This window comes from Pollicipes pollicipes, unplaced genomic scaffold (assembly GCF_011947565.3).
Source record: "Pollicipes pollicipes isolate AB1234 unplaced genomic scaffold, Ppol_2.1 Scaffold_3447;HRSCAF=4054_pilon_pilon_pilon, whole genome shotgun sequence".
Taxonomy (NCBI): Eukaryota; Metazoa; Arthropoda; class Thecostraca; order Pollicipedomorpha; family Pollicipedidae; genus Pollicipes; species Pollicipes pollicipes.
In genome coordinates, this window is record NW_023596297.1 from 32660747 (window position 1) to 32730819 (window position 70073).

At 55.2% G+C, this 70073-nt stretch overlaps 3 protein-coding genes across 3 annotated transcripts; 2 read left to right on the forward strand and 1 right to left on the reverse strand.

Annotated features, from left to right (window-relative positions):
- Positions 1-18858: 18858 nt before the first annotated feature.
- On the reverse strand, positions 18859-44182 carry LOC119092460 (C2 domain-containing protein 3). Its single transcript, XM_037215423.1, has 17 exons — positions 43975-44182; positions 43172-43333; positions 42453-42641; positions 42053-42208; positions 41638-41770; positions 41070-41120; positions 40903-40973; positions 40440-40478; positions 39687-39974; positions 39296-39440; positions 38892-39064; positions 38415-38582; positions 37525-37709; positions 36598-36795; positions 34845-35396; positions 34556-34730; positions 18859-18960 (listed from the first exon to the last, which is right to left on the reverse strand). Exons 1-17 carry the CDS (start codon positions 44116-44118, stop codon positions 18859-18861), a joined length of 2931 nt encoding a protein of 976 aa, XP_037071318.1. The 5' UTR covers positions 44119-44182.
- A 7738-nt stretch (positions 44183-51920) lies between these two features.
- p (WD40 repeat domain-containing protein pink) lies at positions 51921-57942 on the forward strand. The gene is made up of 10 exons (XM_037215424.1): positions 51921-52043; positions 52667-52777; positions 53533-53781; positions 54148-54273; positions 54656-54859; positions 54896-55330; positions 55655-55790; positions 56931-57073; positions 57302-57398; positions 57932-57942. Exons 1-10 carry the CDS (start codon positions 51951-51953, stop codon positions 57940-57942), a joined length of 1605 nt encoding a protein of 534 aa, XP_037071319.1. The 5' UTR covers positions 51921-51950.
- Positions 57943-59914, forward strand: LOC119092685 (uncharacterized). Its single transcript, XM_037215651.1, has 3 exons — positions 57943-57969; positions 58419-58530; positions 59202-59914. Exons 1-3 carry the CDS (start codon positions 57947-57949, stop codon positions 59436-59438), a joined length of 372 nt encoding a protein of 123 aa, XP_037071546.1. The 5' UTR covers positions 57943-57946; the 3' UTR covers positions 59439-59914.
- The last annotated feature ends 10159 nt before the right edge of the window (positions 59915-70073 follow it).

The following is a 70073-nucleotide window of genomic DNA, read 5'->3' on the forward strand; positions in this document are numbered from 1 at the left end:
GCCAGGAAGGGCCGGGACTTATGATCGTAAGCCGGCTTTTTATTGCCAGGATCGAGGCGCACTAGGCGCCGACTGTCAGGGTGGAAAGGGAGGGGGGGTGGGGGCGGGGGGGGGGGGGGGGGGGGGGGCGTTCAGACTCGGCATAGCACTGTTGCTGCTCGATCCTCATGAAACCTGGGACACTTGAGTGCATCACTTTGAAGATAAAGGAGATGATAAATGTGAAACTGTCATTCTTAACTGTTGCTCAAGTATTTCCGCATTATAAAGCCCAGATGGTCACCAGTGTTAACTGGTAGGCTCTACTGCGGCAGCGGATGCTAGAAATACGCCCAATGAGCAGCTCCGATGCCATATCCAGCACAGTGTCTAATCAACTTTGCCAGGGACGGGTGAGGTGAGAGAACTGCAAAATCTGATCGTCTCAATATCCGCCATGCTTGAGGACTACGCCGCCCGAAGAATAACGCTTCTCCGTGACTTATGGAGCCCACGGTGTTCATGTTCTGGTGTGCCGAGAGAAAGTGGACCGTTGAAGCCAGTCGCGTCACAAGTTATGTCGCAATATACAGCGGCACAAGAGCGAAACGACAGCGAGAACAAGGATTAATTTGGATTGATGTGGAGACTTCTGAAAAGATCTGAAGGTCACGGACAAACGGATGAATGGTTTAAACAATAGCATCGATGCTAACTTGGAGGAAGTTTGGGACGGGAGAAAGAAAAATGAGCAATCATGGGGCCGAAATATTTGTGGCGACTCAAGACGTATGAGCTTTCCGCTTTAGAGTCAACTCTATGCCCCTTTGGTACCAGCGTGCTTTGAAAGCGGCTTTCCATGTAATGCTGGATGGAGACCGAGAGCTGACGTCAGTGCTTACGGTCTGCATTTCTGAGATGATGCAGCAAAAATTAACGGAGCATCTGGTAGGTCGCACCAACCCAAAAAGTTTCTTCCAGCTCTTCAGGAGATCTTGGAACATTTGGACCAAAACATCGGTGAAAAAGCCACGAATTTGATTTTGCGTACTGTGTACAAGTCACCCAGATAGACACCTGATGAACATCACTTACATCTCTCGCTTTCAACGGCACCCGGATTTTCAACCTGCTTTAATAAAATACATTGGCTTTGCGATCATTTTAAGAAGCTCACGAGCGGACTTCTAGACCACGTGGTGCTTCATGACAGATGCCAGCTTCCGAAACCCTCTGAAGCGGCAGCAGGACGGACTCGTAGTCGTCTGAAGCATCTCACCCCACACACCCGCCGGCGCCGGGAAGGAGGAGGGACTCTCAGCCGTCTGCAACACCTCCTACACACCCGCCGGTTCCCAGACTCCACTCGGGCAGCGTTACAGATGCCCCCCCCCCCCCCCCCCTCCTGTCGTGCCACCTGCGCCGCCCGTGACGTCTCTTGCTGGTCGCGTGCAACCCGTTCAATTACCCGCGATCGTACCATTTCCCGGGCGACGACGGCGAAAATAGCACGCCCGCGCTCGGCACCGGCCGCAGATGACGTCACCGCCCTGGCGGCCGCGCTTGTCACATACAGCGCGGCTCGGTGACGTCACGGATGGTGTGTCCGGGCCGTGTAGGGCCTCCTGCACGGCAGCGGAGAGCGCTGAGCGGAAGGTGCTGAGGCACAGCAGAGTGCATGGTCTGCATCATCAGCTTACGAACGGGACTCGAGAAAGACAGCATGACACATTGCGCCATTACGAACGCACGCAACCGCTGTTGGCATTAGTGTTGTACGTCACGTCACGCTGCCGGTCACGCGGAGTGTCGCAGTGGACTAAGCTAACACTGCGCAGGTTTCGAACTCGACTTGTTCAACCTGAACTGCAATAAGTAAACGATCGCTCCGATTTGCTCTCCGTCATACCAATGCACGGAACACAACGTGCTCGGCCTTCAGATATTGTGTGATTTGGGGAGGAATGTTCAACGACTGCGTAGCCTTCTCACTCGGTCCGGTTGATCTATTATGTCGCCTCCTACGAAAATTGACAGGATGTTCATTGGAAACAGAAACGCTTTGTTTCAACGCACTTATGGTATGTAGAAGGGTGGTAAGAACAAAAGCGGATCCAGAACGGTGCCGTAGGAGGCGAGTTCAACTTGGTGCCTTCCTTTTCCAAGTCATTCAAGTTTCCTCCCTTTTACCTCGAAGGTATTGTGAAACAACCTTGCCTTAGTAAAAGCTGTTACACTTTGTTCAGTAAAGAAATTGATCAGTATCGGTCGCCTTTGGCCGTCTTTGGGTCAAGGCCCAGTTGCCCCGCCCTAGGTCAGCCCTTGAGTGAGAACATCAAAGGTAAGAGGTAAAAGGTAACCACCATCTAGTCGTTTCCGCTCCTCCATCTCTGCCGCCCACGTCCGGCCACACCGCGCCCAGTTCGTCAACATCCGCACTCACGCGCCGTCCGCCGCGAATGGATTTCTCATAAAGCTGCTGTGGTCGAGTTGAGGCGATATTGGCGCGAGTTCAGAGGGCCGGCGTCGGCCGCGTGCCGTGGCGAACGGGCGGGCTGGAGGTGACAGGACCACACCGGGGGGGCGGGGTACCGCCTGCAGCTCCAGATTAGAGCCGACGTCAGCGTCGCCTCAGGCGTACAATGGCGACGCGCGAGGCAAAAAAGCGCCGCACAGAGGCCATTTATCGACCCGACCATCAGCTGATATGCTGATTTATTATGTCGCTACGATGAATGGCCGGGGGATCGCGCTGAAAGAGTGGAGCCCCGAGAGTAGCGAGATTGTTTGTATGTTGGGCTGATATGGTGCTCTTTAACGGAAGTCATGTAACAGGATTGCGTCACTTTTATGCGAGCATCTATCCGCTAGCTGGAAGGCGCTAGCGGCCTTTTAGCATCCGCTAAGCTTCTGCGTCTACTGATCCATCAAAGCCGAAAGAGCCGACGTAGCTTACGTCGGCAGCCAATTTGGTCAGCAGTTCAAATCCCAGCGTTCATGGTAGGAAAGGGTCTGGAGACAGTCTCAAGGTGGTTTAGGAGTTCAAGTTGATGTTACATCGGTCTTGTGATCAGAGATGTCTGAGCTCAAACCACCTACCTCTGGCCGGCTGTTGTCAAAACAGGCGTCAGACCAGGGGCTGGTGGTGGAGGAGTGACAGCGGCATGATGATCAGTTAACGATATTGTTAGAAGAGTTCTTTTCTAAACTTTCGTTTGCCCATCATCGTCCGGATGCAACAGACCGTGCATGTGGGCCACTCGCGTGTTGAAGGGTCTTACCAACCGCTGGGATTGGGCTCAATTTAACCCCTACCCGAAGGTTTTTCAAAAATAACCTCCGTACGGCGCGGTGTAAGAGAGCTAAACTTTGCAAAACTGTAGCCAATTAAGCTGGCGATCTTTTGAGTTTAAAAAATTCGCTGTATCTTGTAAAGTCGCTGACTTATGGCACGTCAAAGTCAGGTCTTGGCGGTCCGTGAAGGCAAGTCCTAAGGGATCGTTCAATTTGATGCGACGACGAAGTGTTAGTCGAAGCCATGTATCTTTGAGACGGTTTCTCTGAAAGTAGACAAGTGAAGTCAGTATTAAGACAGATTCCATTGACCTTAGATCATGAAGATCATGTCAAAGGTCAGGTCAGTTATGAAGGTCACGTGGAGGTCAAAGCTTCCTTTTTACTTAAGACTGTGCTTTGTGGGGTAGTTTTGACGCTGGTTTGAATTTCTTGACTACAGGGAGGTCAATAAATGTGTTATTTGAAGTTCATAAAGATCAGAAGAGGTCGCTAACCTAGAATAAATCTGATGAACTCTCTGTCTATAGGAGCATGCCGTTTAGCACAAGTACTGGCGCTTATCAAAATTGAAAACAAATCTAAAATCTCGGAGGTTTTCGGTAACAGTGATCTAATAAAGGTAGACTGATCTGATCAAACAAACCGACTGATCTGATCTGATCTGATCTGATCTGACAAACAAACTGATCTGAAACAAAGACCAACCAACTTTTGCTTTGTAACGGCATCCATATAAGAGGTGGTTACATAACGAAGTCTGGGGAAACTGTGTACACTAATATTTAGTCTGACCTTGTTTGACCTTATTTGACCCGGACATCATACTTAGGAACTTGCAAGTTTGACACAGAAGAGTTCACACACAGGCCTATCCTTCCTGCACGTTTTGTTTTTCTAGCTCTCTTAGTTTTTTAGACCGCAGGGAGTCAAATTGTCCCCCTTTTGCCAAAGCAGCGGCATGTTCAGCCATCCACTAGGGTGCGTGTAAACAACTGTGCGCAGAGTTTTTGTACTCCGCTACCGTGAGAAGAATTTTGTATCGACAGAAATTGTAATTGAAAGCATTGACAGAAACTCTGTCGATTCACAAGAACAGGCTTTGATCTGTACCATCCCCCTTTCCGTATCAATAGAGTCCTGAATCGGTGTGATGACATCCCCGTCAGCACCGCTGAACCAGCCCAACCCCGTCACCGACGCGGCGTTACAAGCACTGTACTGGGCCTGGACGCCCTCAAAACAAGACTCGATCGATCTGTGAACCGTTTAGTCCCAGAGGGCCCCGCAACAGCCCCTAGGGCCTCCCCAGACCTAACTCCGACCCTGCCTGTGAAGAGGCGGTATCCATCGACAGGAACCGCTGTGCGGCGGGCCACTCGGCGGGGTCGGTCCGCCGGCGGCCCGGCCACGTGGCTCCCGCCCGGGCAGGGGCTGCGTCTGGGCCCGACGACTGCCCCCCTCGGGCCGCTGGCCGCCCGGCCGGGCTCAGCCCTGGCCAGTAAGTGCAGAGCCAGCCACTTGACCATGAATTATCGCGCCCATAAATCGCGTGTCTTTTCTACTAGTTGGCATCGGCCTGCCGGCGGCGCAGTCAGCGTCCGTCGATGTTTCGCTGCGGACGGCGCGCGTCCGCGACCAGTGAGGTCCTCAGGAGGCCCGGGCGTAGCCTGCCGCGAGCCATCCCCGCGGATCAGCGCCGACCAATAACCGGCCACTACCGCGCACCGAGTCAGCGGGGTGTGGATCAGCTCGGAGTCGGACCGATCCACGGCGATAGACGGCGACTCTTGTTTTTCAGGACGCCGCCCGGCTCCGGAAGTTTACAGCCGCGCAGCAGCTTTTAATCAAGTTGGTGAGGCCGGTGGGCAAACTCCGTTTGGTGGAAGTTCGTGATCTGTGGGAGGCCTCGGAGCTGCGGCTGATAGCGCGGTGGATGGTCCAGACGCGGTTATCTCCTGTTGCGCCCCGTCCCTAGATCATAGCGCCAACGACCCAGCTTAATCCAGGACGTAACGACCGCCGCGCCGGCTCTAAATCTCGCCAAGCTCCTATTCATTTAGCACGCATGATTTTTGGTACGGATTAACGAAGGCGCCGAGCTGAAATTCGTTATCTTTTATGGCTCGTTGAGATGCCATGGGAGGCTTCAAATGGGCCAATGCATCGTTACGACAGTGAAATTCTAGGCGCGTCAGCTCCGCTCTGCCAGCGGGTTGAGACGATGGCTGGCGAGATTTCCATAAGCGCCCTTCTGCGCCATCAAAAGCCTGCACACACATAACTGACGCAACTGACAACAGTGTCACATCAGTGATAGCGAGAACAGACGGCATAGATCACGGAGCACCGCACGCGAGTGTTCCGCTCACCAGGATACGTGCCCTAAAAAGCGTATACCTAAGAAGTGTACGAAGAGTTTGGGAAAAGTTTAGCTGCTGGTGACAAATTAAGGCAGCTGTTTATTCCACTGGTCATAAACCAAAGTTGCCATGCTGCTTCAAAGCCAAAGGAGCACTCGGAACAAAGATGAGCAGTAGCAAAGTCTCCAGCTTCTACTCGAGCTGAGGCGATTTCACCTAGCACGCCTATTAATTGCAGTCCATGCAACCTGGTGAGTGTGCTATCTGAACTGATATGTGCCTGGGCGCTTCTATTGGATGCAAGTCTGCATTTGATGTATTTACTAAACAGAGAAATTGCGTTGCCTGGAGCAGTGATTTCCACTCAAAATTATACTTATATTAATGATTGAGCTTATTCATCACATCTAATGCTCTAACTTCAAATGTGGAGCATTCCCTGTAAAGGAAGTGTTCCGCATTTGCTTGGGGCTCTAAACCAAGATGTCTGTCATTTATTTTTAAAATCATTTGGTGTAGGCCACAGCCCTGCCCTTCTTAAGGCTTAAAACCCTCTGGTTTTCTTCTTCTTAAAACTCTCTGATTTTTAGTAAGAGGCACGCGAAGTTACACAGACTTTTTCGCGCACACTTTTCTCAGATCACCCAGACACGCACGATGCCATAGAAACGTCACTTGTATAGAGCTACCTTATTGGCCATGCGGCGCAGCGTCCAAGATCACGACAGATACGATCATTGAGATAGTTGTGTCTGGCGTAGGGGAGCGCGAATCAGCTTCCAACAATTGTCATGCATACAGTGCAAGTTTAAAAAATGATTCGGTTATTTTCGGGGATATGAGATGTGGGAGGAGGATATAGTCGGGGCAGGACTACATGCGCTTGGGGGCTCAACCGCCGAGACTTTGGCTGCTCAGGAGCCGCTCTGCAGGCTGTGTGCCGGGCGCCTGGTCCAAGGGGAATCTCGGTCTACTCCTAGCTAACGCACGCAGCCTGCTTCGTACGAGTGGGGCGTCGCGAATATGCAGGAGACAACAAGAAAGACGATAATAGGGTCAGATCGTCAAACACGAATTACATTTTGTGCTAAAAAATGAAGAAAATTTGACAGTGGTGCTATTTATTGCGGAAATAAGACTTGCGAACGAATTACTCAACGGGAGTGCCCACCTTTTTGGGGCATATTTGGAAAGCACACTCTGGTGAACCTTCCGGACCATTTACGTCTAATGATAAACCTGCGTAATGTCACTGCAGAAGCATAGAAATGTACTAAAAGCACTAATTTTTATCCTACTTCAGCCTAAAGTACGCCGTCAACGCTTCTTTTCACAGCACTGAGCTTGTTTCTTGTTAGCCGTCGAGTGTGGCCCGAGTCCGCGGCAACTGCAGTTTTTAAGGTAAGGGGCAACACCCCCAGGCTTAAACCCAAGGAGATGCGGATCCTTTTTCTGGTATATGAATGATGCGTCAGCGCGATGCCTGTTAACCTTAACTTGGTCGCATATATGCGTATTTCCATGTGTTTTAACTCTTAGTTACATGTGCACTTTATCGTAGAAATGACTGGCAATTGCTCCTTGCTTAATCCCCTGAATGTTGGTGACCGGTAAACACTGTGGCCCGCTGTTTGAAAAAAGTGTAAAATTGAGAAGGATTGGTGGGCATATTTGAGTTCACTGCTGGTACTTGTCTCGATAAAGGCACGTAGCTGAAATATCACATCTGTGCCTCCATTCTCCTGTTCATTCTGCAAAGAATAATATTATTAATACTGTTTCATCAATACCAAATTAATAAGAATTATTTAAAACTTTGCATCATTTGCAAAAAAATAACGAAAGTCAGCATCATTTTAGGTCACTGACCTCGCCTATTTCAAAAGATCTGGAATGAACAAACTGTAGGCAGCGTTATACTCTATTACTGAAGCAAGTTTGATCAATAGTGAATAACGCACAAATAAATAATGCGTGTTAAAATTACTTGGACGTTGACCTCTTACTTGACGTAGGTCAATGGCCCTTGCAGATCAAAACTTATAATTCGCACAAAGGATTCAAATTAAGAGATAAAGAGGTACTGAAAATTTGGTGTTGCTGCGCGCGCTTATCTTTGAGCTGTGCTAAAAACCGCGGGGCGAGTCAACTCCCCTGCGTCGGGCGCGAGTAAATGGACACACATGCGTTACATTCAGTCAACTCTCCCCGCGGCGGGCGCAGGTAAATGGACACACATTCGTTACATTTAGTTCACTTCCCCGCGTCGGGCGCGGGTTAATGGACACACAGGCGTTACATTTAGTTAACTCCCTCGGGGTGGGCGCGGGTTAATGGACACACATGCGTTACATTTAGTCAACTCCTCCCGCGGTGGACGCGGGTTAATGGACACACATGCGTTACATTTAGTGAAATCCTCCCGCGGCGGGCGCAGGTAAGTGGACACACGTGTTACATTTAGTCAACTCCCCCCCCCCGCGGCGGGCGCGGGTTAATAGACACACGTGCGTTGCATCTCAAGCAGTGCAGAGGCACGATCCCGGGGCTTCTAACCGCGACGCATCGCCGAAGTCTGCCCATTGCCCACTGTGTGGAAAGGTTAATGATCACCCAGCGGGCCAGCCCAAAACAAACAACGCGTCGGTGCGTCGCACCGCTGCGGACAAACGGCGGTCAAAAATAGCAGGCCTACTTCCTTGTGGCAAGGATAGGCATTGATCTGTCAGAGGCGGCCGATACACCGACCCAGGGTGACGTACACCGTCTTCCGGGGCATGCGTCAAACATCGGACCATCAGAAATCGGGGCGATAGCGGATAGTATTGTCCCACTTCTCAACCTACACATGCCCGGGTTCGTACATACGCGATAGATATCCGGCATGTTACCGAAACGTTGCTGTAGGAATCTTCGATAAGGTGTCGTGACGTGTTCCGCATTTCTCCGCACTGGTACAGAATACTAATGGGAGCGCATTACGCATGCAGCGGCCACAGACCCGGCCAATGGCAGTTCGCCCGCGCTCTCGGCGTTGGATCGGGGATGTTTCGAGGTGGGCTTGTCGTCGGTTTGTCACCGCCTAAGTCAAGCGGGTTTTCCTGCAGGCTGAGTGTGTATGTCACTGATCTGAACATCACGGGTGCGTTCGCAGCGAACCGGATGACAAAGAATCTGTGCCGTCGATGTAATTCATGGCATCCAATCCCCTAGATTCTGTGCTTTTCAGTGTCCGCAGTGACCCGGCTGACAAAGATAATACGCGTGAAATCATGTAGGGCTTTTGCGAGATGCCCATAATCTTTTCCCATTACTTGATCGAAGTTAGATAGCGATGACGGATCGGCTTCATGTATACACATACGTATATATATATATATATATATATATATATATATATATATCACTCAGTTTGTGCGCCCGCGATTGAGGACGGAAGAAGAAAATGCGTGCCAAGAGTTACAAATAGCATAGTTTACAGGTGCCATTGCCGGGCACTCGCGTAGTAAATGCGGACGAGAATGCTATTGTATGATTAGCATCTCTGTCTCTATTATTGTTCCAAAAATGTACGTAGAAAGTGCGTCATATCGCGAAGGCGTCCGGCATGGATTCTACATGACATCACACAGAAACTAATATTTTTGGTGCGCTGCGATATCCACCCCGCGATTTGGTCAAGCCCGGCGTGAAGGAGCTAGGCTGCACCGCAAAGCACAGATGTGCTGCGGGGCAGCATATGCTCGCATTCCTTCCAGAATCTGGCGGCTGTAAGACGTGCGGTGCGGTGACCGTTGCACAATGCCACACACAGGTGAGCAGGCACGTGGCCAAACTTGGCCTCAGAGCGGAGGGAGGGGAATTGCCAAATTGTCTTCGAACACCTACGAGCTTGCATCAAATGTTTACGAAATCGCCCGGTACATGGTGAAAGCTCCTTGGTTCAGGGGAGGGACCATGGCCCCTGCGACCCGACTGGCTATACCCCTGTATATAGTGTAAATTAAGGGGGTGACATTTTTTCCGAAAGCCTTGCGAAGCACACCATTTTTGGGTTTGGTGGGGACTATCATTCCACTTCGTTGGTTTCATTTTTCACTAAAATTTTAAAACTAATGGCGGAAAAAACAAAGTGGTTTAGGGAATCCGACGCCATCTGGTACTATAACCATCTGAGAATGGTGTGGGAACGCCAACACCAACTTTGGAAAATTTTAAACACTCAAAAATCGTCTGCAGCTGCTTTTTCGTCAAAAGGAGACTTGGTCCATTCTGGGTCTGATCGAAACAACAACATGTTACGCCATGATATGTCATATTGACATGCCAGACGTCATAAGGGTCATTTCGGGCATGTTGTATGAGCACGTTTGATAGGTGTTCACGTCTTTTTCGAACGATTTTCGGCAACCAACAGCAATGAGAAACCAGTCAGCAAAATGGTGACACAGGTGACCTTTTTTGCGGAAGACTTTCGTTCTTTCTAGAGGTTAGTGCACGCTTGTGGGTACAGGACTCAATGCAGTGGTCATTACAGCACACGCTGGTCGCGGAGTCACCCGTGAAACCTTTTTAGATTACGTTACTAAACATGTGAAATGGCCAGTGAGGTGAGATTGTGTAGTTCAAATGAAGGCACGCATCAACTTTTTCAACGCGATCCGAATCACTATTTGCAAGAGTGACAAGAGGCCAACAAAGTCCAAATAGCTGGGAAACGCAAAATGGCCATTTCAAGGCATCGCATCTTTAAAAGCTGCTCCGCATGAACTCTGTAAGCGCCCCGTATTTGTAAGCGTACACTGTTCCACATGAACGCTGTAGGTGACCCGAAGGTCCATGCGTCACCGGCAAGATCCGTTACTCGGAGGTCACCAATCTTAAGAAACATTTAACTCAATTAGGTTCAGTCTTTGGCACGAACATTTGCGATGCAATAAGCAGGTTAGACAGTGGAAGCCTGAAATCTGGACTCAGAGAACCAGACCAGACCGTCCAAGAAACCTCTGCAATTATGCGGCAAGGCACGCTTAATGCCAAGTGATGCAGTAGCAAGTGATGCCATAATACCAAGTGATGTAGTACCAAGTGATGTCATAATACCAAGTGATTTAGTACCAAGTGGTTCAGAACACGGACTGATAGAGGTGGGGGGGGGGGGGGGGGAGGAGGCCGGGGAGAGAGAGGGGGCGGACGATGCGATCTCGTGCCGTTTCCAAAAGAAGAAAGATAGAGCTTAGCGTGAAAACATTAGTGGACTGGTTTCAGCGAGATATCGCGATTGGTCATAAATGGTATGCCGCTAAGCTGATAATTGACCCCATTATACAAGGCCAAAGGTCAACTTTTCCCGAAAATTAAACCATGTCAGCTTTACATGCTGCTATGCGCGAGAAATAACTGGCAGCGACACGAAACCTAAGCAGGCATATGCCTTGCTTAGTTCTTAGTACAACAATGCACAGTTTTACTAGTTTTGGACATATGTCGGTGACATATATTGGTGAGAGATGTCCGTCGCGGTCCTCATTAAGGAGCATTATTCAAGTGCTACGATCCGGGGCTGCGCTTCTATTAACTGCTGCTATCGTGATCAGCAGAAAAGGGCATTCCAAAAATATCAATTTTTTTTCCTTCTCGTCATTTTGAACTATACATGAATCGGTCCATTGCTTGTTAGTGAAAATGGTTGGTCTTCGGGGACAACCATTTGTCCCCTTGGAGAACAACCCAGGTTGTGTGCGTGTGTGTGTGTGTGTGTGTGTGTGTGCGTGCGTATGTGTGCGTGTGTGTGTGTGTGTGTGTGTGTGTGTGTGTGTGTTTGTGTGTGTTTGTGTGTGTGTGTGTGTGTGTGTGTGGGCCATTACTTTTGCCAAGCATGTAACGTCCTTTGCCGAAATGATGCAACAATCCGGCTCCTATGGCTTGACCTTTGGGAGAGCCTCGGCCAGCGAGAAGTCATTAGTATGCAATGCTGATAGGCTGCTGAACTGAATTGCTGAAAAATGGCGTCTGGAAAGGACTACTTTATTTTTGGAACATGATGAGGTTTCCAAGTTGAGGGAAGATGGTATAGAAGAGAACATATGGCGGCTATCGACAGCGCCTGTAACAAATGATCAACAGCACAGACGGGCTACTGGGCTGCTTTAACTTCTCAGCTGCTAATATCGGCATTAACGTAAGGTTTTGTGTGCGGCGGTAGACGTGGGTGAGCACTCCTGGTCGCCGGTTAATAGGTGATGGGTGTGAAGAAAAAATTAAAAAAAGAATCTGCAAGGACTATAATGAATCAGACAAGTGGAAGTGTTCTGTTCGACTGTACAACATACTGACGTCTGTCTTTCTAAGATTTACTGGATTGTGCCAACCTGATGAAGATAACATTCCGAACGGTTTCCTTCCTTTTCAACCACCGTCATGTGTGTTCAGCATTGTAGTTGGATCGACTTTTGCTTTCTAGGCGCATTGGACTTCTCGAATCATTTTACGTGCTGCATGTCAGAACTATGCGGGGGTGAATATCATTTAGAACCAAGTGGTGGCATTTTGTGCTGAGTCACTTCATTTAAACCCCTGACACGTTCGGCATCAACGTTGGTCATCATGGGCCTTGGATATCCCGCTGATGTGTTCGATACGTACCATTACTAGTTGGCTTCAAACAGTAATGGGCGTTAACGTTTTCAAGGAATTCAGCGAGCGAGACTCACTGGGCACACGCAGTTTCTGCAGCTTCTCGTTAGCTTGATGGTTTCACTGTATCGGGAAATCTTAAACACAGCACGCGTTTTGGCTTTATTGGGATGATTAACTACCTCGCAGATTGCTTGATGTTCGCAGGCAGAACACGCTACACCGGCTACGCTCTGGCGGTGGGATATTTGGAGCTGCGAAACGTCAGCAAACGGCTGGATCACAGCGGAAATATCGGAAACAGCACAGATAGACATGATAGACATGACACTTAAGACTGCTATATGCAAAGTAGGCTTGAAAAGTACATTATTTAGTTTCAATTTCCTCAAGTGATTATATAGCTGAGCGAGGCATAGTTTTTTCAACCACATCAAACCAATTTTTACAGAGTTTTTAGAATACCTGCACGACATCTGGATTGACTTTGAATCAGTGACCACATCAATATTGCCAAACATGGACATGACAGCCAGTCGTTCTCTAAGCCACCAGCCTTCTATGCAGCAGGGTCCCGACTCGTTATCGCGGACGTCACCACGCAGTAGTCTGGCAACCTCTGCTAGCGTCATCACGCAGTCTCCTGGCACCGTCTAGTGACGTCACCCAGCAGTCTTCTACCTCCCTCAAGTGACAGCAGCCACAGCAGCACCTGCCCGCTCCCTGTGACGTCATCCATCGGCGGCCCGGCGCCTCTCCGGCCCCTGGGGCGCTGCGGCCGGCGGCACGACACGGGCCGCTAATGACTGGCCGCCGGCGCCGGAGCCGGCCTTCCTCCGCCCGGCGGCCGTCCGGAACCCGCCGTCGATCACGGACGCCCGACAAAGGAGCGCTCCATTGGTGCGGCGCCGTCGGCGACCGCTGCCGGCACGCTGACCGTTGGCAGCGGTGCCCGATGGTGCCCGGTGCTGCTGACCCGCCGCCGCTGAATCCGACCGGTCAGCAGAGGAGAAGCTGACGCCTGAGTCCCGACTGTGGTCCTGCTGTGCCGGGCCCCGGCCATGGTCCTGATGTGCCAGGCCCCGGCGATGGTCCTGCTGTGCCAGGTCCCGGCTATGGTCCTGATGTTTTGGGTCCCGGTGATGGTCCTGCTGTGCTGGGTCCCGGCGGTGGTCCTGCTGTGCCAGGCCTCAGCTATTGTCCTTTTTTGTCGGACCCTAGTGGTGGTCCTGATGTGTCGGGTCCCGGAGGTGGTCCTGATGTGCCAAGCCCCGGCTATGGTCCTGGCGTGCCGGGTCCCGGTGGTGGTCCTGCTGTGCCATGCCTCAGCTATGGTCCTGGTGTGTCGGGCCCCGGAGGTGGTCCTGATGTGCCGGATCCCGGTGGTGATCCTAGGCGACGGGTCCCGATGGTGGTCCCGAGACCCGACATGGCTCCCTCCTATTCTGTGCCGTCCAGCTCGATAACGCATTGGGAGCAGAACGCCAAATGTGCCTGTCGTCACTTGACGCGCTGTTGGTCGCGCGACGTTCGGCTTCGATTGGGTCCCCGGGTCAACCAGGACACCGGATTTCATCTAGCTCAACGGTTACCGTGACGCAATCACGCAGAACACTTTCCCTAGCACTGCGAGGATCGTAGCTTATCGTAATCTGAAATCAGGGAAGTTTATGCACGACTTCTGTTGGTCTTCTGGGCCGAACTTCTGTTGGTGTCCTGGGCCGGGTACGCTTTGGTCAGCACTGGCCGCTGCACCGCCACGAGCGGGAGGAACTGTAAGACGCTCGGAGAGGGTCAGTAGCAGTCACATGACGGTGGGCGCGGTCTCGGGGTCGATTGTCGATTGACCCCCGGCTGGGACGGATTCCGGAGCCTGGCCTGGCTTGTCGCCGACCCCACGCGCTGAAGCGAGTACGGTTGTAGTACGCAATCCTGAATCCAAACACGAGTTATGCAATGGCGTAAGGCTCACTGCATAAATTTTTGACTCAATCAGCCTTGTTGTTGCATCGCTTATTTTTGGGTGTGTTGCAATGGATTTCTACGAAAAGACTTGCAGAGTGCGATTTTTCCTAGGTTGTCACCTGGTTTGCAATGCTCAAACACAACCTTAGTCAAGTATTACGATGTCATGTCATTAGTGACTGATGGAAGTAAGATTAGTCATGAAACGAATAAAGTCCCGCACAAGGCCATGAATGACGGGTAGAGTTATGGTGCGCCTTTTGGCAACGGTTGCTTGATCAGCCTTTGAGGCAATGACTATCGCTCCTATACTGTCCAAGTTTGTCCTCGAATGGGACATGCCACGGACTCTGTCACGTGTTTTGACGTCTGTGCTGACGTGAGGCAGTTGGTCAGGCTATCGTCCGAGTTGTTGATCAAATAGCTGACAACATCCGGCGCCGCCGATCTCTTGAGTTGTCTGGACCGGAAGCCGTGCAAGTCGCCACAGATAACGTTAGGGGACACGAAGTCTTACGGTGGAAGTAAACAAATGTAGCAATTTTCCACTCGACCGGGTGCATCGATGGTGCAATCGCTTCGTTGACCTGCACGTCACAGGTGCGCCTCATCATAGGAAATGTCCGTAACACGCCCACAGGGATGTCATCATGACCTGCACGTCACAGGCGCACCTCATCACAGGAAATGTCCGTAACACGCCCACAGGGATGTCATCATGACCTGCACGTCACAGGTGCGCCTCATCATAGGAAATGTCCGTAACATGCCCACAGGGATGTCATCATGACCTGCACGTCACAGGCGCACCTCATCACAGGAAATGTCCGTAGCATGCCCACAGTGATGTAATCATGACCTCAAGCCCCCGAGGATGACCTGCGCCTCGGAGAGGCTGACATGTCACCTGATGAACCTCAACACGAGGCGGCAAGGCACGCGACGGTTAGGTGTTGAGATGTTTAGCCTACAGCTCGATAGCGACTCGGGATCTGACAGAGATTAAATGCTGGTTCAAACTCCGGGCCTAGCCGGGTCGGCTCCCCAAGGGATGCAGGTTCAAGAAGGCACTCCAACCCCGAACCCCAACCCAGCTCCCGAAGGCTGAAAACATACCAAAACGGGTTCAAACTCTTCCATTAATATGCAGGGCATCCACGTCTTATCAGTCAGTAATGTTTTGTTCTTCCCTGGTGGCGGAATATATTACACGTAAAATAGAGATGGATGGGAGAGATTTTCTCCAATGCTTCCCTAAGCTTGTCAGATCAAGTCAAAGTATATTGATGATATGCTCCCTTAGATATGCGGTTAGTTTGATCTCGAGTGGATTCCGAGGCAGGGATGGTGAGAAGACCGTCCGATGCGATCTGATTAGAGTTCATGAGACTAATAGAAAAAACATACGTTTTTAAGTGTGCTGGCCATAACCGTCTGGAACACTATGTCAGCGGCCCTTGTACTGGTTGAAATATCCCTAAGCTGCTTGAGAAAGCAGCTTATTGTTTTATCGAGTTAGGTTTAGACTTAATCAATAAAAGGGACGGCTTCCTTTTTGCAGAAGACTAGCTTCACGTTTTATGAAAGAGGTTTCAAATAAATTGCAAAATTGAGGCAAATGCACCTTTAACATGCGCCCGGCGGGAGTCTGAGACAACTGCACCGGGCCAGAAGGAAGTTGACTTCTCCTGGGATCTCCAGCCTCCAGACGTCCTGCAAGAAAACAACGAGACTGCTGTAAAGGTATTGTCAATCACGCAGAATGCACATCAGCTTTTGACCTTAGGTCAAACGTGAGATTACCAGTGTTCAGTCAAGGTCAAAACGGTCGTTCTGCTAGATGCAGTTAAGGTATATGTTAACACGTCAAGACGTTTATTGAGGGCACAGAAATAAATGTTACGGCTGTACCGAGTCTGTTCCGACCTTGTTTATTCCTTCACAATGGTCAGATCGGGTTAGGCCACCGTTTAAAATTAGTTCTACCAGTAGCCTAACACAACAGTACTTTTTGGCTTTCCTTCATTACATGCTTCTGAATAAGTTTATTTTATTTGGTGCAGTTTGGGACATAAGTTTTCCTGACACAAAAATACCATTTCAGGCTGATCTAGAGGCCAGCTGAAATTAACATAGGTCAAATTTATAAGCTATCCAAATTAAATCGTGCAAGCTCTAACGGGCTCTAAGTGACGAGCACAATGTTGTTTTTTTCTGTGGTTAGTGATAGATTGTTGTATATCTATAGGCACCCTATATGGCATAATTGCTGCATGCATTTTACATAGCCTCCTCGACGCTCGGTAATGCACTTGTAACAAACTGAGAACAGGCACGTTGGAACATTAAATTTTGCGTCACCAGCTTTTCAAACGCGAGAAAACTAAAGTAAAGCATCTCTGATGAAAGCACATGGCGTTGAAGCCACCATGGAACTGTGCATTTGTAATTATCAGTCCGCTTGAGGTCGTGACTTGTCGCTCGGGCACACACTGAAGATAGAAAAAATGTCGGACGCGGCATCCGTCGTGACTGGCCTTACAGGAGCTCATCCATGATGGGGAGTTTGCGAGCTCGCGCTCCCAGTTTGTGACCGTCAGATGTGCAGGAGTCGACCCGAGGTCGTGTTTCTCGCTCGCCACACTCTGGCGGGCTCGGCGTGTGGCGAGTGCCTGCCGCACGCCGGCCACGGCGCCGCACGCAGCTTTTATCGTGTCCAGGACGTCGTTCATCATACCCGCTGCCGGGAAAACACCGCCGCCCCAATCATACGGCCTCGCCGCCGTCGGGCCTGATGGCCGCAGCGCCTGGGCTGCTCGGGAACCCATCGGCAATAATGAGCCTGCGCGTCTGGCCGAGGCTCGCGCGGGGAGCCGCTGCCGAATTTACGGCCCCCCCCCCCCCCCCCCCCCGTCCGGTCCGCCTCGTCTCCAGGGATCGATTGGGGCGAGCGGGTCTGTGACGTCAGTGGGCGGTAGTGTCGTCGTGGCCCGCCCGTGGCACTTGCCTCGTCATTAAGCGGCCTGTTCGGACGGGGCACAGGCTCTGGCCCAGGATGCGCCACTCGGGGAGAGCTTGGGAGTGGTACCATGGCCTGGGAGAGGGGCGTGACGTCACACTGAGCCCTGGAACTGACAGGCTTCTGATAGACTGCAAACAGAGTTGAACATCGGGATGATGCAATGCCGTTGGGTAATGGAGGAAGGCGTGGATGGACGTCATGTCCGGGAATGTCAAATGTCCCGAGAAGCCAGGGCACTAAACCCGTTGTAGTTGTTCCTATCTTTACATGCATCACAACAAGGTAAAGAACGTAATACAAAATTTCTACGGATGGTAGGTTGTCCCTGAATCCTGTTATTATTCTTAGAAGCCGTGGAAGAAGGCCTATGCTGAGTAGTAATGCGTTGTTGAATTGCGGCGACGAGTACGTGGCCGCCTGTCCGACGTTACCCACATCGTCCACCGCCGTATTCAACACCACCCTTCAACCGGCCAGCTGGGGGGCGTGGACGAGCACGTGGCTGCCTGACGTTACCTACCCTGCCCACAGCCACATTCAGCACCGCTTTTCAACCGGCCAGCTGGGGGGGCGTGGACGAGCACGTGGCTGCCTGACGTCACCTACCCTGCCCACAGCCACATTCAGCACCGTTCTTCAAACCGGCCAGCGGGAGGGGGGACGGGGCGGTGATGATCAGGGATGTTTAAATAAACAAATGGGCTGTTCAAGATGAGTTACACATACAGCTTTTGTGCGTTACAATGGAAGGGTATTTCGTGGTCATTTGCGCTGAAGGCAGACTTTAATTACAATACCGCATTGGCAGCTTGCCCTTTTTTTATTCAAAACACGCAATTTTGTCTCGCAGCTCCCTCACAGTGTCCCGCTTCTTCGATCCATCGAAAATTCCCAGTTGCTTCTGTAGTTTATAGTTCTAGACTTATCTCGAATGTTTCACATGATTAGTGCTTGATACTACTGGCCTTGGTATGAATAGTTTAAAGCTCTTGCGAACCAAAGCTTGTTGCGTGTTCCCCGAGCCCAACGTATAAAATAGCCCGATATCCATTTCATTGGATAATTTTGCCCGCGACCTTTGCACCAGGTCGGACTGGGGGAGGGGTTAGAAGCCACATGCAAGGTAGTGGGTCACGGAAAACGATGCCGACCGTTTTTTTGCCAAATAACAATTCGCTTTTTATGTGCCTGACAGGATTCTGAATGTTGGCGCCTCGCGGTTCTAGATAAGGGTAGAGAGTAAAAGTGTGACTTTAAATTTAAAATTTTCCCAGGTCAAGTTATACCCCAGAATATTTAAGAATACTGCTATGCTAGATATCACACGCTTATACAGCGTTCGTGGTATAACGTTATTTGAAAGCCACCTTGCACTTCTTTGATCATAAGAGCAATCGGCGCATCTTTAGATTCTTTCTCGCTGCAGAAATTACCGCCATAACACGTTTCTTTCCTTCAGCGAAAAAGCCCTGGTCCTGCCACAAACCAGCGGTTCCAGTCCGGTATACAACTCATGCCCTATCTTGCGCTTAGTTGACCCAGTCTGACCCGGTCTCATCGCACGGCCGCCACTGGTCGGCGACTCAGGCCTCTGACAGACTAAGGCTCTGACACAGACTCGGATTCGGACCCGGGTTCGGACTCGTACTCGTACTCGTACTCGTGCTCGTACTCGTACTCGTACTCGGACTCGGACTCGGACTCGGACTCGGACTCGGACTCGGACTCGGACTCGGACTCGGACTCGGACTCGGACTCGGACTCGGACCCGGACCTGGGTCCAGACAGGCCGGCGCCAGGGGGCCGTTGGTTCCACCTGCACTGATCGCAACGGCCGGCCGACCGCGCGTCGATGAAAGTGTGGATCTTCAGCATCGTTATCGGGCACTTGAAACTGGGACAACTCCTTGCCGGGTGATGCCAGGACAAGTTACAGCGTTCGTCGGGACAAGATGGGGTCACTTGTGTCATGGAGGTCAGCACCTTACCTGCTTCTTGTACGTGACCTACAAGAAAGAGAACCAAGAGGCGCAGCTCCACAAATGGGTGGCGGCTAAATGACACTTTATGGTTTCGAGGAAACTTCAACCGCGGCAGTTCAAGCCTTCCGACGGAACCACGTCCAGAATCATACAACTAGTTTGCCTTTTCGATGCTGTTGTCCCACGCCTACTGTATCACGAAGCCACGTATATTACCAACGTAGACGTCACACTGCCAAGCCCACGCTATGTATGTTGGAGGGATCAAACATTGCAAATTTTCCTGACATTAATTCGAAGAGGAAACAATGACCGCATGACTGCCGCCCGGCGATGCATTTTAGCTGCGACAGCTGAGTGTGCCGGGACATTTGGTTTATGCAGCAACTGTCTAAAGTGAGCTTTGCCTTCACTGAGACAACTTTGGGCAGCTCAGAACTCGCGGAGAAATCCGAAAATATGCCTTGCTTGTTAAAGCCTCAATAGCAACCATCTTCAGATATGCCCCATAACTTGCAACGATGGGCAAAGCTGCAGCTTTCGAAGGATCAGATCCACTTCAAATGTCTTTTGATGTGATGACATTTTAAACCCATCGGACCTGCCACGTGGCCGCGTTCACATTTTATTGTGTGGCTCTGGTGACTGCCGTTTAGCCGGTTTGGGGACATCGTGATGTATAGGACAACCACAAGTGGTAGGAAGTAACAAAATATTGTAGCCACATAGTCCAGGACCGAAAATTCAATTAATTATTATCTTATCAATACTGATTAGTTTGTTGATTACTGCACACCTGCAAAATGTTGGCGAACCCGACTTAAACGCTCTAATTACGCTGCATCTCAGCAGGATTTTGCGATGCTCTTGAGGAATGGCGGCACATTGATGGTGGGAGGTTATCTTCCGTCAATGTTTGACCGCAGTAAACCACAACGAGGCGAAGCGGATGCAAGACAATGGGATAGCTTTCGCACAATGATGCCCAAAGATCAGCAAAAGGTCGACGTTAACAGTTTCGGTGAAGGTTGCCTTTGCTATGGTTCGGACTGCGACATTTGGCTCCATTTGGTTACATCAGTAGCGTTTGTGATTTCCCGCGACAGCCGGTGTCAGAGGACACATCAATGCATGTATCAGTTACACATGTCGGTAAATTACTTGAACGTAAATGTAGGACTGTAACGAGGAACCACCAGCAGCTCATAGGACTTCGAAAGCGACCTCTGTGGAAGTTGGAGGCTTTAGTGGGAGTGGTAGTTCAGGAATAAGTCAAGAATTGGCTCACATACACGTTTCCGTCTACGGTTTGTGGAGAAAGATTCCCAGCAACGGATTGAAGCCGTACGAAATGTTTTCTGAGCTTGAGCCATTTAGATGGTAAATAACGACGTTACTTTGATATCATACATAAGTGATCGACCTTTCAAGCGGAATGTTAACAGTTTTGCCGTGCGCTTAACTCTCTCCTTTTCCCTCCATTTAGATAAGCGCATTTGGACAAAATATTCCGACCCCGATCATCACCCTAATCACTACTCTGCGGTGACTGCGCGACTATAGGTAAGCGACCCTCATATGTGGGCTATAAATATTTACCAGGCAATCTTCTTTTGCGTCACAGGCGCCCACTTCATCAGCGCTGACAGTCGCTTACTCAGAACGTCTTTGACAACCGCGCATTATTTTGCCCTACAATCAGCATGGTACCGGCGCAACACGACCTCTCACGAAACCTGAGGCGTTTGTTGAGCCGTGCACGTATTGGATGACACATGGTATTGAGCAAGGTTCGAGAAAATCCCTGTACCCAACGCTTAACATGGCGAGATACATGCTGCTTTGCTCTGGCACGGAGGGAAATACCCGAGCGTGAAAAGCAGACAAAATATATTGGAGTCTAATTTGCAACCCTTCTTTCGCCATTTCTAGATAAAGCTCGAGCGACAACACAGCCGATATGCGCACATCTTTAAAATGCACGCATGGATCATGGACAAGCGAGTGTCGGGGAGAGGGAGGAAGCAGACGGCTGCATCAGCCGTTTGGCGGGGATCGATGCCGGCGGGAGGTCAGCGGCGGATGGCCGGGTCGCTCTGCCAACAGGCCGGCCGGCGATCCGCCGAACACCAGCTCCTAATTAGGCATCGGTCGGCGGTGGTGCCGCGTCGGCAGGTTGCAGTCCTGATTGCTAGCCGATGAGTGGCATAATTAATTCGGAGCTTGCCGTAGTCGACCGGGGTGGAGGTTGTTTCCAGCTCTGTGCCGGGTATCGATTGCAGGCGGTGAGGAGGTGGGAGGCGGGGATAGTTCGAGTCAGCATCAACTGACCTGCAGAAGTCGCTGTCAAGTACCCAGATAGAGCACAACAGAGATACTACGCATTTGACCCGGAATGTTGACGTTAAAGGTTGCAATGATCCTAGATGCGATCGTTATACATTCGACATTTGTTATGATCTAACTTTGCTGCACTGTTTCTTTTCAAACTGATCCACACGCATCGTTAGCTTAGTGAGATATTATTCACCTGACGCCGTGTTTTTTCTCTCCGTCCCTCTCCATGGCCCATCGAGGCCGCCTGTCTTCTCAATCTCGTTCGCAGCACTCCTCGGCAGCGGTGTGCGCTGACTGCATATTGCCGACCCGCCAAGCATATTCTCCGCGAATGAGCCCCAGCGGTCCCATTGCTCGCTGTCATAACAGTGGCACTCATGGCGGCGGTACCGAGCCGCCTTCCATAGGTCTCGCCCCTCCGCCGAGGCTTCCGCCATCTCCGGAGCGACGAGCGCGTCCAGCGCCGCCCCCATAATGCGTCGGCGCGCGCCCCGCCGCTGCCGGCAGCGACCGAACGGCACGGAAAACAGCCCATCAAGCCGGCTGAGACGCAACTAAGAGCGGTGCTTACAGCTCGCGGCTGGTGGTCGGTCAGCGGTCAGCATGCCAGAGCGCCCGCCCGGCCGCCGCTCCTCCCTGTGATCCCGCCTCTGTCTCTGTCTCGGCACGCTCCCCTGCCCGCGTGCTGCGCCGCCCCGGGCCGTTCGACGCGAGCCGACCGAGCCCCTGGACGGCGTCGCTGCTCGCAGCCGCCGCCATCTGATGGGTGCGGCACAGGCTAATCTCGTCGGCGCAGGCTGACCTCGTCAGTGCAGGTTGACCTCGTCGGCGCACGATGACCTCGTCGGTGCACGCTGACCTCGGAGGTGCAGGCTGACCTCGGCGACACACACCGACCTCGTCGGCGCAGGCTGACCTCGGCGGCACAGACCGACCTCGTCGGCGCAGGCTGACCACGTCGGCTCAGGCTGACCTCGTCGGCGCGGGCTGACCTTGTCGGCGCAGGCTGACCTCTTCGGCGCAGGCTGACCTCGTCGGCGCACGCTGACCTTGTCGGCGCATTGCTGATCTCTTCGGCGCAGGCTGACCTCGTCGGCACAGGCTGACCTCTTCGGCGCAGGCTGACCCTCGTCGGCGCACGCTGACCTCGTCGGCGCATGCTGATCTCTTCGGCGCAGGCTGACCTCGTCGCTGTGGCGCGGTGTGCGGCGGGCGCGGCCACGCTCCGCGGCGAGAGACTGTGGCGGTTGGTTAGAGTTGCCGCCGCAGCAACGAGTGAAAAGGGAATGGCGATCTCGTCGGCTGCGACGGGTATATGTGGGCCGTCACCCGACCTCTGGGGACGGGATGCTGTCCTGGTCGTCACCCGACCTTGGGGACGGGCTGCCGTCCTTTGCTGTCACCCGACCTTTGGGGACGGGCTGCCGTCCTTTGCCGTCACCCGACCTCTGGGACGGGATGCTGTCCTGGGTCGTCACCCGACCTTTGGGGACGGGCTGCCGTCCTTTGCCGTCACCCGACCTCTGGGGACGGGATGCTGTCCTGGGTCGTCACCCGACCTTTGGGGACGGGCTGCCGTCCTTTGCCGTCACCCGACCTCTGGGGACGGGATGCTGTCCTGGGTCGTCACCCGACCTTTGGGGACGGGCTGCCGTCCTTTGCTGTCACCCGACCTCTGGGGACGGGCTGCCATCCTTGCCGTCACCCGACCTTTGGGGACGGGATGCTGTCCTGGGCATTCACCCGACCTTTGGGAACGGGCTGCTATCTTGGGCCGCCCCGCCAGCCAGAAGAAGAGCCGGCTCGTGTACACAAGAGAGATCCAATGGTGTGTTTGACTTAAGCTCTCGTGATGGACTTATTCATGTGATGGACGATGCTGCAACTAGATAAAATCTTGTGAGAACAAATGGTTTTGATCAGCCACAATTTAAACTAGCGGATCAGTTTTGTACTACTTGTCATCTGCTTTTTCCTCTTTTGGCTGAAGGTCTTCAAAGAATTTGTTAATGGATCTGAATCAAACGTATTTATGTGCATATACAAACGAACAACAAGTGCCTTACGAGAAGCATGTATGATATGTATATCACGCTTCCCCTGTAGTCCTTTTTCCAGCGTGTGTGTGTATGTGGTTGTCTCTGTTCCACCGCATGCGAGGTCGGCAATAAACATGAGAAGTTACCTTGCCACACTGAAGCTCACCAAGTGCCACTCCGAATGTTTTTCCTCGCGCGGGGAATCTCGGCCTGCCAGCCTGGCCCGACCCGACCCACGCGCTCGCGCCGCCTCGTCACGCACGCTGCCGTGACCCGGCGGTCAGTGACCGGCCTGTCCGCTTTGTCGATGCGCCGCGTGCCAGGGTCATTGATTTCTGATGGGGGGATGAGCGGGACACACACGATCTGGGAGGATCCCATGGATACAGCTGCTGGCGTCATCACGCGCTCAGAGATGGCCGCCAGACGACGGCGTGTCGGTGCCGATCGGTGGACCGAGTGGGGCGGCCGCACAGCGCCGGCAGGGGGAGGGGGGGGGGGGGCATTGGGCAGATGATGGCGTGTTCGGTGCCGATCGGGGGACCGAGCGGGGCGGCCGCACGGCGCCGGCAGGGGAGGGGGGCACTGGGCAGATGACGGAGTGTTCGGTGCCGATCGGGGGACCGAGTGGGGCGGCCGCACAGCGCCGGCAGGGGGAGGGGGGGGGTGGGGGGGGGGGGAGCGCACTGCAGGAAGAGTACGTACGATGCATGCAATACAAAGCACGGTTAGCGTTGATGTGAGAGCGCGTCAAGCCGCGATCGCTCACGGTTGTCTGTTTTCAGCGGCGTTCATTTGTTTCCTCCTTAGTACCACTTCTCGGGTAACGCCGCCGGAGACCTGCGACATCCATCAGGCGCCGTACGCTGGAGGCGGCGGCAGTCGCAGTGCTTTCGCGGCGATTTATGTGCAGACATCGCTCAGGCGGCCGCGATGTGCGGGCCGGTCCGTTTGATCCGCGCCGGCCGGAGAGCGCCGCCGTCCCGCGCGACATGTCGGACGCACGTGTCGGCCGTGTTATTCCGGGCGGGAGCGCCACACTTCTCAGCCATATCCAGGCCAGGTCAACACGGCGCGGCGCCTCCGTCACACTCGGCCGGACTGGCCGGCCGCGTCCCGGTGACAACGGCACCAGGGGCGTGCCCCGTCGCAGATAAGGTCAATGGCGGACGTTCCGCCGAACGGCGGGGGTACGGAGTGCGGGAAACGTGCTCCACGCTTATCAGCTGCCGGCAGGCACCCAATGCGCCGCCTACTTGTTAACATGGGAACGGGCGGAGCTGCGCTGCCAGCCGGCCGATTCTGCTCAGCGCTCAACTGTGCGTAGTGCTGGCTTCGAACAGCTTCAGTATTGCCCCAGGCTGAGGCCTTTTCGAAGACCAGCTATGCTGCGCTGCTGGCACAGGCCGTTGTTTTTCTTCTGGCAGCGGCTGGTACAGACGAGGTTTACGACAGCGGGGATTTTTAATTAAATTCCTGATATCTGCTCCGCTGTGCGAGGAGAGGGGAAGGAGGCTGCACGAGTGGGGCGAAGCCGAGAAGGCGCGGGACGGGCAGGGCGCGGCTGCTGCAAATGGGGCGCAGCAGCGCGCGACAGTGGAGTGATGAGAGCCGTTAGAGGCTGGAACCATTCCTCCGGGTAGGAATGTTTGGTTTGGAATCCAGGGGCTCAACACAGAAAGACACAGGAAATAACGGAAAAAGCAGAGAGCGACGGAGGAAGACAGTGCGAAAAAGTAGAGCTAGTGGTGGGGAAACGCCGGGGACGGCAGTACCATTTGGAGGTGAAAGGAAATGAGAGTGATGGAGAGGAGAGCGAGAAATTGAGAGGACAGAGGAAAAGAGAGAACGAAAGAGAAAGAGAAAGAGAGAAAGATTCAGATAGAAGGGAGAGAGAGAGAGCGAGAGAGAGAGAGAAGAGAGATAGATAGAGAGATATAGAGAGATAGAGAGAGAGAAGAGAGAGAGAGATAGAGAGAGAGATAGAGAGAGAGAGAGACTAACTTCTTTTTTCGCAACGAATTCCGAAAAGAGCTTCGTTAATAAAAAGGAGCTAATGTAAGGTGATGTCACGGGAGAAGTGCAATGTAATAACGTAAGCATTCGTTGGCGCCCTTTTCCTCGTTTGCATTTGCCAACACCGGAAAAGCAACCCATCGAAATGTACTTGGCCCCATTTGTTAAGCTGTGATCCACGGCGTACAATAAAACAATGTACAAATCCAGATGTTCGAGGGGGTGTTGTACTCGCGCGTTAAATAGATGATTGCTATTATGATGACAGTCTCGGTATTGGTATCAAAGTGCGATGTTATACATGGAACTAGCGCGCCACGTTCATGATGTGCCAATAGGCGTCGGTCAAATTATGAAAGACAAGGTTTTGTCGAGTGTTTGTCTCGTGAATCGTGGCGGTTTTCCTCACAGCACTTTTGCACTATTCTGAGCCGAACGCTAAGGAGACTTCACACCCTGGAGGCAATCCGGGGCATGCGTTTCCAGCTTTTTACAGCCTGGCGTGCCGGTGGGGTGGCTGTCATGGGAGTGGGGGCGACTGAGTGCACTAGACAAACGGTTGTTGACACAGCCCACTCGCAGCACCGTCGGCCGGAGCCCTGTCTCACAGCCCGCCCGCTGACGGATTGCGGCGTTCGCCTCTGGATGGGAGGCCGAAGAGAATTCCTGGCAGCCTGATGCCGCCTCTCCCTCCCGCCCCCCCCCCCCCCCCCTCCCACTCCCTGGGCGCTCTTCCGGTCCACTGTTGGAGCGTTTAGCGAGTCTGACCGGAGTCTTAGCACATGTTGTCACTGCTGATTGTCTGACAATGAGTTCGTTTGTGCATGACGCATGCACCAGTGAAGCGCCTCGCATGGAGTGAGACGAACAAGATGATGTAAGAGGCGAGAGATGCCAATTGTCATTTCGCATATGATGTCAAAGCCTGGGGTAATGAAGCCATACAATTTGACCTTGCTCAAGTTATTCTTATCAACGATTCTATAATTAATCTCCAATGAAATTATGAGAGCTCAGCGGGCAGAAGCTCAGCGATGTGGCATGTGCACGATCGCTCACAAGCCGCACAACTAAAAATTTAAACGTATGGGTTTGGCTAGGCTTGGCAATGTCAGTCGACGAAATCGGTACATTTGTAATTGGATACACTTTTGGGGGCGGCCCCCAAACCACTGTAAAGAAAGTAATTATTTGTGATGGATAGTAACAACAGTAAAGCTTAACACTTTTCTGTGTAGTGTTCGTCGCCCAATGTTTAATGTCTAGTGTTTGGGCTACTGTGTGCTGCATTTCAGACCGCTGTGGAAATGGCGGCATTGGCCAATTCGCAGTCTGCAACTGATGTAATTACGGATGGGCCAGTACTTGTGTTTAGCGATTTGTGGACGGTGGATTCGTCTAGACCGTGGATTCGTGGTTCTTGTTCTCTGTATGACCTGGATGCCAGAATTTGGTATTCAACCTTGGAAGTGACCCCAAACGTGGGAGCCCATGGTTTCCACTTGGGCGCGCATGACTGGTTGCAAATGTATGCAGCCAGCCGAGCGGACAACGCGACGATTGTCCGCTCTCTACCCTGTCAGAATGGGTAGACGACGTGTCGCTGTGATGCAAGCAATGGAGGTATGCGTTCGTCTGACATCTGTCTAGAGCAGCTCTTCCCCAACCGGCAAGCTGTATGTGTCCCGTGCTCATCGAGTTGGGAAGGATACATGTCGTTGATATTGTTGCTTTAAGACAATTGCGTCTAATGCGGCTTCATGTTTTGCAACGCCTTTGATTCAATGTGATACAGTTTTCACTTCTTACCGCTTCTTGTCACTGAACATTGTATGCACAGCGACAACAGCTGCGATGAACATAGCTTCTAGAAAACACGACGGCCGGCCCGACCCCGGGCTGTCGAAGTTAGCAGCCGTCGCAGTTAAATCGGAGTTTAAGTAAGACTCGATGGACCCGCGGCCTCATCTGTAGTTCAGGGCGGATGACTCCGGTGTATACGTGGATATTGGGACAGGCTATTAGTCGCAGGTAGTGAAAAGATTGGTCAGAGCATGTAGCCAACACCATGACACCCAGAGAGTGATGGAGTGTTTGTCGAGCGCGTTAGTCGTCGGCGACCTTAAGGCGATGTCGGTCACTGTGTTCGGCTTCGTCTCTTCTTGGAAAGGCCTGACAATACCAATGACTTTCACCGTCTATAAGCGTCTTTCAAAGAAATCTGTAACACCTTACGATCTATATTACATTCAGTTTAATTATATTTGTTGGAGAGTGTCCTGCATAGCTATCATTAACACACAATAGATTTGGGTGAATTTCAAATTCGAATTTTGACAACTGTTTGTGCGTGCGGTAAATAGTTCGCCAAATTACAAAGCATCAATGTCAGATGTAGCCGTCGGCTTGCGAGACTTTTCGCCACACTAACAATACCTACTCTATCTCAGGTATGCCACATTTTATGCTTCAATTCTTCAGTACATGCTCGAAATGAAGACCGAGTGAGAAGCCCTGCGCTCCGTCCGTACACTGACGTCCCGCATACGAGGTGCCCTCCTCACCCCGCCAGCGTGGAACAAAGCCTCTCCGTGCATGCGCAGTAGTGCAGCGGAATTCGAGACCGATGGCCGACGCAGGACATAAATAACCCAGTTCGACACTGATGGCCACTCATTATGCTGAGGAAATCATTCAATGGGCCGAAAGCACACATTCCGGTTTGACTATTGGCCGTCAGTTGTGCTCATGCAAAGTGCTGTGTTCCCGCTGAACGGGTGCAGGGCCATGGTGCCGTGATGACGTGATGCGGTGCATCGCCTCCGCTAGTGGTGATCAATTGCAGCCCTTAATTGTGGGAATCTGTGCCTTATCCACGAATAGTGGCATGCTGACAAGGTCCAGGGTTTCCTGACGATGTAAATCGACTGCATGTCCCGTTCTGGAATGCCCGCCTCCCAGCCACCTTTATTTTCGTCGCCTTCATCACTGCCCCGCTATCTGTCTGGCACAGCTCTGCGTCCTCTCAGCAGCTGGACCAATTTTAGCGCCCGATTTATATTTGGTGGCTTTCAACCAAGCACGTCCGCCGCCGTCTTCAATAAGCGTGGTCACTCGGCGCCATCTCCGCCAGAGCGATATGGCGTAATTGCGTCCGGGGTTCGACTCTTCAGTTTGGCGGCCGAAACACATGGCCCAGCCCGCTGACTGTTGTCTACGGCGGAGTCGCGAGCGCACAGATTCGCCCGTTCTACTGAGCGGAAAGGCTATTAGGCATCTCGTTTGTCAATTGCTGCACGCTACTGCGTTGTACCATCTGTAAGCAGGCACATCTTTCAGTTTCAGCGCATTTTTGTGGCGTCCTACTTTGTTTGGTTATATATATATATATATATATATATATATATATATATATATATATATATATATATAATGGAGTTAATAAACCGCTGGCAGAATGCAACCTGCATACCAATTCCCAAGCCTACAGCTCCAAGACTCCGGTCTCCACCTACGCGCACGTCAATGTTCGCGAGTCGCTTTACCGATACTGCACCTCCATCCGCCTGGCCACCTGCCATCTCGGCCCACCTGGTGACCTGCCACCGCCTGGTCAGGAGATGACGCCTCTCGGGCGGAGCGGCCGACCGTGGCCTGCCGCCGCCTGGTCCGGAGGTGACGCCTCTCGGGCGGAGCGGCCGACCGTGGCCTACCGCCGCCAGGTCCGGAGGTGACGCCTCTCGCTCGGGCGGAGCGGCCGACCGTGGCCTGCTGCCGCCTGGTCCGGAGGTGACGCCTCTCGGGCGGAGCGGCGACCGTGGGCCTGCCGCCGCCTGGTCGGAGGTGACGCCTCCGGGCGGAACGGCCGACCGTGGCTGCCGCCGCCTGGTCCGGAGGTGGACGCCTCCACTCTCGCTCAGGCGGAGCGGCCGACCGTGGCCTACCAGCCGGTCCGGAGGTGACGCCTCTCGCTCGGGCGGAGCGGCCGACCGTGGCCTACCGCCGCCTGGTCCGGAGGTGACGCTCTCGGGCGGAGAGGCAGACCGTGGCCTGCTGCCAGCCAGGTCCGGAGGTGACGCCTCTCGGGCGAGAGGCAGGCCGCGAGCCAAACCCGGCAGTTCCGGCTGCTCACCGGATCACGCCGAGAGCGGCCGGGCCGAGATTACTCTCTATCAGCGCTCCCGGAGAGCCCGGTCGCCCGCGACGGCGGACCAGCGCGTGCTGCGAGCGGTCTCAATCTGCGCCGCAGTTCGGTGGGCCGCGTTCAGCCCGCGCTGGATTCTTGTTGCCATCAATTTTCCAGCGGCTGGGCCAAGCCTCTCAGCGGAGTCGGCGCACTGCTCGGGCCGCGCGTCTGTGGCCGCCGTCACAGGCAGGAACGGTCTCGAGCCGCCGGGGTTACCACCGCAGTGCGCCGGTGGTAACCCCCGGCGCACTGTCGGGCCGCGCGTCTGTGCCGCCGTCACAGCCAGAAGCGGTCTCGGGGCGGCGGGGGTTACCACCCATGCAGACACCGGGTGGGAGTTTCCCGGAAATGATCTAGGGGTCAATAAAAGGAAGTTTGAGTTTAAAGACCCAATCGGAACACTGGGGCACTGCAGCTGAGCAAGTAATACGAATGTGTGGACTCACGCACAAGATCCTGTTCGGGGTGGACTCGAGCGATCTGGTTGCTTTAGCGATCTGTCACACTGGTTCGCATGGTCATATCAGTCTATAGCTAATGCTGTGATCTCGACCAGACTGCCGGGCAGAGGCCCACGTGGCTAGGCGGTCAGGGCTCACGTATCTCAGTGGTCAGAGGCCACGTGACCAAGCTGTCAGAGAGAGGCCCACGTGACCAAGCGGTCAGAGGCCCACGTAACTAAGTGGTCAGAGACCCACGGACCAAGCTGTCAGAGAGAGGCCCACGTGACACAAGCGGTCGAGCCCCACGTAACTAAGCGGTCAAAGACCCACGTGACAAGCTGTCAGAGAGGGCCACGTGACCAAGCGGTCAGAGGCCCACGTAACTAAGCGGTCGAAGACCCGCGTGTGACCAAGCTGTCAGAGAGAGGCCCACGTGACCAAGGTCAGAGGCCCACGTAACTAAGTGGTCAGAGACCCACGTGACCAAGCTGTCAGAGAGAGGCCCACGGACCAAGCGGTCAGAGCCCCACGTAACTAAGCGGTCACAGACCCACGTGACCAAGCTGTCAGAGAGAGGCCCACGTGACCAAGCGGTCAGAGGCCCACGTGACTAAGCGGTCAGAGACCCACGTGACCAAGCTGTCAGAGAGGGCCCACGTGACCAAGCGGTCAGAGGCCCACGGACTAGCGGTCAGAGACCCACGTGACCAAGCTGTCAGAGAGAGGCCCACTGACCAAGCGGTCAGAGGCTCACGGACCAAACGGTCAGAGGCCCAACGTGACCAAGCTGTCAGAGAGAGGCCCACGAACCAAGCGGTCAGCAAGCAGGAACTAACTCTGCATCGTCGCCATTACAATCTCACAATCACCCATAGTCGTCATCGCCACTGCCTATGTCGAAGCCTATCATCATCAGTTAGATAATGGCAGCGGCAGCAGCAGCGGCAGCAGCAGCAGCAGCAGCAGCAGCACGACGATCGGTCATCACCATCAGGAGTGAATATTTCCCCACCGCAGATGCGTCAGCTAAAAATCTGACCAGCATGATGCGCAAAGGTGGGCCCGATTCAAGCTCAGATTCAGATTCGACCGCACGGCCGGAGATAGCGCAGGACCGCGACTACGAAAATAGCCAACCTTACGATTGCACTGGTTGTCTGATCGTGTGATCTGATCCGGTGCTCACTTCCCATCGGGGCGGCCGCTCCACTTAGCCGTCATTGCCGTGGACTTCAAGACCTCGGGCGTTACCGGACAGTGGGATGTGCTGTGTGGGTGGTCATGCCTGTCCTTGTCAGAAATGGACCCATTCGGACCAGTGTAAGCCTGGGCGTTTGAAGCTGACGCCCCAATGTAGGGCACATTAGCGGAAAAAGTGCAGTGTGGAGCTCGGGGATGCATGTAATCGCTCTCTCTGGCTCTCTCTCTCCTCTGGCTCTCCTCTCTCTCTCATCTCTCTCTCTTCTTTCTCTCTCTCTCTCTCTCTCTCTCTCTCTCCTCTCTCCTCTCTCTTCTTCTCTCTTCTCTTCTCTCTCTCCTCTCTACTATCTCTCTACTCTCTCTATCCTCTCTCTCGCTCTCTCTCTCTCTACGATTTACTCTCTCTCTTCTCTCCTCTCTACTCTCGATCGCTACTCTATCTCTCTCTCCTTCTCATCTCTCCTATCTCTTCTCTCTCTCTCTTCCTCTCTCTCTCTCGTCTCTCTCTCTCTCTCTCTCTCTCTCTCTCTCTCTCTCTCTCTGTCTCTCTCTGTCTCTCTTTCTCTCTCCCTCTCTCTCCTTCTTTGTTTGCCATCTCTCTCGCTCTGTGTCTCCCGCCCTCTGCGATGTTTTCCGGTCTGCCGCAGCCGCTCGGGGCAGCCGAGCCGCCGCCGCCGTGATAAAGTGTCGCCGGCCCGGCCCACAGTCGCGGCTTCCACTCGGCCCGGAGAGCACACACAAATCGCCTGATTATGCCAGGCCCGGTTCGCGCGGCGAGATCTAGGGCACCCCCGGCGCGGAGACTGCGCAGCGGACCGGATGTTCCGCCACACGGTCTCCGTGTGGCGGGACACGAGGTGTGACAACTAACGACGCGATCCAGGTGGCTGCAAACGAGCTCCCTCGAGCGAGCGCCACGGCACCCGTCTGCTCCAGCCCACCCCAGCCCGGGCCTCACGGTCTTCCGGTCTGAACCCCCAGACTATCACTTCGCCTGCATTCCCCATAAACCAGCTGCGGCGAGCTCTGCCGTCGGGTCGGCCGGGCTGCAGCTGTGGCCCTGGCCGGCGCTGGCCCGGTCCCGGCCTGGTCCGGCCAGGCGCGCGCCCCACCGTCCGGCGGCTGGGACTCGCTCGCCGACTCGGGCAGCGTCGGCAGCGCCGGCGGCCGGCCGCGACCGCCGACAGGGGGCGCCGCCGGGGCAGGGGGCTCGGCGTGCAGCGGAGCTGGGTGGCAGGCGGGGAGAGGGCCAGCGCGCTGTCGCGAGGCTGCCGCGTCGTCTCTGGGGAGGAATGCAGGCTCTGCTTTTGGGAACCATTTACGTGAGTGTTAGGATAGAAAAGGGGATGGTGAGTTTGCCCTTTAAAGCACGTGCATAACCTGTAATAGCGTGGAGCAGCGGTGGTGATGGACCGGCCATGTCAAAATCAATGCCACCTTAATTACAGCTCCAATATGCCGTACTTTGGGTGCTCATTCCCCCATCACACACAATGGCTTTGTTTGCTTCCGCATAAGTACCACAGTGCCACTGCATGATAAGCTCATATATAGGGACCACATAGAAGGTTTAAAAGCCTCATGACGTGCTCCAGTACCTACCCCAGACGTGCGCCGTATTGCTGGTAATTCCAGTCACTTTTGGGTTACAGAATATCTATGCAGGCGCCTCTATCACATGTGATTGTTTCGGTTCGGCAGCCGTTCTGTCCAGAAATCAACAACTTTGCTTCTGTATTGCATTTTAGGACCAAAATGCAGCCTGGGAATCGATATACCAGACGTTTATTACCATAAAACATGCAAATCCAGCAAACACAACTGAACAAAAATGCACGTGTGAACGTAACGAATTACACTTCAAGGAAACACGAACACGCATTCCCGTCGTCAGAGGAGTCGATATTTGTTAACAAGTTCTCGTGCGACGGCGTACATAAAAAACACGATGTTTTCGATGATGCAGTGAGCTCAAATTACCTGCAAATGGACGGCAGTGAGAAATACTCGATAACACGCTCCGACCAACGCGACTCGGCAAGTTCAGCGCTAGTTTTCGCGCACCAGCTCCCGGCTGATGGCACCTAGCCCGCTGGAATGCATGACAAGCCCTGGCACTCAGGGTCTCTGGGACACCGCAAGCCTACGCTCTACCCCGTCGTCCTTGTCGCCCCGCTCTACGCGAACAACCGCCGGCACCATCACCCGTTACGTCAGCCATCCTTCAATGCCCGCGCCTTGCACACAACCCATACACCTCAGTTCTGCCCGAGGGTCACTGGCGGTCGCTCCGTCCCGACGACGGCGTCCGTCGCGGCCGGAGCGCGGTGGCCTTAGCGCATGTCCAGCGCCGCCGCCAGCCGACTCCGCCGGGCTGAGCGCCGCCCGTCGCGGCCGGAGCGCGGTGGCCTCAGCGCATGTCCAGCGCCGCCGCCAGCCGACTCCGCCGCGCTGAGCGCCGCCCGTCGCGGCCGGAGCGCGATGGCCTCAGCGCATGTCCAGCGCCGCCGCCAGCCGAATCCGCCGCGCTGAGCGCCGCCCGTCGCGGCCGGAGCGCGGTGGCCTCAGCGCATGTCCAGCGCCGCCGCCAGCCGACTCCGCCGCGCTGAGCGCCGCCCGTCGCGGCGGGCGCGGTGGCCTCGGCGCATGTCCAGCGTCGCCGCCAGCCGACTCCGCCGCGCTGAGCGCCGCCCGTCGCGGCCGGAGCGCGGTGGCCTCAGCGCATGTCCAGCGCCGCCGCCAGCCGACTCCGCCGCGCCGAGCGCCGCCCGTCGCCGCTGCCCTCGTCCTGCCAGGCCGGTGGTGGCGGCAGCGGCGGGGCAGAAGCGCCTTCACCGTCACGATGCTGCGGCGGCCGGAGGTCGGGCGCCCGCGCCTCCTCCTCCAGCGACGCCAGCGCCGTGGAGGTACGATCGCTGTCGGGCGGCTCAGGCGCCGTGGCGTAGCTGGCGCCGCTGCTGGCTGACTGCGTGACTGCCTCGGACAGGCGGCTCATGTCGCGTGCCAGGATCGAGCCCCAGCGCGGCGGCCGCCACGTCCGGCGGCGGCGGAGAGGCGGCGGCGCCGCCGCCGCCGCCGCCGCCGCCGCCGCACACCGGCACCCTCGCCCCGCTCCATTTCCTGCAGGATGCTGATGAACAGTTCGGCGTTGGAGGTGGCGCGGCCGGCCATCTCCGAGTCGGACGTGTTGTTGAGCGAGCGCAGGTTCTCGTCGAACGGCAGCGAATCCGAGTCGTCAGAGGTGGCGGCCGGCGCCGGTGTCTCGACGCTACGCCGCACGGCTGTCTCGATCAGGTCGACCACGGAGGCGGGAAGCTCTGAACGCGCCGTCTGCGCGCCGCTGCAGCCGCTGCCCGACTCGCGCCGGTCCCAGGCGGCCGACGCGCGCAGCTCGGACGCCTCCGAGTCGCTGAAGAGGCGGCTGCCGGCTGCCGCCACCTCGGGGCCCGCGGTCGGGCCACCGCGCACCTCGCGCCGGTGACAGAACACGCCGCTCGCGTAGTTGCCCGACGACACGTCGTTCATAGCGCGCACGTACACCAGGTCGCTGGCCGGGTCGTCGGAGCGCTGCTCGCGCGGCGTCCGGTCGGTGAAGCTGTGCTTGCCGCTCCGCCCAGCAGCTGTCGCAACGGTCGGCTCCCAGGAGCCATTTCCCGTGACGCTGTCCGTGAGAGAGGTGTACGTTCGCGAGTCGACTCGCTCGCGGCCCCCGGTCAAGGCGTCTCGAGCCTCCCGGCCGCGGGCGTGGCCCTCCCCGCTCGGTCCGTGCCGGGGCCGCTCCTGCCGCGAGCTCCCTGAACACTGCGTCCTGTCCGCCGGCGAGGGCGAGCTTTGTACAGCGTGGCTTTGTACTGAAGTTTGGCAGTCAGCCCGCTCCGGCTCTATGCGGCGCATCATGGCCGCCTTCAGCGAGTCCAAGTCCTCCAGGTTCTTCCTGGAGACAAAACGCGATCGCCGTCGTCATGCTTGTCGAGTGAGCGATGTCATACAAAACAAGTGTAACACGCACCAGGTGGGCCGTTGAATGTGACGCGCTCGAGTGGGGGTGGGATGAGTTCAATCCGCCTAAGATCTTCAAGCCAAGGGAGCTAGACACCAGAGTCATAGGATAAGTAGACCTGTATGTGAACTCATTGTGTATTTTTTAAACCTTCCTAAGTCAAGACCTTAAGGTCAAGTAAGGTCAAACAAGGGTAGTATTTCAGATCGGTGTCTGCAGCGTCCTCAGACCTCCTCAAGCAGCCAACTTTACCTTAAATACTTGTCATACGCAAAAGGTCGATCGAGTTTGTTTCAGACCAGTGATATTTGATCGTCCAACGGTGATCAGGGTGGCTTAAAACCTACAAACTTGTTTAGATTTGTGACGTCGAATAAGGGGCAAGGAATACACTGGGCGGTATGTTCCTAACACCAAAATGTATATCGGAGTCATACTAAGTTAGTGACTTCCTGTAACCTTCATGAAGCACACATAAGACACTGGTTGACGCGCCTTTGATCGCAATATTCGAAAAAAAGACGTCAAAAGCTGTCCCCACAACGCAAGCTCTCCGCTAAAAACTTTGTTTTAGTCTCGGTCAACCTCATGTCTAACCCACGGGCGAAATCGGGCGATTTAGACGAAATCCTACACCGGATTGCCTAATCGTCTACGCGACTGTCGCAGATGTATGGCTTCGTTTGTCGCTCCATTGTCGCACCATATTGAACGACTCCCTATGGATGGCTCTGGCTGAGTCATTGTCTTACTTTGACCCGCCAGGTCAGCCGTAAGGTCAGCGACCTTGTAAGGTACATATAACTTGGGCTATCAAAAGGTCGCCTATTCAATTGCCTACAGCATGGCAGAGTTGGCATGAACGTATCGTTCGTAAATCATTCTGGAAAATCTTCAGGGCACAAATTGCCCGTTAGCCCCCGGCACATCCGAGACCGTGTTAACGTGGTATTGTTATATCGTATTAGTGCAAATTAATGACTCAGTGGAACCGCGTGTAAACACCCATATGCTAACCGAAGTGCTTCACCGTAAAAACGAGCCAGCACTTGCATATTTCATGGAAACTTCATCACAACAGACATGTATGATCTGCGACCACTAGTGCGCTGTATAGTGCACAATGTCGTCTTACCTAAGAACTGATGTCAGAAAGGACCTCGTCCCATTCATCAGTTCGCACTCATCAGCCGACGGAAGCATCTGCAGCAGACACTCTGGTGATGCGCCGCTACCGCCACCAGTCGGCGGCCGCGGCAAGTTCAAGTGGTTGGCGTCGCCGCTGGACACCGCCTCCGTCTCTACACGCGGAGACAGTTCGAGAGGCGTATCCCTGCAATACGAAAAACACACGTGCATGGAGTGTTCGAACCATAACACCCACAGACAGCGGACACAGCGAAGTACAACTGGTGGCATTATCATTGACATTATTGGCATTGGCACAGGAAAATTACCCATTTTTACGGGATGTTTTGATCGATATGAGCACGCATAAAACAGACATACAATGGGAAGCTTGTTTCGCTCCCTTTCCGAAGCCGAGGTACGATAATCCACAGACCAATGGGCGGATGTCCAAGTGGCAATGAGAAGATGGGCTCCTAGCCGAACCCCATGGGATAGCGGCCGTTAGGGGCACGATCACGCTGGGCCATGACGCTGGGTACCCACATAAAAACGGCTGTGTTCATATAAGGCAAGGTCGCGTTGAAACGACGGCGTGATGTCGAGGACACAACCGTCGGCATGATCAACTACTATACAAATTCAAACATTGGTCCCCAAACACGCACAACTTCGGTTTGTTCATGCCATTGTCAAAGGGTGGTACCCAACCGCACATGAAGGCCAGTTTACGTAACTTCACACACGTGGAAATAATTATTCACAAAATTAGTCAACTAAGTTATTATTCCTGGACACCAAAACACTGGCTTCTTCCGAAGGTCACAAAGTCTTTAAAAAAACACGTCGAAGCATGCATCAAACCCCCGGCAAACCGTCACCGATCGCGCTGTATCCCACGCAGCGGCGACGAACAAGTGCGCGGCGCACGTACCGATCATGGCTGGCCCGTGTCACCGCTCTGATCAACACCTCGGGGTACCGGGTCAGGTGGGAGGGGAACGAGGAGTGGCGGGAGGAGGTCACGTACGAGGTGCGCTCGGGGTCGTCCAGGGTGACGGACAGGTCCAGGCTGTCCCGCTCCACGCACGGCACGTCGTCCAGCGGACGCAGGCTCAGCTGAAACACATGATGACGCCGGTCAGGCGCGGAGCCGTTGACTCGCCGGCCGCGCCATGGCAAGTGCCAGCGGTTTCAGATGTGCGCTGCCACGCCTCTGCGCGGCGAGCATGCCGTGAGCAGTCAGGTGCATCCGATAATCGACTTCCATCGATAAGCAACTTCTTGCTGGATTCTCTCCACCCAGAACAGATCATTCGCCTATCCCTTGCGCCAAAATTTTGCACTCTACTAGATGCCGCCTGATACGTGATGCCGATTTGAGGGCGGCTGTGTCGCTCCAGATACTTTCCGAGTGGGGAATACGATTTTAGAATATCACGAGGCGTCCTAAAAGAAAACATACGCAACCATTATTCACCACATAAGTCGTCGACCAACGCCGCCCCCTTTCCCCTTCCTTCATTTCGGCCAGTCCCTGCCGCCGCCGGCCTCCGCACCGTCCCCAGTCTAGCGGCGCACCTTCATCTGTCCGCCCCCCCCCCCCCCCCCCCCCCCCCCCCCCCCCCCCCCCCCCCCCCCCCCGCCTCTCCCTCCTTCATTTCGGCCAGTCCCTGCCGCCACCGGCCTCCGCCTCGCCCCAGTCTCGCAGCGCACCTTCATCTGTCCGCCCCCCCCCCCCCCCCCCCTCCGCCCCTCCCTCCTTCATTTCGGCCAGTCCCTGCCGCTGCCGGCCTCCGCCCCGCCCCCAGTCTCGCAGCGCACCTTCATCTGTCCGCGACAGACGCCGGCCAGGTCGACGATGTTGTACCAGCCGAGCAGCTCGTCGAGGCCGTGCAGCAGGGGCACCAGGTCGATGAGCACCAGCCCGAGCACGCGGTCGCGGCCGGCACCGCCCCGGTGCCACACCTTCAGCACCAGGTAGTGGAACTCCTGCGGAATGACGGGGCGCGGCTCATACAGGCAAACACTCGGCATGTTTCACATGTGTTCGGGGTTTCGAACTCAGATCGGCAGAGTGTACTGCAGGTACAACACGAGACTATTCTGCAGGCATCGCACTGCTCTGTCGCACGAACAAAAACTATACATTGCTGATATAAGCATGAGAACTCCTGGTATTTTGGCGTTCTCAGCTTTAAGTTAGCTAGTTCTTAGTCCTTTGCCAGTTCTGGGTTTAGGAGTTCTTACTCTGACCATACCGAGCTTGATCACACCCCCGGCACCCCACCAGTGACTCACCTGCTGCAGCAAGTCTCGTCCCACCCAGACGGTGCGGCTCCAGTTCCAGCGCGGTCGCGTGCCCGTCTTCAGTGGGCTGCTCACTACACCGCCGGCAGTCTGCGCGCTGACGAACACGCGCGGCAGCTCGCGACGCTCGCCGCGCACGATGCGCGGCAGGTGCAGCGCCTCCACTACGGTCAGTTGCGCGCGGAAGGCGGCCGCCTCGCCGCGCGGCGGCGCCACCTCCGCCGCCGCCGGTTCCGGCGCGCCGTCCAGCGAGCCGGCCGCCAGCGTGGTGGGCGTGGCCGGGCCGGCGGCCGACGAGGGCGCGCCGGACGCTGCCATCGGCGAGTTCTGCAGCGAGGAAGGCGGGCGGGGCGCAGGCGAGGCGGCGCCGGACGGCGACCGGGCCGGCTCCAGACCGCTGGGGCGGGAGGAGACGCCTGTGCCGGACGTGTTCGGGCTGGCGGCCGACGAGCCGGCCGTCCGCTCAGTCCGCACGTACAGCACCTGCTGCTCGTGCGGGGCCGGGAAGGCCGCTTTCTCCGTCAGCGGCACGGAGCGGTACTCGGAGCCGCAGTCAGACACGCTCACGGAGTATCCGGCTCCGGCTCCGGCTCCGCCCCTCGGCGGCGGCCGCCCGTCAGACACCCGCGAAGCTCTCCGCTCCGGCTCCCGGGATGCCCTGCGGTCCACCGGCTCTCCGGAGCCGCCCCGCTCCGCCGGGCACACGCGAGGAGCCGGCGCCGTCTTCGGCTCCGCTCTCCCGTCAGCATCGGTGTCTTTCCCGTCGCCGTCTCCGTCCGAGCCCACCGCCGACTGCTGTCGGCGACCGAAGATGGAGCCGGTCTTACGGAGCCGCTCCAGGTCTCGCTCGATGCTGGTGAGGATGTCGGAGCGGTCCTCGGCCTGGCGGTCGCGCCCCGTCGCCGCTGGCGCACCCAGCGGCTTCCGCAGCCGCTGCAGCATCTCTGACTCAGAGGTTGGCTGCGAGTCGGAGTCTCGACCCTCCTCCGCGTCCCCGGCCGCGCCCTCCTGCGAGATGGGCGGACTCTGGCCGTCCCGCGAGCTGGCGCCCGACTCCAGCTCCGTCTGGCTGCCCTCCTCACGCGTGGCGGCCGGCGGCGCGCGTCCGTCCGCCCGCGGCCGCTCCTCCCGAACCCCGCACACCCAAGTGTGGCGGCGCGACACGGGTGGCTCGCGCGCCGCCTGCCGCAGCTCCAGCTCACTGCGCGGGTCGCACTCGAACCGCTCCGGATTAGACGGTCGCTCGGTGACGTCAGGCGCCGGCCGCAGCCCGTTGGCCCGCCAGACTTCGCTGTCCGAGCGGAGCCGTGCGTGATTGGTCGCCGGCGCGGCGGCGTCTCCGCGCGTCGGCGCCTGATTGGCCGCCGGTGCCGTGACGTCGGTGCCGCTGCCGAGGTCGGCCCGGCTGCCGGCGGCGGACGGCGCCGTGTCGACGCTGAGCGTCATCTCGAGCGCCGGGTGGGCCGGGTCGTCACCGGCGTCGAGCAGCGTCAGCGGCACGGCGAAGCGGCGCGTCTGGCGGCCGTCCTCGCGACACGCCTCCACCAGACCGAAGATCTGCGACGAGCTCAGCACGCCCTGCCCGAGACGGACGGAAACGTCAGTGGCCAGCAGACGCGGAGGGGGGAGGGGGACATCGCTCCCGGAGAGCGCGCACGGTGGCCGGGGAGTGTCACTCATGGTAATGCCTGCATAGACTGGCAACTTTGTCCATTCGCGACGACTGCGTGTACTCGATCCTAAGATACACAGGAGCTCGTAAATACGCTCACGTTTGCCTTTATGAACGCCAAGCCCCGCACAACAAATCCTCAGCAGTAGCATTTCAATCAAAGCTCCTGTCCGCTCTCCAGTCTCCCGCCTGGGGGCGGACAATCGAAGCTCAGGCTCAGACCAAAGGACCCCACTATCAGACCTAAGCTCAGACCACATAGGTCAAACCAGCCTCCGTCCCACACAAAACCGCACACTGCCTCGGGCGCCGCCGCCGGGTGCTGCTCACCCGAGCGATGACGCGGTCCCGCACGACCGGGTAGAAGCTGCGCACGACCACGTCACAGCGGACGCCGGCGTCTGGCGCGCACGCGGCCACGAACGCCTCGGCCAGGTGGCTGGCGTCGGGCGCGCAGTAGCGGTGCTCGGCCCGGTGGCCGAGCGGCGGGTTCACGCGGCTGATGGCCGGCTCGGTGGTGAAGCTGCGCAGCCGCAGCTCGCCGGAGTCTGCCGGCGGGACGCGCCCAGGTCACGGGACGACGGCAGGGTCGAGTCCAGGACGACAGGAAGCGTGGCGGGAGACTGGGGCATGACGACGGGACCCGACGGAACGGTCATGCTCATAAAGATAGTGCAAGGTAAGAGGCTCCTGAGCAACTGATGAGGATGCCAGAGCGAAATTTCCTAGGCAACTATGTCCGCGTTGCAAGTGGAGTGACACAGCGGCATACGCATATGGATGCCACGGAGAAGACTGACAACTGCTGCATAGCTCATACCACCAACACACATTGTCCGGGCCAGCTTGTAGTCAACTACACAGCTGAAATTCCAATCATCCCCAGCCAGCGCCACACAAGCGATGCTTTGGGCACGTTACCGCAGTAAGCATGAACGGATACTCAACCACGAGTAAAATCGTCATGTGGTGCAGCTTGTAAGCAAACACCTCCTGAAATGATGCCAATCTGCATGTCTGCACCAGCACACTCAGAGGACGGGCCGGCCGGGGCGGGCGGCTCACCAGCCTGCGTGGGCCACGTGTACTGCACGAAACAGTCCACCTCGCCGCTCTTGGCCTCGTTAATCTCGGGCACGTGCAGCAGACGGTCCAGGCTCAGCTTAATGATGCAGCTGCTGCTCGGAGGTGGCGCCGCCTGGGAAGCCGATGGCGAACCACGCGCTGTTCAGCATCGGCTCAAATACACACGCCACAATTTGAGAACACGATCATAGATGAATAACTAAACCAGAACATACTTTTGTGCTGCTGGAAACTAGTTTTCAATAAAATCCCGTCGATTGTTAAGACTTTATCCTGATTCGTTGTCAAGCGCATTAAAAAATCAGAAGCCAGTCGACGCAGGCAAACAAACGAGCAAAGCAACGCAGACAGATACGGAGCGACGACAGGCCCAGCGCCAGAGTGGGCAACTAACCTGTTTGCTGCGCTGGCGGCGCTGGCGCGGGGGCGCGCCCCACTGCTCCACCTGCTGGTGAGTGCCGGCCGCCAGCGTCAGCTGCAGGTGGGCGGGGGTGGCGCCCGTGGCCGGGTGGGTCACCGTCGCCCGACCCTCGTACGCCATCACCGGCGACTGCAACCGGCAGCAGGGTCACACGACGTCAGGCGGGCCTCGCGCGTGTCACACCGCCGCTGGGGACTGGGGGAACAGCGGGGAATGCAGCGGCCAGTGTTGACAATCGGCCGGGCACTCGTGACGGGCAGGAGTTCTCGGCGCAGAAGTCCCTGAAGACCATACCCCAACATGACAGGCCGACAGGGATGTTCTCACACGAGATCAGATGAGCTGACCGACACCCCGGCAGCCCCCCTCTCACCTTCATCTGCAGCACGGTCTCGGTGACGTCCGGCTGGGAGAAGGTGAGGTAGAGCCGCTCCAGGGGCACGCGGCAGAGCCCCACCAGCCGGTCTTGGCCGGGACTGTGCGAGCGCTGCCACACCTCCACCACCAGCAGATTGTTGTGCAGTCGCGCCACCAGGGGCGCTGTCAGCAGCACCGGGGATATCTGTCCGCAGGGGTGGGCCTGTCACGGAGGGAGCGCACCACGGACGTACGTGTCTGTATGCTAGCTGATGACTCGGCAGGGGTGTCGTAGTTGCTGGTGGCTTTTTCCTCATTCACTGGGGCGCTCGTGAGTTATACGCACGGTACGTTAAATGACAGGTGATATACCGGACGGCACGCTGATGTCACAGCGGAACGAGCCGTTCCCACACGGATCCCACACGAACGCCAATTGGCCGTCAGCGGCTCAGCAGCTCACGCCGGACCGAGTTACACTGGTGAGCAATCAGCGACTGATAACACAGCGGCGTTCCCACACGAACGCCAATCGGCCGTCAGCAGCTCAACAGATCACGTCAGACCAGCGGTCTCACACGAATGCCAATCAGCCGTTAGCGGCTCAGCAGCTCACGCCGGACCGAGTTACACTGGTGAGCAGTCAGCGGCTGGTGGCAACCGAACCTAAGCCGTGCTATCGGCCGATGTTCGGAGCCGTCCAGCCCCAGAGCGTCCGGAGCGTCGGCGCCTCACCAGTGTGTAGTCGTACTGGGGCTCCTCCTCCGCCCAGCAGGTGACCGAAGAGGCGGCCTGCTGCAGCCAGGGGGCGCGCACCACCAGGTAGGTGTTGCGAAGGGCGCCGGGTCGGGCCGGTGCACCACAGCTCACGTGCAGCGCCCAGTGCACCAGCCGCACCTGAGCGGTGCACAGAGACGGAGGTTAGCAGACGCCGGGCCCGGCGGCAGCGATGGCGGACGGAGACAGGGCGGCGCGACGGTGGGGCCTCGACGACGACGCGCCACGACCAAGCCGCCCTGGCTGATCTCATAATACAGCTATCCAGTGCTGACACTAGCTTGCTCATCTGTCAGTCACAACTCCTACCAGAGGAGTTGTGATTGCTGCCTGATTGTTAGTACCGTTTAAAACCACGTTAGATTATGGATACATATGATATAATATGACATTATGTTCTGCAGCTACATTGCTATGCATGCATCACACACCATATTGAGGGGAGACCTTCCGGCGCTTAAACTGCGCGATCATATGGCTCACATGATGTTGAACATTATGCTGGTTGCTACCTTCCATGCAATCTTGCGAAAAGGTATTGAACACACGTCAATTATCTGTATTGGACACATACCAAATGTTTATCTCAAACTGTAACAGATAACCAAAACAAGGCAGCACAAAACCCGTGAGATGCCAAATTACACTGAACGGCTCATTAAGCATTCAGTACAACAGACCGAGTCACCACGCATGACCCGAACACGCGGTGGCCGTGTTCAGCAGGCCTGTGGTCCATAACCAACCATCTATGGCCTTACCTTGTCATTGCTGGCTGGTGCCGGGTTCCGTTCAGACAGTGGCTGCCGCTGCTGCTGCTCCTGCTGCGAGGCCTTCAGGCCACTCTCCGGCAGCAGGCACGGGTCCGACTGCACGTGCCTCTCCTTCTCTTCCTCGTACCGCATGTCCTCCTTCACCAGCTTCACCAGCTCCTCCTCCTCCACCTCCTCGCCGCTCTCGTCCGGCTCGTCCGCCTCCTCCGTCAGCTCCTCCAGCTCGGGCTCCGAGTCGCCGGCGTCGCCCGCGCCCGACGGCGGCGGCCGCGGCGCGCGCCGCGCGCCCGGCGCCGTCAGCGCCGCGTGGAAGTCGTCCTGGTCGGAGCCCAGCTGCAGCCGCAGCCGGACGTGACCGACCAGCGGGCGGCCGGCGGCGCGCAGCGTCAGCGGCAGGCGGCGGCTGAGCGCCAGCCGCGGCGCGCGCAGCAGCTGACGCAGAGGCAGCGCGGCCACGGCCAGTGTCCATGTGCGGCCAGCGGCCTGGCCCAGCGCTGTCACCTGCAGCTCGGAGGCCTGCCACAGGCGCACGCCTGCCGCCGTCAGGCGCAGAGGCACTACCGAACGGTGACTGAAGACCATCTCTGCGGCGGACGATGGAGACAGAAGTCAGACGGGGGCCACGCCTCAGTCACGGGTGCTCAGCGAGGGTCAAACAGGACCAAACCGAGAGGTGACGGACAAACTCAAACGGCAGCCTCACCGACACGAATGAACACTGAACCGAACTGGTAACCAATGCGAAATGAATGGCGCTCCATCATGCGTCCCTTGCCTACAAGCAGAAGCTGACACAACACAATGATATGACAAATCGCTGTCCTTAAAGCGTAGCGTCGTCAACCAGGCATCTCATCGCTACCCACGGCCGCCACCTTCCTCCTGGTCCACCCACCAGCGGCGATCCTCTTGCCGCCGAGCCGGGTGCTGCGGCGGCCGGCCGCCGCCGGCTGCTCCAGCGGCAGCTGGTACTCGAGGTAGACGCGCGTGTCGGCCGCGTCCGGCGCCGACGTCACCGAGCGCACGAACACCGGGTCGAGCGTGGCCGACTCGACGCATACGCGCAGAAAGCTGGCCCGCTGCAGCAGGGGCAGTCGCGACGCTGCCGGCGGGAGGGCAGCGAATGGCGACGGACGTGGCCACGGGAGGGGACGCAAAGATCAGCTCACGGGCGGCGAACTCTTTCAGGGCCTTACCAACTCGAGGCCTCCGATGCCCGCTTACGGTTGCCGGTCGCACGCAACACATCACGATCCATGAAAACGACGAGTTTCTCATATCGGCTGATCCCATGCCGGACCCCTACAAAATAATGTGGATAAGATTTCTGCGCAGGGTCATAACCCCGGTCCCAATGACCAAAAGTCACACCAGGCTCCCACCAACACAACACGCTTCACGAGGGTCATGAGGGCCACCCGACAGCGCCGCCCCGTCCCGAGACTTACAGATGTTGCCCGACTTGGCCGGGCGGCGGCCGGCCACAGCCCGCAGCGGGCGCCGGTTGGCCGGGTCGGCCGACAGCGCCGAGCGCGGCGGCAGCTCGAGGCGCGGCACCGAGCTGCGCGTGGTTGTCGAGGTCACGCAGCCCAGCGCCGACGTCGAACTCTCGGACGGCAGTGTAAACGGCGTGCGTGACCTCGGTGGCGCCGCCGGGCCGGCCGGCGGCACTGCCGAGGGGCCAGCCGCGGAGCACGCCGGCCGCTGAGGGCAGACGGCTGAATGTTGAGCGAAGCAGACGGCGCGCCGCACCGCCACAACGAAACCGACTGCAGTCAACGACGGAGCATTCACCCCCGGCAAATCAGGTGAACTCTCAAGTTCCGAAACACCGAGCACTAACCTAAGAAACGGCTAATACGACAGCAAACGAACCAGGCATGCCAAGTAGGCTATGTGTGTGTGAGAAGTGCCGACACACACATACACACGCACGCACGCACGCACGCACGCACGCACGCACGCACGCACGCACGCACGCACGCACGCACGCACGCACGCACGCACGCACGCACGCACGCACGCAGCAGCAGCAGCAGCCCTGCCTTGTTGTTGGCCGGCAGAACCCACCTGCTGCTTGGTCCAGATGACTCCCATATCGGCGAGCCGCGCCTCGACCTCGCTCTCGGGCGGCGTGACGGAACCGGTGCGCTCCAGCTGGCGGCCGATCAGGCGCGCCATGCGCTGGCGCAGCTCCTGGCCGCGCGCCAGCAGCTCGCCGATCAGCTCGTCACTGACTCGGGCTGCCGGCAGCGGGCGCGTCGCCACGCGCCGGCGCGCCGCCTCCTGCTCGTCGTCCGAGTCGGGGCCGGAGCCGGAGCCGGAGCTGGGCGGCTCGGCCGGCACCGCCGTGGACGCCGTGTCGGCCGTGTCCGCCGGCGCCGTGTCTGCCGTGTCCGCCGACAGCGTGTCCGAGAAGGTGACGCCCTTGCGCCGCTGCTGGGCAGTCGACTCGCTGGTGCCGCCGGCCCAGCCGCGGCCGCCCAGCGACGAGGCCGAGTACGAGACGCTGGTCTCCTGGCGGTGCCGCTCCCCGCCGCCGGCCCACTCTTCGTGCGCCTCCCTCTCAACGCCGTCGCCGCGGCTGCTCGACCACCGCAGCTGAGACGCCGCCAGACCGCGCGCGCCGCCGACCACCGGCGTCTTCTTCGGGCGCCGGCCGTTTGGGCCCGCCTTGACTGAGCGCGTGGCGGCGGCGCAGGGCCGGGCAGCGCGCACGGACGCGCTGGCCGGCCGCTCCGCGCTGCGTGGCCGACTCAGCAGCGTGGTGCGGCCGCGCCGGGCCTCGGCTGGCGCCTGGCTGTGCACCACCACGCGTGGCCGCGCCTCCCGACCGCCGCCGACGGCCGGCTGCGCCGAGCTGGGCCGCGAGCGAGGCGCGCTCTTGATGTCCAGGCCCAGCCGCGAGCCGCGCACCTCGATGATAGTCGGTCGGCTCGCCTTCATAGCCAACCATTCAGCATCTGGAAGGATTGTGAATGTGTCAGTTATCAATGTCATCTAAAAAAGCCAATCATTTTGATAATTCTTGTGTGGCATGTCAGTTTGAGAGGAAAATGGCATATCCCTTGAGGGACTCAATGGTGGGGCAATGCAGAATCTCCACTTCCCAGAAAATGCACCACATCCAGATGGCTCAAAGTATCAGCTCAACATATCTATCAACATGTATATATATGTATATATATATATATATATATATATATATATATATATATATATATATGTATATACATACATACAGAGAGAGAGATTGGCTGGTGAAATATAACAGTGGTGGTACCCTGAATGGTATTTTATATAGCATATGTGTTATTTGTTATGCATAAGCTAATCTATATTACAGAAAGCTATGCTGACTCTGGCTGATGGTTAGAGGGGCATACTAGCATGCAACAGCTACCTAGACAAAATGCAAAAATTATAAGAATCATTAAATGAGTCTATAATAGAAAACCAGGAAAAATCAATATACTGCCACAGTAAAAAATAGGTAAATATGATCAATAAATCATCAATTATGAAATTTATACTGATACAACTCATATTGTTATACAGCACCTAACAAAGCTGGTATTGGGAACTCATTGCTTATTCATTGAGATCAATGCACATTATATGCATGCAGCCAGGGCCTTATGTACATTTATACCATGATCTCTTATTAAGCAGGAAGATGTCTAAAATTATCAAAGCTGTGTTTTATTACTAACCTGATGTGCCATGTCATTTGAATTTCAATATGTAAAGGCAATTTGTAATCAGTGCAGGGACACAAAAAAGTATGGCAGACAGCATGACACCTTCCTCATCACCATGTGCCACTTGTATGGCATGTACAGTCAGGTTCTGAATTGACACAAATAACATAGAACTTATCTTATCATTATGACCAGTTGGGCAGAACATGCAGCTGGGCTCAGAATCAGAAAAGGTATGAAAAATGTGTTAAGACCATCAAGCATGCTACACAAATAATTACAGAAACTTTTCACACACATTCGGCAGCTATGTACGCTGTCACCATCACCCCAGATACCTACACAGTACATACCCATGCCATGACCAATTGTAACCAAATTCCAAAACACCAATGAATGTGAAAAATATCGAGAGTCGGCAGTCTTCACGTCCCCGATGCATCGATCAAACAAGTCTGACGCAAACGAAATGCAGAGGTGGCGTGATTCCTGCCGTGATTACTGCGATTGGCAGCGATTGGCCCTAGACAAAAATCGATAGCTTCGATAAAACACACATCAGGTCTGTGTGCTTGCATGCCTTACCCTATGTGCCGCACGCAATCCTCGCGTATAAATTCCATCCCTCCACGCTCCCACACTCCCGGACGACCCCTCGCCACAGTCCATCCAAAGACGCCTAACGAATCCCAACGGAAGAACTACCGCAGACATTCGATTCAAGACGTAAACAACAGCACAGACCTCAAAAACGAGAAAATATAGTTGATAGCTAGCGATTCAAGCCGATAAATCATTCGTTTTTGTTGTTTGATACTTTCATCATTCTTATTCAAGAACAATTTTTGAAATTTGTCGCAAATGATTGGTCATTACAAGGTTTGAATCTTCACATATGCTCACGTTATTAAAAACGTTTTCGGAGGCCCATAATGCGTCTTTAAATGGCGCTGTAAATACATTTGATCCCATCGCCATTATGAAACACATCGCCCTGGTTTTTACACTCTGGGTTCTCACGGATGGGGTTCGGCCTCAAGGCTGTAAAATGTTGAGCTGGAGGGGTCAGGTACGGCCAGCGAGCCAGGCATGTGCCTGGATCCTCTTTTCGTGCGTGAGGTCAAATATGATTTTGGGTATTTCCAATATGCTCTGAATCATGCTATGTGTCGATGTATGCTGGCGTGCAATAGCGCTCACATGGCAGAAGTGCCCACCAACCAGACAAATCGTGTGTGCTGGTTTTTCGCAATGCAACAGGTTGGCGTGAAGCCATGCTTATCTTTTGTAATCGTTGGAGAAGGTTTGCATTTAATGCTAAGTACATGTTCTGTCTAATTCTGGTACAGGTCATGCTTTGCCAATTGTGTTTATGCTCTAAGGGACTGTTTGATATAGCAAGCCAAGGATGTGTAAACTGATAGTGGAGGGGGGCTTTTGGAGCAGCTGACCCTGAACTTGCAGGCTGGGGGTTGGTCCCTCCCCACCCTCCCTCCACCAATTTGGAGGGCCTATGGAGGGCCCATCCTGAACTGAAGGATTATGTAATCATGGGAAGTCCATTTTGACCTGTAGAGTGCTGCTCATGGACAATTTAGGGTTGAATTTGACTGAAATTAGATGATTGTCAGCCTGTAGAGGGTTCATTCTGAACTTTAAATAACCCATTCTGGTCTTTAGGGGCAATCATGACCTGTAGAGGGCACATAATGACCTGCGGAAGGTCCATTGTGGATTGTTAAGGATTGAAGAAGGCCTAAGGCCTAGGCCTGTAGAAGGCCTATACAGGACTTATCACTGATTGTAGTGTGCCCATCATTTTGGCCTGTAGAGGACCCATTCTGGCCTGTAGAGATCCCACCATCTAATCAGAGAGGGCTCATTTTGGCATTTTGGGAGTTTGCCCCCCCCCCCCCCTCCACTTGAATATAGTTTGTGCAGCACTGGTGCAAACCCTAGCAGGCTCTAATGGGACTATGTTGTTGGTTCAGGGTAGTGTGATGGCATCATATATCAGGCATTGGTGTTGTCTAAGCATTTTCTAAGTCCTGAAACTGTTTTTACATAGAGTATGAACAGTGCAGTCTTGTGATGTGGGTATTGTATACCAGCATCTGCGAATATTGTAAAACTTGTCACAGGTGATGTTTCTATGTTGTTTGATGCTCTAGGTTTGCTCGCTGCTTACCAGTTGAAAGCATGACCTTCTGGAACATTGCTGAAATGCAGTTTGTCATCTGTATTACCCTTATCATGACATTGTCATCTGCAATTAGGGAGTTAAATACATTATTGTTCAAGCTATTACAAGTAATGTATATTTTGTTATGGTTTGCTGTGTGCCTATCAGTTGACATCTTGACATGAGCAAAAATGTATCAAGGCTAAATATGACAACATGCCCATTTTGCCTGCACTATGACCAAAACTGGGAAAAGGTATGCATAATATGTTATGTGTTACTTCTAGGCTGTCTCTTAGATTTGAACCACCCATGTCACAGATATTTACAAGCTATAGATATGCATGCACAGGAAGATACTACTTGGATCAGATGGATTTCATATCAGAACTAATTCATATCTTTTCTTGTAGCATGTGAGTTACACATACCTTGAAAAATCAGGCCATATTTGGAAACAATACCACAAAGACTAAATGTTATTACAACAGCACAAATAGGCAGCACTTCTGGTAATGAACATGATTATAAGCTGCAAAGTGCTAGACATGATCTCTGCTTTGCAACACAAAGTAATGTCACATTGCATGATGTGTAGCCATGTCCACCATGCAGACATGCCTAACTTTGCTCTTTTGTAAAGGCTAGTCATCAGGCCTCTAACAGCCAAGTTAATGTGCTCATGATGAAGCCTGCCTCTGATTCACATGCCTTTTTTGTTTGGGTAGTGTTTAGTTATGTAATTTTTAGTATTTTAAAGTATGAAGTGTTTAATTCAAAATATTGTGATTGAGCAGAGCATTAAAGTCAAATTTTGTATCAGACTTAAGGAAATGTTTGAAATGTCTTGAAACCAAAATTCTATGTTATATTTGCTTTTGGGCACAATCAGTCCTAAGATCATTGAAGCCAAAATGAAACATTATACCTAATCTACAGATACAAATGTCAGCACTGTTATACTGTGTAACAATTCAAATTCCCAATCTCCTATGCAGGCTAGGTAAAATGTGATCAGACCCATGTGTCATCTTTACCAAGCCATATGTTGTCTGCACAATAGGCAACACCATAGGTAAAACCACCCTGTAAATTGTCAGAAATAAGTTGGGGACTGATGAGCTGTTTATCTACAGGTTTGGCTGCATGGGGGAAAGGGTATCAAATTGTCATGGTGTTGAGAGCTTTCAAGTGCTGATGCTCGTATCTGTGGAAATATGTTAAGTGTATCATTTTAGCTCCATTCTTCATCCTGATACATAAAAATCAATGTGATCATTCCTCCAAGGTTTTTGCAATATCTGCCTAGTCTGTCATGTAATTGTGCCTAAATTTTAGATAGCCTCTGTGGCATTCATTCTGCATATTGACACCAAAAGCATGTCTAGCATTTCTGGTTTCTAAAAGATGCATCTTTTGAAGCATTTTACGGTAATTACTGCTGTTGCGGGTGACAGCGGCAACTGACGAATTCTCACAGCACGGACGGCAGTAAAGATGCTTGCGTTCAGTAACCCTACAATATCATTGTTTGCTAAAAACACATGCAACCATATGGCCATGTGTTCAGCATTAAATGAGGACTATATATATAAAAGTTGTATGTATATTGCACAGCGATGTGAATAACGTCATGCATAACGAAACTGTATGCTCATGAAAATTGCTTATTGAGCTCATTTACCTAGTTTTCAACTCATAACTTGTAATCAATACTGAGATCTCGCTGACGACAATTCACTGTTTTTCCCGCGACATGGTATCTTTTCTATTTGGAAACGGCAACAGGTCGCATCGACCCGCTCCCCTCATTCGCGTCATTAAAAATGGTGGACCCGGGCGATGGTCAAGTACAGCTGAGGAAAGGCTATGTGTGAACTGAAATGTAACCCAGGGTTCAGACTTTCCATAGTTTGTCATATTTCAAGGGAGGAATGATTGGAAAAGTTAACAGCTGTTACATAATTGGGGAATTGGATGGAGTGCTTTGCACCCATGATGTATGCCCTTTATGTGGTAGAGTTTACATGGCGCATTATATCCAACAGGTGCTGCTAGCACTAATGTTGCCAAAGTAAGCCATGCCATTTGCCACCATGGAGCCATATTTGGCATTTGAAGATGTCTCGCTGGAGGGCCTAGCTCAGCCCCTGAAGGGAAGAACAAGAATACAGGTAAGCACCTTTCATGTTGGTCCAAACTTACTTCATTACTCGATGCGGTTCGGATCGTTCTGTGGTCAAAATAGTGGCTTTAGTTTCAACCGCTTAAAACGAAATACAGGTGGTTTATTCGGCATGGTGCTGCCCATGGATTACGTTACACATGTTTGGCCATTTTCAAGTCTCCATCCCCCCCCCCCCCCCCAATTACGCGCTGGCTACGCTGGGTGGAAGACGTCTCCTGGTTACGCTGTATTAGCGTAACGTCAGTATGGCCCTAAATATAAGTACGCTGTACGCTGGTTACGCTGTATTAGCGTAACGTCAGTATAACGTAACGTAACGTCAGTATGGCCCTAAATTCAGCTAGAGATGCGGAGCAAATAACGGTGTGTTTCTTTAGTGATAGAGAGCCGGTGGTGTACGGCCATAAGGTTTTAGTTTGTTGAAGATTTTAGAACGATTTGCAGCCACACTTGAGCGTGACGTCACGCCGTCCGAAACCTCCCCTCCTTTCCCTGCTATACCCTGGGTATACCAATTCTAGCCTCCTCCCCCTGGAAAGTGACATGGGTGCTGCGGATTTCTGAGATGGGTCAGTGAGCAGCCTCTTGACTAATGTTTCGCGTCTGCAGTACACATGCTTCACGGTGTCTCACCAGTTCATCATGATCGGCACCAACACCGGCGGTGTGTACGTGTTCAACCGCACCTCGCGCCAGTTTGTCAGCATTCTGCCTGGCCAGGTAAGCGAGCCGTGGCTCACCCTCAAAACGCCGGTAAAGGTGAACGAGGTAGGCGTTTGTGACAGCCAGGCGGAACGTTTTGGTGATTTTGCGAGGAAAGGGGACACGGCTGCCTCGCTTTGGTAACGGAATGTCAGAAAGGGCATCAAAGGATCTGAGAAGTGATGGGTATGATCTAAGACAAAGGGTGGTCTTACGCCAAGAAGGCTATGGAATAGCTGTGTTGAGTAGTGCAGATGGACAGTAATTATTTTCACATTTCCAAAGTCCCCTGTTTACACCTAAAAGTTGTCTAGTAGGCTATAGCCATTAAACAGGGCACGTCGCTGCCGAGCCAGCGCGCTTTAACCGGGCGTGCCATGGCTCGGGCCAACGACGAGGCCGATCGATGGCCGTCCAGTGATCGAAATCGTCCGCTCATCACTCGATGAATCGCTTATTACCCTGTCCTAGCACTCGAGAAGATGAGCGTTGTTATTCAGTGCACGCCCACTGAACAGACGCGTGAGCATATCTGCTTTAAGCAGCTCGCTTCACTGTCAGTTTTTTCGCAAACGGTTGTCGCGACATGCTTCAGTGAGCGAGACGAAACCGGTCCGGAGTTCCTTATACTCCTCGGGCCAGTCTGCTCACGTTTCCCCGTTCACCCCTGCACACGACCTCATTCTGCCTCGCCATGTACTGTCATCGCGTGTTTCACCCCCTAGGCACGTCCCCCCCCCACACCCTCACACGGTCACACGTGCCGCCGGCAGTGGGGTCCGGTCACGTGTCTGGCAGTGGACGGCGCCGAGCAACTGGTGGCGGCCGGCTCGCAGCAGGGCGCCGTCTCCGTGTACGCCTGTCCGACGGCGCGCAGCTGGTCTGGCCAGCTGGCGGCGCTGGCGCGGCTCGACGCCGAGGTGCGCGCCCTCTGCTGGCGCCACGCCCACTGGAGCGGCCGGCTCGTCTACGTCGGCACCGCCGCCGGCAAGGTGCTCTCCATCGGCGTCGGCAAGAAGAAGGTACCTGGGGCGCGGCGGCGTTGGTGGCTGGCGCCGGCTGGATGGATGGGCTTAGTGCGTGGTTTGTGACTTGGTTCAGGATGCAGCGTGTGGGATGCTGCCATGGGAATAGTGGCTAGCTGTCGAGATGTGCTCTGTTCGGTAAAGGGGTCGGTTGGCGTGCTATTCATGCAAATAGAAAATGGTGCTCATGTCAGGAAGCAGCGTTGTCATGGTCTGGCCGTCAAGCTTACCGTCCTCTGAAATGCGCACTGTGTTTTGTTCGTGTGCAATGTGTGACATTTATACCCAGTAACGGAATGCCAGCGATATCTGCTGGGTAGGGTGTGACAGCCCGTGCTCACGGTCGCCTCCGCTGCCGGGCAGACGCCGGCGGCCTCCGCCACCATCACACCAATGCTGCAGCTGGACTCGGCCGTGTGCGACATGGTGCTGCACGGCCACACCCTTCTGGTCTCCACCCTCAGCTTCTGCTACCTCTGCAACATACAGGTCAGCAGAGGCGCCACGCTGCCTCACTACACGACTATGCCGGCTGACGTGGCTCATTTGGACCGTGCCATGTGAGATGGTATTTTCGTCGACCTTCCACCAATCCGTTGATTTCAGACATTAGTTTTCCTGTGCTAGATCCAGCATGATACGTTCGTTGGGCAGCTCTGAAAATATTTAATGTGGCTTTTTGACGGCATTTTCATCTTTGCGACCTCTTGTTCTTGGCACTCCTTCGGCATCATTTCCTGATCTTGGATCGTCGGAAGCGTTGGATCGCACAGTTCAATTGCAAGTTGGCGTGACGTGACGGTTCGATGTGCCGTCCAAACAGCCCTCGTGTCAGATCTATCAGCTGTGCCCCCTCTCCCCGCGGCTCCAGATCGAGGTGTTCGCGCAGGTGGGCACGCAGCCGCGCGCCGGCCGGCTGGGCGCCTGCTTCCTGGGCGAGGTCGTGTTCTGCGCGCGACCCGGCCTCCGGCTCTGGGAGGTGGAACTGAGCGGCCGCATCGTCAGCACGCACCAGCTGCGGCCGGCGCTGGACGAGGCGGCGCCCCGTCGAGTCGTCTCCGCCTGCGACGAGCCGGCCGCGCTGCTCGACGGCGTCAGCGGCGGCGGCAAGGCGGCGCTGGGCTTTGTCAAGCTGGTGCCCCTGCTGGCCGGCGGCACGGCCGCCTTCTCCGGCGACGCCGTGTTCGTGGTGGACATGGCCGAGCGGCGCGTGCTGCTCTGGACCAACGTGCACCGCAAGGTGCGCGACCTGGCCGCCGTCGGCGATGAGCTGTACGTGCAGTGCGAGGGTGGTGCGCTGCGCCGGCTCCGGCCGCTGCCGCCGTCGCAGATCGTGCGCGAGATGCGGCTGGCGCGCGGCGCCGCCGACTGCGCGCGCTTCCTCGTCTCGCATGGCGACGTGACCGACCTGTGCCGCAGCCGGCGCGCGCTCGACGTGGTGCAGGAGGCGCTGCCAGCGTTCGCCGACGACGCTGAGATGCGGGCCGAACTGGCGCGACTGGCGGCCGTGCTGCGCGACCGACTGTCCGAGGACGCCGAGGAAGCGGCCGGCGGCGTGTCGGCGGAGCGGGGGGATGGGGCGGCGGCGGCGGCTGGCGGGCTGGTGGCGGAGGCGACCGGCGGCAGAGCGGAGGGAGTTGTGTCCGACGGGGCGACCCCCGCCCAGCGTCAGACGAGTGACGGCGCGGAGGCTGTCGGAGACCAGCCGCCACCAGTGGCGGGTGGCCGGGATACTGCGCCGCCGGACAAGAGAGCGGCGGCGGCAGCCACAGTCGTCTCCACTCGGCGACCGACGCTCGCGCCGCGGGAACAGTCGTCGGACGGTTCGAAGACGCACGAGCCCGCCGGGCGTGAGCCGTCGCCGGCGCAGGTCGCCGCTGACGAGTCGTCGGTCGACTCCGTGCCCGACTCAGGCTCGGAGGGCTTCCGCACGGCACCCAGCTCCGAGGAGTCTGCACCGCCGACCGACGAGGCAATCGTCTTCCGCTCCAGCCGCACGCCGCGACGTCGGCGGCACAAGCCCGCCGCGCCGCCGTTAGCCGAGCACGACGCGCCGCCGCCGGCCGCGACCGAGTGGTACGACGCGCCGACCGGCGACCATCCGCGCGAGTCGGCCACCAGGCCCGGCGCGATGGGCGTGTACGGTTACACCCCCGGCCTGGCGCTGCACCCCGAGGTGCTGGACGCCTTCTCCGGGCTGGTGGGCGACGTGCGTGGTGTCGTCTCCTCCGGCGCCCAGCGGTTGGTCAAACGGCTGCAGCGGCGGGGCGAGGGCCAGCCAGGCGCCGCCGTGCCTGCCGACCGATCGACGGAGCGGCCGGCGGCGAAGCTGACGGATGAGGCCCCCGCGCCGCAGCGTGACGCCACATCTCAGCTGGAGGCGGCGCTGGCTGAGCGGACGGGCGCCGCCGATCGAGAGCAGCTCGCCCTGGCACCGCTGCTGGGCTGGTTGGACGCGCTGGCCGCCGTACACTGCCGGTTGGATCGCGCGGCGGCACCGGGGTGCGCCGCGCTCGCCGCGCTGCGCCAGCTGTGCCGCGAGCCGGAAGAGTTTGTCTGTGAGCGGCGGTTCCCGGCGGCGCCGGCACTGCGCGCGCGAGTGGCGGCGCTGCTCGGGCGCGCCGTCGTGTTTCTGGCGCGGGACGAAGAAGTGCGCCCGGAACTGGCGGGCTGCGTGCCGCCGGAGCCGACGGCTGATGACGTCACGGGCGGGGCGGTGCCGAGGGACGACTCGGGCGTCGTGGCGGACTGGGGCGGAGAGTCGGGCTGTGAGGTGAAGATCACTGAATGTCAGACGGATGAGAAGGCTGTGAGCGCGGATGGTAACCAAATAACAGGAGCGCCAGTGAAGAATGATGATAACGCAGACGGCACAGAACAAGTCCAGGCTGAAAGTACCGAGGCAAACGATGCGTCCGATAACCGCGCGACGACACGACACTCAGTGGATGGAGACGCCCTGGCGGCGGAAGCCAGTGGGCTCAGTCGTTCGGATCACGAAGAGAGTGGATATGACTTAGCTGCGGATAGGTCTGCAGGCAGCTGCGATGACAAGCCTGCACCAATCGTGTGCGGATCACTAGGCAGCTCCTCGCCTGGGGAGGCCGAATCAGAAGACGCCAGGGCTGACATCGCTGGCGCCGTAGGACACGACGGCAACGCTTCCACCGACGACGGCGCCGACCCGGGGGAGGTACGCGGCGTGTCGTGCGCCCCGGCCGCCGGCAGTCCGGCCTGGCTGGCCGAGGTGGCTGCGCGGCGCTTCTTCTACCTGCTGGAGCCGGACGCGGTGCACGGCGCGCAGTCGGCGCTGCCGGCAGGTCCGCGCGGCCGGCTCTGGCACTGCCTGCTGCGCGGCACCGAGGCGCGACTCGGCGCCTTCGCCGTGCAGCCGTCCGGCACAGCGGCGGCGCTCGAGCTGGCCGCCTCCAGCGGGCTGCCGGCGCCGGCGCTGGTGCGACTGGCGGCCGGCCTCTGCCGCGTCGACCCGGCCGCCGCCGCATCCCTCTGCCTACAGCACGCCGATCAGCTGACGGCCGTCGACGCGCTGTACGTCTGCCGGCACGCGGCGCGGGGCGGCCGCGCCGCTGCCGCGTTCGCCGAGTACCTCTCACGCGCGCCGAACGCCGAGCCGCTGCTGGCCGACGCCGAGCTGCGCGCCGCGGCCGAGGCGACGCTGACGGCACTGTGGCGGCGGCGTGCGGCGCGTCTGCGCTGCCGCTGCGGCCGGCCGCGGCCTGGCGCGCACCGCGTGCCCGGCACTGCGGCCGCGCTCTTCCGCCGGCTGCTGGCCGCCCGGCTGCCGAGCGCACCGCTGGCCGACGCGCTCTGGGCGCTGGCCGACTTCGGCGGCAGCCTGCGGGCCGGCCAACCGGCCGCGGCGCGGCCCGACGCGCTGCTGCAGCTGGACGACGCGGCGCTGCTGCCGGCCGTGCGGCCGCTTCTGGACGACGACGTCGGCTGGGCGCCGCTGCTGCCGGCGCTGGACGCCGTGCGCGCCGGCCGCTGCGTCGGCTGCGACGCGCCGCTGGCGCCGGCCGACAGCCAGGAGGACACGCGTGGTCCCCGCCGGCCGGTCATGCTGCAGACGCTGCTGTCGTTCGTCGCCAGCGCCGATGGCCCGGACGCCGCCCTCCGGCTGCTGCAGGACGCCGGTGACGTCATGCCGCAGCAGCTAACGGCCAGGTGAGGCGGTGCTGACGTTATACCGCAGCAGGCGATGTCCAGGTTAGGCGGCGGCGGCGCCGATCTAGACGCAGGCTCGGTGTGTGGAGGTCAGATGTCGTGGGTGGGATGGGGAGCAGAATGGATGGGTCTGTGAGCCGTGGGTGTCCTGCCATGCTGCGCCTAACACCTGTTAACTTATTCGTGGTATAACATATGGTAAGGCCTGCATGGCGATTTTATCCTCCATCGTATTCTACCGTATCGCACACTGCGACGTGCCTCCCACCTTTGTGGTGCATCCTTGTGGAGGACTGGCGGTGTCGCGTCATTAGTGTGGTGATTGTTTAAACTGCGCTTTGGTCAGCAACTCGTCGTGGGTTTTGTGTTGGAACACGCATCATTGCGATCTTTTCAGAATACTCTGTCGCAGTGAACGGGACTTGGGTTACCTGGAATGTTCCTTTCAGCTGCTACCGGGACGTGATGCTGAGCGCCTTACTGGAGAGGAGAGCACAAGGTCTGGGCGCCGCCTTTGCCTCGCAGAGACTGGACCTGGCCCCGACGCCAATGCCGGATGAGGTACGCTGAGATGGGACTACTGAGCGTGAACTGAGCTTTGGTTGGGATCGCCAATCATTATGTTGAATTTTGTAAAGCCCAAGGCGCACCTTGTTAAGTAGCTTCGCTTTCGACGTTCAAGTGTATCAGGTAGAGCAAAGCTGATCAAACAGCGTGAACTCAGCGTGTTCGTACGATTTGTTTACCTGCAGAGGTGCTGGAAGTGTGAATTTTGAGACAAGGGGAAATGCTTCGGTCCCTGTAGCATCAAGCCGCGTGTGACGTCATTCCCATCAATCAGCGACCGGGGTGGCGGTTGGTGGGCAGACCGTTGACCGCTGTTGCTATTCCGGACCACGTGGCACTCCTGTTCTGTTATGCACAGGTTCGGTATGGAATAACCCGGCCGACAAAGTGCTCCTGTAAGGCTTTAAGCAGCCGTAATGCCAGATTGTGGATGTTGCATTGTAGTCCGGCCATCCCATTTAAGACCTCCGTACATAAGTGAATACTCCCTTTAACCTCGCTAGAAGATTTTCCTTGAATACGTGCATTGGCGCTTACTCAAAAACGTCATCCCTCAACACACGTTGATGACTCTGCTCGAGCTCCGCCCCGCCAGACAGATCCACGCCTCACCCACGCTCCGCCCCTGTCGGCGCGCGCTGACGGTCGGCCTGCCTTGGCCGCAGGCGGTGGACGTGCTGTTCGCCGAGCTAGGCCGGCCGGCGGTGCCCTCGCTGCCGTCGGCGAGCGGGCACGCGGCGCACGTGACACCCCTGTCGGCGGACTGCCCGGCCTGCTGCCTGCCGCTGCGCAACCGGCAGCTGCTGAACAGCCACGGTCTGCAGGTGTTCGGCTGCGGCCACGCCTTCCACGCGGTCTGCCTGCTGCGCCGCGGTGGCGCCTGCCTGCTCTGCCAGCGCTGAGGCGGAGCGGCTGCCGCGCCGGTGGTGGGCGCTGTGTCCTCCGCCGCTGCCGGGTGCTGTCCTCTACCGGCGCTGTGGGCTGCCTCCCTTGCTGGCGCTGGGAGGCCGCATCAATCGCTGTCTTTGAGGACTGCCACCGGGCAACGCTGAGGACAGTGTCCTCTGCCAGCGGCGAGGAATGTGTGGTTAATACCGACGGGAAGTGTCTCCCTCCTCTCGGCGGCGAGAACTATTTGTCTTCTATGCCAGCGGCTTGTAATTTATGGTTCGTCAGTGCTCAGAACCGTACGCCAGCGATCAGCACCGCTGGTCTTCTCTGTCAGCTGTTAGTGAGCCCAGGGTCGGTTCTTTCATTGCTCGGTACGGTCATGTTTCCGTGAAGTCACCTCTTGGCGCGGTCTCTGTACTGCTACTTTAATCCATGATCCATTCCCGAACGGGGTGTTCGTATGTCAATCTCCTTACGTGTTCAGAGCGCCCGCAGTTCTGCATGGCTGTTTGAATACTCACTGCCAGCAGACGGCTGTGTAGTCGCTGTCGGGGTCCGAGCATGGCCCGCTGTAGCGGCCGCCTGACCCCATCGATCGGCGTCTTCCGCGCTCCGTGTGGACGCGACCCTGAGGCTGGGCTCGGAGGCCGTCCTGGCCGCCGATCGGCTGTGTCGACCGGGGACGGTGCGCCGTCTTCCCACCGCAGCCGCGGCCAGCGCCAGCAACAGTTTCGGCGGTGTTTCGTCTGTGTCACATAGCCTTGCGTGCAATGTCGTTAAGGGTATGGGGGAAAGGGACCACATTAACCGAAGCCGTCCCTCTAAGAGCACTCCGAAAACGTGCTCGCCGCCCCTCGTGACCTCGTCGTATATATGGTAGGCGTTGGCAACGAGCTGCGCATTATTTACTCCGCGGCGTATCCATTGCATACTTACCGTGTGTCGTGTCAGTGATTCGAGCCTGGCGATGTGTAATGCAGTTTGGGGATCAAAGCATTTACTCATGGCTTTGCGATAGGGGTAAACTATTATATAGTGTATGCGTTTGGTAGCAGATCTTGGCCAAGCACGTCGCCGGCTCACCATCGGTCCGCCGTGCGCTCTATGCGCTTACTAGTGATGACAAAAGTGGCAGTATTACACGTCATAATGTTTGTGGCATGTTCAGTGAAATTATTCAGCAACGTGACGTTTACGGTAAAGTACAATGCTAAATCGTCGCATACAAATCAGGCGTCCGTTTTTCGCGACATTAGCTACACCGTGCGTAAATTGTATCGATGTGGGGCCAACCATGTCTTTCATCTTTTTAAATTTTACTTTTGTATCCGTGTATACGTCTTCCGTACGGGCGGTTTTATGGAAGGTGTGATACCTCGTCAACCAGCTTCGTTTAGCGTTTGCGTCATTTGAAGGGTTTTTAGTCGTAATGCATCCACCCCTTCAGCTGTCCCTCCTGGTGTCCTTCAATGAACTTGGCGGTATGCCCTGCTGCATGTCGATGCTCGTGCAGCGCAGTCCCCTATCGTGGGCGTCGCCCAGGCTGTTGTCTCCTTTGATGGAGCTTTATCTCGGATAGCAACTGAAGAGTGTTAAATATGTGCCGGAGACTAGAATGTGAACTGATATGGAACGATTCCTTACCCGAGGGCGGATACGCAGTAGATACCCCAGAGCTTATCATTGGTTATCGAATTAAAGTGGTGTGCCAATTACCTTGATACATTTTGTAGTGATGAGCATATTTGTATCGTTAGCAGTCTAGTTGGAATAATAATCTTAAAGGCCATCATTTTGTACCGCATGCATATTGTATAAGACGAAATCGTGTTGTGTGCCCGCCTTTTCACGATTATATACACGCATATTAAGGTTTCTGTCTCTCGGACCCCTTTCTCGGCAACCCGTCCTCGCACGTGCCTCAGTAAGCGCGGATTCGTATTGACGCGACGCCCCTTTGGAGCGCGTGCCTTCGCGTTGGCGCCGCGGCCGCGGTGTAATCTGCGCCGCGTGCCAGATGTTGACGGAGGCGTGCGCTGCTGAGCCCCTCCAACCCCCCAACCCCCTACCTCCCCTCCCCCAACCGCCGGGCTCTGTGGCGGCTGTTGGCTGCGGCTGGCCGTCTGTACCCGGCTGGTCATCATGCGAGAGGGATGCACTGGGGATTCAGACGGGGCCGTTTCGCCAGGTGACTGTACCCGTGTTGCCATCTGTGACATGTCGACGCTGTGCTGACGGTGAGCTCTGTGTGACCGCACCAGGTGGCGACCCCCTGGATGATGTGTACACTGAAAAGCCAATGTCATTGTCAAAACGATATGTCGAATGGACTTCGTATGAAAGCTCCATACGCCAATGTACCAATTGTGTGATGTTTCGCTGAAATCGCATATCCATTCGTAAATTGGTCAGGAAAACACAAGAGCAATAAATGTTTCACCACCGAGTCGGAAGGCCTTGCTCCACCTGAAAGTGTCCCGCTGATGAAAAGCGCTTACCTGGGTCGCTGCCTCGCCGAAAAGACCGGATAAACTATCAAAGAACAGGGCACTGCTCGAGAGCGGCGCGTAGCGCGGATTGCGTACCGGCCGGAAGTCGCGCTGGTCCGTAAGTAAACACATTGTCGGCTATTCTCACTTGCGAACACGGCAGGAGGCGGAGTGACCCTTGCGTCGACGTGGATGTAAATGCGATAGCATGGTCTGACGATACCGGACATCCTGCACAGAGTGTGTCGGCGGCGATCGGTTCGAATTCGCCGCACACGGGCAGGGACTGGACCGCCGGTGGGAAGGTTAGTGGGCTCTCAAACCTCATGATTAGTGCCAGCTGACTTGGCTGTGTGGTACGGGTGCCGAACCGGTAAGTGGGGGAAAATACGTATCCATGACACTACAGGCTTCAACTCACTAGTATGCTAGGGATCTCCCAGTAGATTTTTTTCAAAAGGTCACGATTCGACCTTCCTTGCAGATTTTCGCTTATCCTCTTAGTATTCTTAAGTGTGTCATGCATGATATCTCCTCCGCGGGAGGGCATGCCCACGTGTTTGTCTGGCATCGAGGACCAGGTTCTCCCGTCTAGCATCGATCGATCCTGAGCTGGGCTGGGCTGTGCTGGGAGGGGGCTTGATTGGCTGGGCTCGGTTGACTCGGATTGGGTCACAGGTTGCACTGAATAGGTAAGGTAGTTGCGTGAAGTAACAACGGGTCGGGTCAGGTCGGACCACAAAGTATGATCCACCAGAACTGTCATATGCGCTTGACAAAATCTATCCTATACCAGCCTTCGCTTCCAATTTTACTTGCGACTTTTCCACCCTTTGTCATAGGCGTACCTATTGTGTACTGTCCCTGTAGCCTTGGATCGGTCGGTTAGCCGGCCGTAACAGGCCGCAGCGTTAATGAGGTACCGGCTGTTGTACGGGACGCGCTGGCGGTCGTGCCTGTACCAGACGACCGGTACCGCAATGGCTGAGAATGGGACTTCATAAAGTTCCTGCAAGGCACAAAACAAACAGTTTTTCCACCAAGACTGAGTTTTTACTGTTGTGCCTTTTGCTCTTTCCGGTGATCGAGCTCCGAATTCGATGGCTAAAATCGTAGGGTCTAGGGTACCCTGTGTTCCTGGCGTACCTTGTGCGTGTTCTGTGTTTATCTATGCAGTATGTACTGACGCGGCGTTAGAGTAGCCACTCGCTGGATTTCGCCCAGGCTCACAGTAATAAGTTAGCCGAGACCCACATAAAGGGCCCCTGAGCAAACAAGATTATCCCGGCAGGTTGACATATGGGACCACGGCTATAGCCCACAGAGCCTTTCTCGCGAATGGAAAGAGTGTGGGAGGGCCCGCGACTGACAGAGTGACTCGACACGCTGACAGGAAGGGCCCCAACAGCAGCGCAGGGCCCGCCGAGCAAATACAAAGAGATGAAGGCCAACGTGGAATGCTCCCTAACGATCGAAATAATCCTGCAAGTGGCATATGGTTCCCCCAGAAATAGCGTGGGGCCTCCAGGCAGTGTAATGGGGTTTAAAATTTCCAGTTCACAGCTTTTCTAATCATTGAATAATTTGTTTGGGCTTCCCACAGGCCCTTCACTTTTGCTTACAACTGTTCTTGGTCGCCTAGAAGTCCAGAGGTACCCGGTTTTGTTGCGTTTTGTGTACAAAAAAAATGCACTTGTTCGGCCGGCTGTGGGCCCCTTCGGAGCCAATGGGCCCCTCCGGGGCCCAAGGGGGTCCATGGCCCTGTGCCTCCTCCGGATCCGCCCCTGACGCTTCCTAGCATGCTCACAATTATTCAGAGCAAACCCACGCAACACTGGTATCAACAGACCTGAAAGACATTTTTGGACACCTCCAGCACCTTCATTAAGCTTTATATGCAATATGCTGAAAATACAAAGCGTTTTATCTCACGCTGGTCGAGCGATCAGTGCGCTAAGTCAGCGGTGCAACGGGCGAGGTGAAAGGCCTACACAAGTGATGCCCATCCCCTTACCTCAAAGCCGCTGTTCCTCTCAGCAGCAGAAAGCCCGGATGAATCTCTGGCATGAGTCCCTCTAACGTCCTCCGTTTACTTCTGAAGGTACAACTCAGGCATCCACAAACAACAATCCTCCAGATCAGTAAGGCGTTTTAGCGTTATTACATTGAAAAGCCGACGATCAGCTACGTTCTTCTAGCCAGGCAGCTCCTCACGACATGAACACAACCAACATCAGCCCGCAGCCTTGCACCGAACCCCATGCACCACCGCGTGGCGAGCGTTCGAGACGAGGGTATAAAAAACGGCATATGACGCAGACAAGCAAGTTTTCCGAAACAGCTCGTCCCATCGCCATGAATCCCCCAATCGATTCCTTGCAATGAGTTGAGTCATGGGAAGGCTTTATCGAGACCTGATCTGAGGTCAAACACCTTGAAAACGCGAAGGGGAAATTGTACATGCAAATGCAGACACTTCAGATCCCAGAGCCTACTGAGCCGATCACTGTGAAACCTTCGCCATTGCATGTCCCACACCTGATTCTCCCATTGCAGCTCCAAATTTGGTGACACTAGATATGGCCAAAAGTCGTCGGATTTGTTTGCAACAAGTTATAGCTCAAGACCTATCGTATGGGTGTAGAAACAGGAGGTCCAGGGGGCCATGCCCTCCCTCCGCTTTTCAAGGTGGGGGTAGCGGTGTTAACGGCGCCCCCCCCCCCCCCATACACTTCAGATCAAGGCTGCGTTTAGCTTACTTTTGCACTACATCAAGCATACATGCCCGTGTGCCTTGTTCACCAGCCATCATCCTCAAGATACGTCATCCTTTCCGTTTGTTTATTGGCCATCACTTCGCGTCACGGCCGCGGGCCGACGTCGCGCGGCCTATGGAGACTGCAACGCCGGGCGCCGAGGATGCTGTTGCTATGATTTGGGAGCGAGCATGTTCAAAACCACATTACATAGTTTTTTTATCAGTTACCAGTATTCTGACTGAATCTTGAACATGTTAAGGCAAACATGGATTAGCCATGCTACTACAAGTTTGGGACCCCATTCTATCTACAATCTGCCTTCAGGGAGTATTCAATATATCTGAAGAACACAGAAAAAAAACTGAACTTTAGTCTACGTGACAATTATTTGACCACCTACGGCAATCATGTTGTTGCGTCATTGAGGGTTCCTATGCTGATCCGGGGCCAACTGCGCGGGTCAGAAGGCTTCCCGTGTCAGAGATGGGAACAATGTAATTATGATATATCCTTGTCATAGCCTCCGGATCGACGAGGAGATCCCGCCTGGGGTCGCCAGAATGACAGCTAGAAAACACTTCGCGATGGGACGAAGTGGCCCTTCAGCCCTTGACCGGAAGCGGCAAGGTGCCCCTGGCGTTCTACTTAACGGGCCCCTTGCACGGAAGGAAAAAGGGGTCTCATTATTGGTGAGTAGAGTTCTCATTGTTGAATAGAGTGGGTCGAAATGAATTTTCGAAAAATGGAGAAGGTCATCCCATGTTTGCCTGAGAACGTTTATTTTTCAGACTAGATTAGTGAAAGAATTACATCAGAAGGTTTGAACATGCCCGCCCGCAGACTCGAGAGCAAGGACAGCGATGGCTTGAGTTGCAGGTTCCGTAAAACCGAACGGCGTCGACCACTGCAAGTGCCAGCAGGGGGGGGGGGGGGGGCGCTGTGTTAATCCGTCTTCTGGACAGACTAATAGCTACAGAAACACAAAAACTAGAGATCCTACCTTTAATCTTCCAGTTCCACCCCCAGATTCCAGCACTCCGCGGTGCTTTAAGGGCCAATGCGTTGTTATCAGTCTAAAAATCGTACACATGAAATAAGCGCGTACAGACTGCCTTCTAAATGTAAGATTTTATGTACTAAAGCGTTCAAAGGTACTCCTTTCATTTTTGTCCACCTGTTAACCACGACTCAATATTAGCTGCTGGACAGACGCTGCGCGGCCCACGGAGGCTGCAACGCCTGACATCGAGGTTTTTGTTACTAAGACTTGCGAATGCGCATGCTCAAAATTGCGCCACACGGATTGTATTACCAATCGATTCAAATGCCTAAATGTATTTGTTTCAGAAGTGTTATCATTTTCGTCCACCGGTGAGCCGCGGCGAAAAGTTACCCGCTGGACTACCGCTCCGCGCACTATGGAGACTGCAACGCCTGGTAGCGGGATTTTGTTACGAAGATTTGCAGGCGCGCATGTTAAAAATCACGTTACATAAATTGTATCACTAATTGAGTCTGACTGAATTTTAAACACTTCCAGATAAACACGGCTTGGCCATGTTAATACACATCGTTGACCATTCGATCTACAACCAAATTTTCATCTTCAAATTTCGATCGACGTATCGATATACAATCGATCTTTGCGATGTTCTTAGTGTCTGTATAACCCAGATAAAACATTCTGACAAAGTTTCTGAATTCTGTCGGTCTATAAAGAGCCCAATAAACTATTGCAAATTAACGACACCGGTGATTTATTTCATGCGATCGTTCAGCGCCTGATTTCTGCAGTTTATTGACTTCAAAATACAAACAGAATTAATCTATCGGCAGCTTTTGGTTTCTGTTTCGGTTGCAAGGTAAAAAAAAGCAGCAATGAAACGAAGAAAACTGCATCCCTTAATAACAAGCAAGCTATATCCGGGTATTTTTGGGGGGTCACCATAAGAGGGGATTTTGTCAACCCTGTGCTCCCCTTAGCAAGGTTCTGGCTTCAACCCTTCCTGCGCACAGAAGCAGATAAAGTCGTCTACGTTGAAGGATGGGCAATTAAATGTCCCTTGGGCCAATTCATACCTAAGGCAGGCAGGTTCTCGGAGGCTTTTTATAGGGAAAATAATTCGGAAAAGATACTGGTGCAGGTGTCTGGCATGTTGTACACACCAATTAATAGCCATGCTGATCCAGAAATACGCAACAAAGCAACCATATGATCAGTTTGCAATCAGTCATACGGGAGACAGCCAGGCCTGGGCAGTGGCCGCCGGCGGTGAACGGGAGCAGGGCTCAGATGAGGAATATATGACATAAGGGCCTTCACTCTGTGGCTTGGTTGCTAAAGGAGATTCCACACTTTTGTGGCTTCTGTGACAGGGTTTTTGGCAGCTTCAAGTTTCCGAAATGGGTTCCGCCTAAAGTGCTGTGACAATCTTTATCTCTTGAAAAGCAGCCAGCGAAATGAAGGCGCACGAAAACATATTTCGTACTGTGAGGCACTGAATCACGTTCAAGATTCTCACCAGCCTATATCCAGGCCGTATTTTGGCAGCTACCAGTGAAGGCAGATGCATTCCCAATGGCCCAAAATGCCTAACCGCTCGCGGAATTTTACGTCCCAGGAAATACAATGTCGAAATGGACGAATAATCTTGGGAAGCTGGATAGCCTTATTTGCCGAATGGCGTAGATGAGTCGAAGAGGCAAGATTGCGCACCAGTGAGAAACAGCTCTGCCTGCATATCTAGCACAGCAGCATGACATTTGAATAAACAGCGATGACAGCCTCCATCTAAGTACGCCCTGAGCTTGGCCCCCCATATTTTGAAACGTTCCTACGCCTATGACCCACCGGGCCGATCACCGCCAAACCTTTACCTTTCGATGCCCCATACCTGATTCCCTATTGCAGCTCCAAATTGGACTTTGTGAAATTTTACCACTTTCGACCTGACCTGGGGTCATCAAGCAAACACCGCGTTCGAACCCATTCGTCCCAATTAGCACAACACTGCGCTGGGTAGCAGACTGATCACGTTCGTTGCAAAATAATGTGGCCAGCCACGACCCTTACGACTGGTAATAAGCCTAGTTATTTGGTATTTTATACTGTTAGGTATGTGAAGTGAATCTTGGCTGAAAAACCTGTGAAAGGTACTGAGCTGAGGGATAATGGAAAAGCACTGTGTCACCACTGATTTATGACGTCAGCAATGAAGTAGTATAGTTTGCAATTTTTTGTACATATGCTAAAAACTATTTTGACTAAAGCTACTATGTCTGGCAATATATTATGGTTCAACTTGCTCATACAGCGAAACGGCAACATTTCGAAATGTGTTCTACACTTGCTCACGCTGCAAGTGTTCACGAGTACAGACCAGTGCTGAGCCTTGAGTTTCCTCTAGCTGGGATATTGAGTTGTAATGTGATCTGTTCTGCTGAAATTTAGTTGCGTTTGTGCAATTTTGTCACCAAGTGGTTTCCGAAAGTGTCAGTTTTTGTCACCTATCATATCCGGTGAATCAGAAGCTTTTCCACCCCTGGTAGCGACGTCCCTGTGATTGGGAAAGAGGCATATCGGGGTTGGGGTCAAAGTGGAGTCCTGGAGGAGGGGGCGGGGTAACCTAAGCCAAAAATAATGTGAAACTTTTAATATGAAAACGTAAGAATGCTTGCACTGCATGGGCAAAATATAGAGGCACAAAATCTCATTTTGCTTCATTTTGGGACAATTAAAGGATAATATGTTCTCTTGCCCCCAGTGATTACACCAATGCTACCATTAAGGCATTGAATACGTCGGCGGGTAAGGATGTGGACATCTATGTGATTGGTCCAGGCCCAATACCAAGCCTGACTGACTGCCTATGGGCACTCACCTCGCTCTTCCACCTGGCTCTGAGACTGCCTGTTTTTTCTTCTTTTTCCCCTCCAAGCAAACGCCGAGAACCCAAAAGCAAGGTGGAGAGCCCCTAAGTGATCCAGGTTGTCTTGACAGATGAACGCATAGGGCTCCGGCGACAACGTAGGGGCCCGAGCAGATGTACAGCATGCAAGACCCATGGTGTGGGCGCCGGGTGATCAAGAGAGCCCGACCAGGGCAGCAGAAGGGGCCGGGCGAGCCTGTAGGGGCCTCAGCAAATGACAGCAAATGCTAAGAGCCCTTAAAGCAGTGGGGTGGGCGTCTGAACATCTAATATTGCGGTGGGTTTACTTATATGACCTCCAGTAACAGCACAGGGCCTTCTGGGAAAGTGGAAAAAATCTGAGACCGATGCGAACCACCCCTGAGCGACTGAGAGCTCTCGGCAGGTTTAGTTATGCGGCTTCGGCGACATCGCATGGTCTTTCCAGGTCCTCCTCCCTCGTCAAAAGCGAAGTGTCCTCCGAGCAAAGGCGGGAAACTCAAGAGCAATGTGGAAGGCCCGTTAGCGATCGACAGTGCCCCGGCAGGACTCACCCAAGCAGAAAGGACTGTTACGGTCAGATGAGCACGACCACGTATCGGAAAGTAGCACTTCCAAACGTTTGAAGAAGTCGGTGCACGCGCGTCGACAACATGTCCCGTCTCGTATTTCACCTGTGTATTTCGCCGTTGATGCTCTGAGCGAACTGGCAGCATGTGGTACCTCCGCTCTCTCCGCGTGTGTCAGCATAAGGGCCTCTGGCAACAGCGTGAGACGTAACAGCGTTAAGCCTGGACAATGTATTGAACCCTTAAGCCTCTCCAACCGCGGATTTATGCATTAGCCTTGACCGCGCACGTTCTTTGTCTTGGTCGCAGACACAGGTTGGCAACAGCCTGCAGTCGTGTGTGTGTGTGTGTGTGTGTGTGTGTGTGTGTGTGTGTGTGTGTGTGTGTGTGTGTGTGTGTGTGTGTGTGTGTGTGTGTGTGCACGTGTGTGTGTGTGTGTGTGTGTGTGTGTGTGTGTGTGTGTGTGTGTGCGTGTGTGTGTGTGTGTGTGTGTGTGTGTGTGTGTGTGTGTGTGTGTGTGTGTGTGTGTGTGTGTGTGTGTGTGTGTGTGTGTGTGTGTGTGTGTGTGTGTGTGTGTGTGTGTGTGTGTGTGTGTGTGTGTGTGTGTGTGTGTGTGTGTGTGTGTGTGTGTGTGTTTGCGACTCACTCAGCTGCTGAGACTAAGTGGCGCCGCCCGCCTCTCACCCAAGCAGGAAGGGCGGCTGCGGTCAGATGGGCAAGACCACATATCGGGGAGTAGTGCTTCCAAGCGCTTTAAGAAGTCAGTTCATGCGTTGCAAGGTTCGGCCTTGTATTTCACCTGGGTATTTTACCGTTGATGCCCCGAACAAATTGGCAGTTACAGCAACGCGAGCGGTCAAAATTTTAGTTGACACTGTCGGCTGTGTCATTGAGGAGAAATAATGTGAAAACCGCCGGCGC

What these genes read in the sequence shown, in the direction of transcription:
- LOC119092460 (XM_037215423.1), bottom strand. Translation starts at nt 44,118, where the DNA reads ATGCGGTACGAGGAAGAGAAGGAGAGGCACGTGCAGTCGGACCCGTGC. An exon ending in TTTCTGACATCAGTTCTTAG is followed by an intron (nt 35,397 to 36,597) that starts GTAAGACGACAT and finishes TTTTGTCTCCAG; the next exon opens with GAAGAACCTGGAGGACTTGG. An exon ending in AGCGGGGCGAGGGTGCCGGT is followed by an intron (nt 18,961 to 34,555) that starts GTGCGGCGGCGG and finishes TCCGAGTCCGAG; the next exon opens with TCCGAGTCCGAGTCCGAGTA.
- p (XM_037215424.1), top strand. Translation starts at nt 51,951, where the DNA reads ATGCCATTTGCCACCATGGAGCCATATTTGGCATTTGAAGATGTCTCG. An exon ending in CTCCAGCCGCACGCCGCGAC is followed by an intron (nt 55,791 to 56,930) that starts GTCGGCGGCACA and finishes CTGGCGCCGTAG; the next exon opens with GACACGACGGCAACGCTTCC. An exon ending in ACCTGCTGGAGCCGGACGCG is followed by an intron (nt 57,074 to 57,301) that starts GTGCACGGCGCG and finishes CTCTGCCTACAG; the next exon opens with CACGCCGATCAGCTGACGGC.
- LOC119092685 (XM_037215651.1), top strand. Translation starts at nt 57,947, where the DNA reads ATGCCGCAGCAGCTAACGGCCAG. An exon ending in CCGCAGCAGCTAACGGCCAG is followed by an intron (nt 57,970 to 58,418) that starts GTGAGGCGGTGC and finishes TGTTCCTTTCAG; the next exon opens with CTGCTACCGGGACGTGATGC. An exon ending in CGACGCCAATGCCGGATGAG is followed by an intron (nt 58,531 to 59,201) that starts GTACGCTGAGAT and finishes CCTTGGCCGCAG; the next exon opens with GCGGTGGACGTGCTGTTCGC.